The 71,565-nt window shown below is 44.7% G+C and overlaps 2 protein-coding genes and 1 pseudogene across 3 annotated transcripts; 1 reads left to right on the top strand and 2 right to left on the bottom strand.

The window, feature by feature from the left end:
• Positions 1-41,382: 41,382 nt before the first annotated feature.
• Positions 41,383-47,953, bottom strand: SEC61B (SEC61 translocon subunit beta). Its single transcript, XM_025432360.3, has 4 exons — positions 47,794-47,953; positions 47,500-47,597; positions 44,875-44,976; positions 41,383-41,667 (listed from the first exon to the last, which is right to left on the bottom strand). The coding sequence occupies exons 1-4, from the start codon at positions 47,794-47,796 to the stop codon at positions 41,580-41,582; spliced, it is 291 nt and encodes a 96-aa protein (XP_025288145.1). The 5' UTR covers positions 47,797-47,953; the 3' UTR covers positions 41,383-41,579.
• Positions 47,954-48,233: 280 nt separating this feature from the next.
• Positions 48,234-52,914, top strand: ALG2 (ALG2 alpha-1,3/1,6-mannosyltransferase). 2 transcript variants are annotated; one of them, XM_025432357.3, is made up of 2 exons: positions 48,234-48,621; positions 51,011-52,914. In XM_025432357.3, exons 1-2 carry the CDS (start codon positions 48,274-48,276, stop codon positions 51,911-51,913), a joined length of 1,251 nt encoding a protein of 416 aa, XP_025288142.1. In that variant the 5' UTR covers positions 48,234-48,273; the 3' UTR covers positions 51,914-52,914. The 2 variants fall into 2 exon arrangements, with proteins under 2 accessions (XP_025288142.1, XP_025288143.1); XM_025432358.3 differs by having other exon boundaries at positions 48,235-48,474.
• Positions 52,915-69,600: 16,686 nt separating this feature from the next.
• LOC112650525 (proteasome subunit alpha type-1-like) lies at positions 69,601-70,676 on the bottom strand (annotated as a pseudogene).
• Between the last annotated feature and the right edge of the window lie 889 nt (positions 70,677-71,565).

Here is a 71,565-nt window from a genome sequence, read left to right as displayed (position 1 = left end):
CTTTCCTGGTGTTCCTTCGGTTAAACCGTGCTTCTCCCTCAAGTGAAGGGAGCATACTTGCTCTTAGTGCAAGGTATAGGGGAGCAGTTCTCTGAAGTTTTCTGAGAAGCTTCAGCCCACTACAGACAGCTTGGCCATAGGGAGGCTTTAAGAACTTTCTGGCTAGGACTTGAGTTCACACCAACCTGTCATTGCACACTCTTCTTCGAAGCTGATGTTCTGGCTAAACTCCACAGAGCATTCTGGGTATCTGGGAGGCATCTCCTAAGATCTTAGCACGCCTTCCAGAAGGCAGCAAAACTATCTTAGGAGCAGAAGGTCAAATCCCTTTCTTACCAGGGCTTTCCAAAGCACCCTCAGAACTTAACTCTGCTCCCACAATTGTGGAGCAGAAAAAGACCTTTTAGAAGATTAGCATGCAAACAAATATGTCAAGCTGTCTATAAACTGCTGTCTTCAAACCTTCTATAAACTCCTGTCTGGATTTGTAAATAGCAACCATATAAGGATTTTCCCAGTAAACACTGCAGGCAGAAATGTATAGACATTTCTGAGAGCTTGTTTCTGACTAGTTGAGCAAAGCTTATTAAAGTTATATTGTGTGCTTTGTCACTCTTTACTGTTGTGTAACCTCAGCCATAAATCCTGAACAATTCTCATTTACCAGCTCTCTCGCTCTCTCTGCAAGTCTCCAACCACAACTTGATGCAGATGGTGGAAAAATTCATCCTATTGACTAAAATTAGAAAATTCTAAAAATGGAACTGTTTTAAAAAGTAACATGTGCTGCTCTGAGCAATAGTGAGTCTCTCACCACTGGAGGTATGTAAGTAGAGACTGGAAAAATATCTACTTAATGGTCTAATGAGGAATTCCAGAAATCGGGTGGACAATCGGTTTAGACAACCTACAAGTTCCTTCAAATCAGAAATTCTGGGAATCAAAGACGTCCGTTCCCCTAAAGTTCTTCTGAAGTTCCCTGTGCCAAGCTATGTGCTGGGAGAGGGGAGAGGCAAAGTAAGCCCACCCCCGGTAACTCTCAGCAAGATACCAGCTTCATGAGAAGACAGACAAGCTGGCAGCTGATCCATATGCAAGGCAAAATGATGCAGTGTTGGCAAGAGGTGACCAACAGCCAGCTGTGAGATTGCAGACGTGGCTGAGATGAAGAACCACATGGGCTAAGAGACGTTTCCCTATAGATGCTTCCTTGAGTTGGAGGGCTCTGGGGGCAGGAGAATTGTCTAGACATAATAGCATATTTTATTGAGCACTTAATCAGCACCAGGGACTTAACAACTTGTCGTTTAACCTGTATGACACTCTTTTGAGGTAGGTACTATTGTTTTCCTCCTTTTGTTATGTTTTATTTCATTTCATTTTTTAAATTTTTGGTGTGGAGTGCTTGAACTCCAACTCGGTGCTTGAATCATAACCCTGAGATCAAGATCTGAATTGAGATCAAGAGTCGGACGCTTAACTGACTGAGCCACCCAAGTGCCCCATTCCCCCATTTTTATGTAGGGGAAGTCAAGGGTAAAGAAGTTTGGTGATGTGCCCAAGGTCGCAAACCCTAGTAAGAGGTCAGGCCCCAGTGTGAATGAGGCCATCTGCTTCCAGCCATTGCTCCTCTAGTCTAGTCTGCATCTAGTCTAGTCTGCTCCGTAGGCTAGTTCCTATCTCTCCCCAGGAATCAGCATCTCTATAAAAACAACGAAGGAGGAGATTCCAGAGAACTTCTGAGGACTGCCCTGCATGCCTTCATTCGGAAACTCTGTTTCTCTTTCTGAAAGGTTCTACCATGGGTAATAGCATCCACCTTAGAAATCATTGCAGGTCTTTGGGGGAAGTGAAATTATAAATGCCTGGAGTATAACATAATGAATAATAATTATATATACTTCAACCTTCAATTTCAATGTATTCAATGTTCCAAATATATCTTATAAATAAATATATCCATTTTTAAATTGACATAGTTGATCTTTTCTCTAGAATTTCAAAGATAGAGTCAATGACAGTCAAAGACCCCCATGTAGAATAGAACTTGGTTATTCACATGTAATTTTTTTGCAAAGCAAATAATCTGATGCTTCTACCCAATTTTTCAAACAAAAAATGACTCTCTTGACAGAAAGATTAAAATCCTCTCATAAATTGATTTTCAGTAATGTCCACATATATCCTAAAAGCAGATTAAAATCTAAAAATGTTTTTCCATTTAAAAAAAATCTGATTTAAGACTCAGCATTGCTGGATCACCATTGGGCACACTGTAAGTATTTTTTCCCAATTTAATTCATTGACCTCAACTAATTTTGGCACAGCTTGTAGGACATCACCAATTTCAATGATGATCTTCAGCACTTTAAAAAACAGCACTTCTGATTCAAATGTATCTCTAACCATATATCACGCATAAGGAATAAACTATACTCAATCCTTATCCTCTGTGGATTCATCACAACTAAAAACAAAATGAGGTATGATTGGCTTTTTTGTAAGACTTGAAGTTTAATTCCTCAACAAACACCTTATTTGACACTTGAGTATAGAACTGAATAAGGAAAAAAAATCCCAGTATTTTATCTGCAAATCATTTTTGGCAGTATTCCAAATGGAAGATTGAGGCAAATGTCTCCATTGGATGAATATATTTAATATCATTCTTTGTGGCTAAATGAGCCACTTCATATCACAATTTCACTTTTGTACATTCCCAGTCCAATATTATGTGTTGCAGGAAAATCCAGCTTGCAGGAAAATCCACTGCCTCTTTAATTATGTCAATATGATTTTACTGTAGTGTTATTCAATTTGAGAGACTCCCAAGGCATACTTGTTCTTCATTTTTAAACTACTGGTACTATAAGGAAGCTGCACTTCTCCTTTGCAATATGGAAAAATCCATGTGTTACTAATCTGTTGCTGTGTAACAAAGAATTCCAATTCTAATTCTCTTATTCTTATACATCTTTTGATCGTTTTGGCTTGGTGGCTGTAAGGATTTTTTCTATGTCTAAAGTCTAACAGTTATACTAGACTATGTAATAGAATTGATGTTTATGAGTAAATTTTCCCAGGTACCCAGTGTGCCCTTTCAATATGTAGATCCTTTATCTAAAAAGATTTTATTTATTTATTCATGAGAGACACACAGAGAGAGGCAGAGACACAGGTAGAGGGAGAACCAGGCTCCCTGCAGGAAGCCCAATGCGGGACTCAATCCCAGGACCCCGGGATAACAACCTGAGCTGAAGGCTGGCGCTCAACCACTGAGCCACCCAAGCATCTCTCAATATATAGATCCTGATCTTTTATTTTCTTAAAGTCTTCTATAATTATCCTCTTCAATGACTCCAATTATATGTATATTGTTTCTGCTTTGCCTGTCTACTATTTTACCTGCTTTTTCTTTGACCCTTTTGCTTCTTACTTTATCTTGTTTTTTTTTAATTAACATATACTGTATTATCATTTTTAGAGGTAGAATTTAATGATACCTCAAGTTGCTTACAACACCCAGTGCTCGTTACCTCAGGTGGCCTCCTTAACGCCTAACCCCAGTTACCCCAATTTTATCTTGCTTTTATTCTGTAATCATTTCCCTGCCTTTCTTCAATTTCCCTAATTCAAACTTCATTTTAGTCCATTCTTTCTTGGCCACCTTTTAAAAGGACACCCAGTCTTGATTTATGGTATGATTTTGTCTTTTGCTTACATTTCTTTCTTGAATTCAATCAATTCTTTTAGATTCCTAATTCAAGGGTTCTCTTTTGTGTCCATGTATCAGTGCATAATACCTTTAAAGATGGCTTTTATTCTTTGAGGTTGGGGAAGAAATTTCATGTATTCCAATTTTGGGGTTCTCTCTTATTTGCAAGACTAAAATTTCTCCTTCACTTCTTTTCACCATTGCCACCAAATTTCCAAAAACCATCTCTCTCTACCCTTTCACATTCTTTTCCATCAAAGCCATACATTTTCAAAAACTGCTCCCTTTTAAAAAAAATTTATTTATCTATTCATGAGAGACACAGAGAGAGAGAGGCAGAGACACAGGCAGAGGGAGAAGCAGGCTCCATGCAGGGATCCTGATGTGGGACTCGATCCCTGGTCTCCAGGATCAGGCCCTGGGCTTAAGGCAGGCACTAAACTGCCAAGCCACCCAGGGCTGCCCCAAAAACTGCTCCCTTAAATCTAAATGTAAAACTATTTTATATTCCTTTCTTATAGCAGATCCTCTAATACACCAGAACTCTTAGGGTAGACTCTCCCTCTCTGGCAGTGATTTTAGATCAAGCATGAGCCTATCAGTATCTACCCTCTTCACTCTTTCATGTAGCATTTTCTCCTGCTGTCCTTGTTCTTTGTGAATGCCAGTGGGCAAAGTATGAGAGTTAATTTGCTACAACTTGGTGTTTCTTTAAGCCTAAATGTGGGTAAATCTGAAACGTGTGCATTCTTTTTTTTTTTTTTTTTTTTTTACTTTTGCTGAAGACATGGACTTTGCGTGGTTTTATTTATCTTTCTTGTTCTGTGTTGTTTCTGAGATATTCAGATTTTTTGGCCATCATCTTAGCTACCCTTTGGGCTAATTTAGAATGCTTTAATTTAGAACACCATATCTTTCGTATGACCCTATCAACCATGAAGATTTCATCAAGCTTTATTCCCTGGAGTTTTCACTAAGAATCTGTTAGTTATTTTGTGTTTTCCAGACAAAATTATGGGACAATATTGAATATGCTTTTTTAAGAAGCATGCCTCTCAACCCACAGATTCTAGTATTGCCCTCCCCCACCCCAGGAGACATCCCACAGTTACAAATCTGAACTTAAGGTCCTCAGGTATGAGGGTGAACAAATAAAGCATCCACTGAGACCTTGTCCCTACATTGTGGCCAGTCTCCTTGTTTGTGTCTCAAACAAATAGCTCTTGTCTTTTGACATCCTAGCCCAGAGCAGCACTGAAGCAACTTTCCTACTTAAGAGGTATAATTTATCATCTGACAGAGTCTGGTGCAGATTATTACTCACCAGCCTTAAATGAGACAGAGTGGACTGATGAGAGCCAGCAGGGGATAATGAAAAGACAAAGCATTGGAAAGCAGAAAGCTGGTTCCTAGCCTCAGTTCTGCCCCTGGCTCACTGTTTAACCTGGAGTATGTCCCTACCCTGCTGTCTGAGCCTCAGCTTCCCCATCTGAACTGATACCTCCTGGAGACTTTAGGAGCTCCAAGGAACTCAGGCCTCTCCTAAAAGGGACTTTGGTTAGAAGTTGGCCTCATCATTAGAAACAACAAATATCCACTATTTGATTCGACATGGAGGGACCTGGAGGGTATTGTGCTGAGTGAAATAAGTCAATCAGAAAAAGACAAACATTATATGATCTCATTCATTTGGGGAATATAAAAATTAGTGGAAGGGAATAAAGGGAAAGGAGAGGAAATGAGTGAAAATATCAGTGAGGGTGACAAAACATGAGAGACACCTAACTCTGGGAAATGAACAAGGGGTAGTAGAAGGGGAAGTGGGCAGGGGGTTGGGGTGACTGGGTGATGGGCACTGAGGGGGCACTTGGCAGGATGAGCACTGGGTGTTATGCTATATGTTGGCAAATTGAACTCCAATAAAAAAAATTAAAAAAAAAAAAGAAGTTGGCCTCATGGCGTCTAAGAGCTCTATAGGTTTCATGGAGTAGTGGCTACACAAGCAGGACAAAGAGAAGTCTAAGAGAATGGAGGGCTGAACCCTCACCCTACACTTAAATGAGAAAAGATGAATGAACACTCATAGTCATGTAGGCATCTAGCCCCTACTATATCACTCTAGCCAAGTGACCAACTAGTCTCTGCTAGCATACCACCAACAATGGTGAGCTCAATCTCATTAAAAGTATCACCTTTTACTTTATATGTGTAATGTAGTAAAGATGGAGAGAAGTGGGCACTTTAAGAGATATTCACAGAAAAAAGTGACAAAGGGAGATATCAAGGATGAAGTCTTGTTTTCTAACTTGTGGGAGTGCATGGATTAGTGGTGCATTCACCTCAACAGGAACAAATTAAGGGTGGTAGATGAAGATCCTGAGTTCACATGGACACATGACTTTGAGGAACCATTAAGACATCCAAGTCAAGGCAAGTGGCCAATGGATATTCAGATCCAGGGCTCAAAGGAGACATTCAGGCTGGGGATGAATAAGTTAGAATTGCTTTTCTAAAGATTGATAAATGTGGTCACTGAGGAAGATAGTATGAAATGAAAAGGAAGAAAAGAGCCTCAGAGGAGAGGTTGAGGGATACCAAGATTGAAAGCGTGGGGAGCATAGAATTGCTTGCCAGTCTGAGAAGTGAAGGAGAAAGCATGAAAGCACCACTTCAGAAATCACGGAGGAGGGTTTCGGGAAAGACAAAGTCGTCAGTATGTCATGTGCTGCTGAGGAGTCAAGCAAGAACTGAAAATGTCCACTGGGTACAAAGCAGTGGAGATGCCTGGTGACTCTAGTAAGGGTGGTTTTGGTAATTTTATGGGGACAGAATTTAAAGTAGAGGAGTTGAGGGCCAAGTGGAAAGTGAGGAAATGGGGCAGCAAGTGCACACAACTCTGTGGAAGCACTTAGCTGCAAAAGGAGGAGACGGATATGGGCAGTACTGGTGTGGGATGTGGAGCATTAGATGCTTTTTTAAATAGGAAGGCGTTTATCCTGGCTACACACCAAAGGCATGATCCAGTTGAGACAGAATCATTGAATACACAAGAAAGATCATTTTACTGATAGTTGCTTAGAAGGCAGGAGGAGATGGGCTCAAAAAAGGAGGGGAAAAAAAGGGTCGTTTTGTCTGTGTTTCAGAATTCTTAGGGCTGAATGTCTACCAAGGCTGTACAGTAAATAACTGGAGTTTTGGTTTGTTTTGTTTTGTTAAAAGGATCAGGTCAATTTTATAAAATTATGAGTTTACAATATTCTTTACATATATATTGTCTTCTCTTACTCTCTTCACACCTCAAAATTATTCAATTACTATGAAACATGTTTAACAATGTAACCTAGTATCTACAAAAATTATGTTACCCGAGGGAAAGTATTATTTATTCAGGAAAATGGAATTTAAGTAGTTTAGAGAAAAAAAACTGTTTTTGGTATACTTTTCTAGAATATCCTTTATCTTCTGAATAACTTAAGGAAATCCAAATGGAAAATAAGACATCAACATTTGTGTGATGATGTGCCATCCTTTTCCTCAAAGTAGAACCCCTGAACTAACAGTGAACCAGACTTCTGTGGTCCTCGGTCATCACCCACATGGCCACCCCAGCCACCTGACTCCTTACAAAGTCCCTACTAGTGGCTTTCTACCCCTAGTTTATAGAAACTCCTATAAATTCAGATCTCATTCCAACCCAAAAGAGGGAAAGTTCTCTCCATGAGGATCATCATTCAGAAGAGTTAGTCCCCTTTTAAGGTCAAGCACCACAAAGGCACTGAGGATCTCACATTTTCCTACTACCCTGAACTGCAACACATTTCTCCAAAGCTCATTGATTTACAGATTCCTTCTGTATTCACATTCACTGAGACCTTCAGGCAACTCACAGAGAAAAAGGCCACAAGGATAAGTGGATAATGAAAATAAATATGGATCTTCATGACTAAATTTTAGATTCAAATAATCTAAGAGAATTCTAAGGAACCATGGGTTAAAATGGGATCAACCAGGACAGCCTCTCACCAATGAGGGTTCCCTTATCAGCTTCTCTAACAACAGCACTATGGCCTCTATTTGAACCCCTCAAGTGACAAGGGGATTCTATGCCTTGAGACCGACACAAGAGAAAACAGGACACTCTCTTTGAGTTTCTAAGATGTTCTCCTTAGAAGGAAAGGCTTTATCCCAACGAATCTAGGATACAAGCACAAAAAAGCAGATTTCCTCTTCCCAGAAGGCAGAAGATCTTGAGAGGAAGGGCTGTCCAAATAGATCTCACAGACTCATGCTCAGTCGATCTCCTTCCTTCTGATACAGAGGGTCCTCTCGGCTGGGCCACTGATAATCCACTATCATTGTTGGACAAGTTCTCTTGGCACTGAGCCCCAGGTCTTCTGGGAGCTTTTAAAAACTGGTTTGTCCTCCTTCTCTCATGGAGAAATAGTGGCCATTCCATTCTTTCCCTAGGAAGAAACCTTCAGAATTTGATAATAGGATCTTGTGCTACCTTAAACCCGTTTAAGAAGGTAAAGGAATCTGAAGTCCACCCAGGAGACTGGCAAGAGGAAGAAGGCTCAGACAAGAGCCCTCCCCTGATAGTGACTTGTGAAAAGCAAGGCATGATGAGGACTGGGGCTGCCGCTCAGCCTTCATCAGCAGGGCCTCCACCCACCCAAGTGCAGGTACACAGGATTGCAGGGTTCATAGCCTCATTTACATAAAGGGGATCAGATGTCACCTAAAATCCTGCAACCTGCTTTTTAAAGTAATGATTATGGACATTATTGCTTTTTATTATTATGCACATCTTTCCATATCTGTACATATAGATCGACCTCATTCATTTTACAAGCTGAGTAGTATTCCAATAAGTGGATGCACATAATTTATTTACATTATCTGCTCTTATTAGACATCTGAGATATTTCTACGTCCTTCCAAAACTACAGGGATAATTCTCATGCATACATTTGTGGGTACTTCCATTAGCATTCTCTGCAATATGTGAATCCTTTTTTTTTTTAACTTTTTTACTACAGTAAGCAATTACCACCTTTTTGCACACATCTCTGTGCACATGTATAGTATTTCTGAGGATACATCTCTTGAAGCTGAACTTACTACACCAGAAAGGATGAATATTTTTAAAATTTACTGCCAAATTGCCCTCCTAAAGACCTCACTGATTTATATCTCTCAGCAGTGAGTGCATAAGAATGAGTGCTTCCCTCATATCCACTATAACTTTGATGATTTCTAACTTTTAAATTTTGCCAATTTGTTAGGTAGGAAGGAGACTTTTTTTTTTAAGAATTGCATTTCCCTGGCTATTGGTGAGATTGAGCATTTTTTTACTTCTTTGTTGGTCATTTTTATTTCTGCCTTGGTGATGTCCCTGTTCACAGATTTTGCTGGTTTTTCTTTTGAGTTGTCTTTTTTCATATTGATTTGGAGGAGCGCTTTAAACAATTAATGCTTGATTAATATTTGATCTGTTTTATACACTACAGTCTTTTTTTCATGGCCAGTCATTTATCTTTCAGCTTATCTTTGCCCATTTTTCTGTTGACTCCGTCATATTTTTCCCACTAATCAATAAGGACTTTTTCTATCTTAAGGATATCTATCTTTGTCACCAATCTTGCAAATATGTTTGTGTTTGCCATTTTGTTTTGGGCTTTGTTGAATCAGAAAAGATTTTATGTTTATTTAAACACAGATGTATGCCTATGTATATCATAATGTAAGTCCTTAGAAAGTTTTTCCCCACCCTGAGATGAGATATTCACCAATATCTTCTTCAGGTCTCCCTAACCATGACTTTTTAATGCATCTGGAATTTATTTGTTGTGCGGTATGCCATAGGAATCTCATTTTTTTTTTCCAAAATAGTTGGTTACATTTCTCAATATCTTTCATCAAATTAGTCATCCTTTCCTCTCTGGTTTGTAATCCCAACTTACTCATATACTTTTATTTGGACTTAAAAGAGATTGAAATGATTAATATCAACAATCTTGACTTCATTTACAAGGGAGAGAAGAATCATTATTTGTTTTGGCTAGGAAAGGAGAGTGTGGTGTGGGATAACATCAGGGGAAGGCAGTTAGGACAGTCATGGAATTTGCTGTGAAAAAGGAAAGTTTGAGGAGGGAATGGCAAGAATAAACTACTGAGTCACAGCAGGAATGCGTTATCACAGAAACAATGGCTACAGGGAAAGTATTAGGGAGAGTCTTAAAAAGCAGATGATGCAAGCAGAATTGAGTTGGCGGTACTGGGCTCCCAGCAGCTGACGAGTAAAAGAGTCACTGTCAGTCCCCTGGCCATACAGCCGAAGTGGCTGTCACAAAGCCTGGAGGAGAGTGCATGTGAAGTCATGGTTTGTTCATTAATAACAAATAAAAAGAACTGGTGTTGAGGCCATATTACACAGCTTTAAAGTAATATGTGTTCATTACTAAAAAGAGAGAGAGAATAGGGAAAAATAGAATAATGCCAGCTACCTTTTATGGAGCACCTACTGTGGTCCAACACTTTATTAGCTGCTTGACATATATTTTATTTTATAAAGAAGAAAACTAAAACTCCTCTAATCCCATCACCCGAGATTAACTACTATTAATGCTCTGCTGTGTTTCCTTCCAGTCTTGTTCTTCTGATGGGTTCTATGACAGCCGCTAACATGTATTGAGCCCTTACTCCCATGCTCAGACTAAATAAAATATTTTGGACTTTAAAACAAACACTTGTGAGCCTTGTAAAAATCCTAAGAGATAGGCACCACTATTGTTTTAATTTTACAGATAAGGGAGTTGGGACCAAAGAGGTTAAGTAATGTAGCCATTCTGTATACTCAGGTTTGTAGATGACTTTCTATCATTTAAGCTGGTTTCAGGAGTGTTTTCCCACATCAGTAACTCTCCCACAGAAGAGATCGTTTATAGCTACCTGAGATCTCATTTCATGGGCATGCCGTTTATTTAACCATTTCGTATTTCTATTCAATCATTAGTGATTTTTTAATAGAATAAATCCTGCTGTTATGAACACCCTTGCATTTAAAACTTTGTGCACACCTAAACACTCAAATTCTTAAAAAAAAAAAAAAAAAGATAGTGCAATTACTGACTGACCTTTTTTCAGGCTTCTCCATATTGTCAAATTGCCTTCCAGACACGTTATATCATTTTACACTCCACCAGAAATAATCAAAAGCACCCATTTTATGCCCTTGCCAATGCTGCTATTGATTTTAAATCTTAACCAATTCATTTTTAAGAAAAATAAAAGTCTGAGAAAATAACTCCTAACCAATTTAAATGGGCAAACAATTATATATTATAATTTTAGTTCCTTTTTATCATCAGAGAAAAGAGACCTGGTTCTTCCAAAATTCTTATTTAAGCTTCTCTCATATGCCAAGCACTCTCTGGAGGCTAAGGATAGGACAGTAAACAAGCCCAACCGAACCCCTGCCTTCTTGGGACTCTCAATCTAACAACAACAACAACAAAGTACTGAACAAATAATTTCCAATTGTCAGTTCTCTATAAGCATTTAGAGCTTCTCCGCCCCTAAAGCACTAAGGACTCACCTCACCCTCACAACTTTCGGGGAGGTACTATTCATATTCCCATTTTATAGATGAGGAAACTGAGTCACCCAGAGGTCAAGCAAGCTGTGCAAGGTCAGACAGGGAAGTACTAAGGGCAGGAATCGAAGCCAGGCAAGCCAGCTCCCGTGTCTTTAACCGCACTGCCCCCCTGCTCAGCCTGGGTGTGCTGGGGGTGTGCTGTGCAAAGAAGATACAGGAAAATCGGAAAACCAAAAGCAAATGGGTGTGAACACACAGGAGGATCAGAGAGACGAGTTCGTTTGGCCCAGAAATATCATCAGGCATCTTTTCCTCTCCTTCCGTCCCAGGAGTCAGTCGGTAAGGATGCACCTGGCAAGGAGGAGCAGATGGGTCAAAGGGCGGAGCATAAACCTGGAACCGTCCAAAGGCAGAGGAAAGGAGTGGTCTAAATTCCCCTGCCCCGAGGGAGCGCCTCGGGCTTCCCAGCCCTCAGGGAGAGGCAACCACGGAGGGTTGGGCCCCAGCGGTTCACAACTCAGCAGACGCGGGAGGGGGGGGTGCAAGTGTGGGGGGGACTTGCACTTTTCCTGGGCCGCTGGCCAAGCGGTCTCCCGGCTTGGCGGGCCCCGTTCCCCTGGGCTGCAGCGCCACCTAGCAGGTGTGCAGGTGCCACGGCACCGCAGCCCCCGGGCCGGCCCTGGGCACCCGCTGCGCTGGCTCAGCGCGGAGGTCACCGCGGGCGACCTTGTCATTGTCCCCGAGAAGCTCCCGGTACACCTGGGGAGACCATCCCGGGGTTCTGGAGCACAGACTTCTATGCAACCGTCTAGGGGGACAGGGAGGAAAGGGGAGCAGCCGGGCTGACCTTCGCCGGGGTTCCAGAAAGGCCACGCAGAGGAAGCAATACTCAAACCAGCTCTCCACTAGCAGAAGATGAGTTCCTATTAGTCAAGCAGTAGAAGGTGCAAGAAACTTCCAGGCCAGGAGACTGGAGGTTCAAAGGTCCAGGAGTGTGAGAGATTAGGGCAACCTTCAGGGAAGGTTGGAAAGTTCAAATCACAAGCCAACAGCAACTTTACAGACCATCTAGTTTAACTTCCTTGTTTTGCAGGCGCCGTTATTCAGGAGAGGAGGGGACTTCATGCAGGTTCCCACCACCCTGGAACCCTTATCTCCTGACACTCTGTCCCATGCACTTCCTCTGAACCACAGAAGAACATGGCCAGCCGCCAGCCCTCTAGAATAGGTCACTATGTCCCATAGGAACCTGCTGGAATGCTGTGCCGGTGGATGGTAGGCCTTGAGCTCAAGAAGTCGTGCTTGGGTTCGAAGCCCACCTCCATCAGTAGCTATGGGACATTTATCACGGTAATTAGTCCTTCCGAGGCTCACTTTCTTTATCTGTCAGGTGGGAATCATAGTAGTCCTTACCTCACATGGCTATTGCGAGGCCGAGAGAGTTAATCTCATGGGCATAATGCCCAGCATATGCTAAATGCTCAGTCATCACGTAGCAAAGACTACAGTTGTAATATTGTCACTTTTTATTGCAATATTAGTAGTATGCTTCTTACTTGAAAGTATGCATTATTATTAATTGATTGTTTATGATTTATATTATTTCTACTGTTTTAGTACTGAATGCATCCTGAAGGAACTGGAGCTATTCTATCTGGGTAAGAACAAACACAGAAGCCACAGTCTTATTTTAAAACTTGAAGGGCTGAGCTGGAACAGAAGGAGTGGAGGTGGTCTGAGGGGCCCCAGGGGGCTGGGCCGATGATGGTTGAGAGCTGCAGGATGGAAGATTTTACTTCCATGCAAAGAAAAACTTCCTTACCCCCTGCCCCAGGTGGCCTTGGGTAGACAAGGTATACACTTGTTATTGGAAATGTTCCCTCCAAGACCAGATGACCATTTGTCAGGCCTGCACCCCACCTTGTGCAGGACAGGAAACCATCTAGTCCATTTCACTTTTTGATCCCTTTAACATCTAATTTAGCTCTGCTTTCTAGGGGAATATGATTTGGTAGGTCATCTGGGAAGACAGATGTCTATGTTTATAAATTTCAAAGTCATGAGCAATGCTCAAAGAAGTCAGAATCCAAAATGCATAACCCTATTTTTCAGAGTAATTCATTAGATTTTAGCTGGAAATGTGAGGAAGAGACTGAGAAGTCCATATCAGAATGGAGGCAAGGGAATGGGACAGAGGAACAGAAGGCAGCTCAGCCTTATTCCCCAGGTGCTGCTTGGAGAATGTATCTTCATTCTGAGAAGATGGGAAGGGCTTTCTCAGTCCTGATGGTCACACAGGCTGTAGAGGTTTCATCTTAAAATCATTAAATAACAGAACACATTGAATCCTCACTGTTCAAACATTTATACAGAGTCTGCTGTGTGCAAAACACTTGGAATATTAAAGAAAATCTAAAACCAGAGACTGTATGAAGCTAGGAGGTATATACTCTAGGAAGATGATAAGACCTAGGCACAAAATAACTGTAATCCAAAGCCAAACAGCCTAATCTTATAAGGTCGACATGTGAAGTTGCATGACTCTCTAAAAGAGATATTGGAGGAAGGTTTTGGGGAGGAAGTGATAGTTGGGCTGGGCCTTTAATAATACATAGGATTTGGGCCCCAAATGATAGAAGAGAAGAACTCTAGGGAAGGGGGAGCAGCAGCATGGGCAAAGTATCAGGGGACTAAAATATGGGCTGGAGGTGGAGGTGCAGAGCTGTGGTCATAGCATAGGGGGTGTGGTCATAGCATAGGGGGTGTGAAGGGATGGTGCAGGATGTAAGATCAGAGAAGTCATCCTTCCACAATCCCATTCCCAGGTATAATCAAGAAGATTGGAAACATGTCTCCACATAAAAACCTGTACACCGATCCTCATAGCAGCATGACTCATAATAGCCAAAAAGTGGGAAGAACCCACATGTCCATCTACTGATGGAGAGATAAAGAAAAAGTAGTATAATCTATCTATATAATATTATTTAGCACTGGCAATAAAAAGGAATGAACTGCTGATAGACGTTACAACATGGATGAACCTTGGAAACTCATGCTAAATGAAAGAAGTCAGACACAAAAAACTACATATGTTATGATTCCATTTATATGAAAGGCCCAGAACAGGCAAGTCTATGAGACAAGAAAGGCTGATGGTTGCCCAGGGCTGGAGGGGATAAACGATGGCATGTTTTGAAGGTTACATTTCAGATTTTCTGGCTCTTCCCACTGTTAGAGAATTCCTCTACGGGCAGCTCCCTCCACGACTCTCCAGCCAAACTCGCCCTTTGCGTGAGCCTGGGCAGCAATCTGAGTGCCCCTGAATATCTCAACTGAATATCCCCCTATCACCGCAGATGTCCAAGAGTGACTCCTCATGCCTTCCCCAAGAGCAGCACCCTCCCCAGACTTCCTTGACTCTTCTTAATACCAAATATGGCAGAAAAATACTTTAATAAGTTAACAAGTACATCTTCACTCTCGTCTTTCTTTTTTTAACGCACACCCTTCTCCCATTAAAGTAAAATCAGAAGGCTAAGACATTCAGGACTTACTGCCTCCAAGCAAAGCTGGCATCGCTGAAATGTAAAGAGAAAGCAAAGAATCAAATTCTTGGCTTTTGGAGTGGGCTTTGGAAAGTCATAGCAAAAACAGTCTTGAAAGCCAAGAATGCGGTTTGGAAGAGCCAAGCTTTTTAAGATCGAATAGGCTCTGAGTTCTAGAGGCATGGTTTGCGGCATGAGAAGCAGAGTCAAAGGAATTGGGACTTTCATTCCAGCCATCCTGGCTTTTCCTTCCCTCTTTAAACACATCCTCATCACATGGGCTCAGTCATTCACATATCTTCACTCCTTCCCTCCCGCCCTGCTCCAGGCTGAGCCCCCAGCTCTCCAGGCCCGTGCTCCACCTGGTGCTCCCCTGCCGAGCTTTTATACAGCTGACCACAGCGATCTTTCTGAAATCCTACATCAGACCCCTGCAGTGTTTTCTCGTTGCACACTAGAAACACTTATTGACTACTTGCTAGATGCTAGGGTCAGCCACCCATGACCCCTGAGCCAAATCAGGTCTGCCACCTGTTTTCATCAATAAAGTTTTATTGGAACACAGGCCCAGTCTCATTTACCTATCATTTAGGGAAGCTTTCATGCTATGAGGTCAGAGTCAAGTAGTTGCGACAGAGGCAGTGTGGCCCCAAAAAGCCTCAAATATTTAGTGCTGGCCCCTTTACAGAAAAAAATTTTACTGACTCGTGTGCTGCATGTTAAGCTTACCCCAGTGAACAAAACAGACATGGTTGCCCACTGCCTACAGACCAAGGCCTTCTGTCTCCTGCCCTTTCTTCCATTACTCTTTATTCATGAGTCCCCTGAGAGTACATTGGTTCCTAGATTTTTGGAATTCATCCATCAGTAAAAGTAATTTTCTTAATGACAGAGGATTGGCATAGGTTGTCTGGTGGGTATGTTTTTAAAAACCAACTGCCCTCTAATATCACTAACATTTCATAAGGAGAAAAACAACATTAAAAGGTAGCAAGGCTATCGTTTAAAATGAAGACAAGATCCTCAAGTTATATTAGTTTTAAAACTCATTCTATTGGCCTTTATTTTCCCCATTTTGCCATGAATGGTGAATGTTCTTCACGAATCATCACAGGTTTGCGATCAGGTGCAGAGGAACCTTTGATCTAGTCTAGGCAAACTGGTTTGATTCATATAATTCAAATTTGTTATGAATCTCTCCCTGCAATTCTGCTTCCTTTTGCTCTCCTGCTCACTGATCAGAGCTGAGTGCACAAGCGGCCGAAGTGTAGGGTTCCCTCCAGCAGCAAGCAAAATGCCCAGCTGCTCAAATAGCATCCAGGCAGTTGGCAGCACGGATGAGAGATGGGGCTGTGGGTATCTGTCAGCCACAGAGCAGGGTGACAGGGCAGCCAGGAGGGCCACCTGGAGTGTGGCCCTTCCACTGGCACATGTAGGTGAACCCCATTTGACACAGGCATGCTGACAGCTCCCTGGCGAAGGTTCCCACCCGAATGCTTGAGAGATGAGCACTGGCTTCCCGATAAGTCTCTCACATGACCGAGGATGCCATGAGAGCCCCCGGCGGCTGCAGCCAGCTCCTAGTCAGCAGGTGGTGGCAGCCCACACGGAGAGCTCGCCTTACTGGCCCGCAGCCCCAGGATACCAGGTCCCCACTGCTCACATGAAGTTTTTGGAATCCCCTTAAACAATCTCGAAGTCCGTGGAAAAATAAATTATGGCTCTTCCATGAAGATAATCCCAGCAGGGCCTGGTGCCAAGCACACTTTTCTGCCTCACTTTCAACCAGGGACATTCTCCTAAAGCCCCTGCTCACCCAGCACCTCCCCACTGGTGTGTGTGTGTGTGTGTGTGTGTGTGTGTGTGTTGTGAGTGTGTGTGTGAGAGAGAGAGAGAGAGAAAGAGAGAGAGAGAGAGAGAGAGAGACCACTTGTGAAAATCCCTCACCACGGGTGCAAAAGGAACCCTAAGCATCCTACCTTTTTTGCAAACAGGGTGGGGACAGCAATTTTCTAACTGCCCTCCACAGGAGAGGTTAGAGGTCTCATTGTCCTCCAGCCAAAATGTTTCATTTCTCAGATATTCCCCCCTTTGATCCGTTTGTGAGAGAAAGGGGGGGAAACGAGGTTAAATTTCCAAAGGGAAGTTAGAGACCCTGAGACAAAAACTGGAAAGGAACACCTCACACTACACAGAAAGAAACTGAGGCCAGAAGGAGCAGAGAATTGCTCAACACCCCGCCAGTAGAGCCAGAACTAGAAAGAAGACCTTCTTGGTCGGTCCAGATCTGTTCAGCTATACATCGAAATGTCCAGCTTGTCATTCCCCATTAATCCAGAATGAAGGCAGTTTTCCTTCTAGAAAATGTGAGATGTCCAGCCCGGACATTGGGACATGGTGAGGAAAGGGGAGTCTGCAGTGAAGAAGGAGAATGTGCACTGGAGCAGAGAATTACACAGCACAGACTTAGCCTTCAGTGTAACATTTCCATTAAAGGCTGAAGGAACAGGGTCCCCAAATTTTAAGTGAAGACACCACAAGATTTACTCTCTTACTCTCTTAATGCCTTCAGATGCACCCCAGACAGAGGAGCCGGGCCCAGAAGAAGGCCAGGAGCCAAGTGAAAGTCACACGCGGTCAGGTGGGGAGTGGGATTAGGAGCTTGGCCTCGGAGGGTCCAGTCCAGCTCTCTCCTTGGCGGTGGTTCAGATCATCAGCAATCCCCGTCCTGAGGCTCCAGGCCAGTCTTGAACTTGGGACTTCATCTCAGCTTTCCCTGCAGAGAGTCAGCTGTTCTTTTAGGCCAGTCGGTGCCAGGCTGATACTGCATTCCTCCCCTTGGCCCCAGGGCCAGGGACACGCTTTCCTGCAGCCTGATGCCATCCCCCATGGTGTGATTTCTGTGTAGTGGCCCAGGGAACAGCTGGTTCGGGGGCTGGCAGGCCGAGGCTCTGAGTCAGGCCTGGCTAACTCCGGGAGGATCACCTGCCCGCCAGGAGGGCTTGAGTTTTACTGCCCCCTGGCCATGTGTCATAGCAGGACATAGTGAACTCTCCCCGTGACTTGAGGACATGGGTAGGGCTGTCCAGGGCAGGGGGAGCAAGAGCCCTGAAGGTAATCCAGGCAGCACCCCTTCCCTCGGGGTGTCTTCAGGGCATTCAGCAGGGAGACACCAGCTCAGGTTCTACCCTCATGCCAGGGAACTGACAGTCTTGGCCTCAGAACCCCTAGTTCCAGACTTGTCTCCAGCACGCCATCTTGTGGGGCCTGCCTAGGAAACCAGCAGACCTCTCAGCAAAGGGTTAGTGGAGCAGAGGGGGGTGCCCTTCTCCTGAGAAGGAGTCAAGAGCATCAGAAAGTAACACCCTGCCCATAGCCCAGATCCCCCCCACCCCCACCCCTTTTGGCTCCTGTGGGCCAAAGATCTAGTTCAAGGCCTTCTTGGTGCAAAAGAAAGCGGAGGCCCAGAGAGGGGAAGAGCCTTGCCCTCAGGTCACACAGCTATTTAGATATAGGGCTGAAATCCGGTCCTGCTGTCCTGGCCAGGTCTCAGCTCACAAATGCTTCCAGAGCATGGAAGTGTCAGACTTCACCCAGGCCCTCTGAAGCCTGATGGAGAAACATCTCTAGGAGCCACCAGGTGCCTTCACAGGACAAGTACCAGGTGCAACTCCAGTCCTTGCACTCTCTGGCGCAAGGCATTGAGCAGAGCACTCATGGGCATTGCCTTTTTAAACATATACAGCCATCCCATAAGGTAAGGGCAAATATTATCATCATGTACAAGAAAATAAACCTAAAGGCCCTCATCAGACCCTCTCTAGTTATCCCTTGTCCTTGTTTTCCCTTCACTGTCAAGGCTAGTTGATGGACCAGTAAAGCTACCCGTCTCTAGAGGACCCCTGGAACAGGGAAAGGAGCCACAAACAGAATTCCAGGTCACCAAAATCCCAAGGACCACATTATGGACTCTGTTAAACACCATCCAAAACCCCTCTCCAACCAGTGAAGAGGAACAGTCTGTGAATGTCCAGCACTCCCTCAGGGAGGCTCACCTGCAACCAGCACAGGGCCAGCTGGGCTCACCTGAACTGGAGCCTCCTAGGAAGTCCATGCTGGAAAGAAGTTGGCCCACAGGAAGCCTGGTGCCTCCACTTCTGTTTCATTGCACACACCAGGGCTCTGTTTCCTCTGCCTCCTTCTCCTCCTCCCTCTGCTCTCCATCTGACAGCCAGATACCCATCCACTTGAGGAAGCCACAGCTAGAGCCTTCCAAAGTCTTTCTCTCCATCAGCCCAGTGATGCCCTCTTATGGGAGTACTTTTCCTGTCACTAAATCCCAGCTGATGGTCTATCAGGAGCATGTCTGAAGGGGGTGGCCCTAAGAAAAAGGAACTGAACTTCAGGTTCCTGGAAAAGAAATAGACATTTCTACAGTGATGCAGTTGGTGGAGACTTCAACGCTCCAGTCTCAATAATAGGTAGAACAACCAGATAGAAGAAAAGTAAGGAACTAGAGGCCTTGAACAACAGGCATAACACAGAACACTCTACCCAACAACAACAGCACACACACTCTCCTCAAGTACACATAGGGCCTCCTTCCGGGCGGGCCACAAATTAAGTCACAATAGCCAAGATGGTAGCATCAACCCAAGTGCCCATCAATGGGTGAACGGATAAACAAAATCTGGTGTGTGTGTGTGTGGGTATATATATATATATAGAGAGAGAGAGAGAGAGGGAGAGAGAGAGAGAGAGAATTATATATATATAATGAGATACTACTCAGCCTTTAAAAGGAAGGAGATGCTGACGCACACTACAGCATGGATGGAATTTGAAGACATTAGGTTAAGTGAAATGTCGGTCTTAAAAGGACCAGTACTGTATGATTCCACCCCTATGAGGCTTCTGCGGCGGGAAGATTCATAGAGATGGAGACAGAATGGTGGTTTCCAGGGGCTGCAGGGAGAGGGGATGGGAGCCACAGCTTCATGAAGACACGATTTCAGTTTTGCAGGATGAAGAGTTCTGGAGATGGATGGTAGTGACGGCTGCATGACAATGTGAGGGTGCTTAGTGCCACTGAATTGTACACACACACAAAAAAATGGGTAAAATGGTGAATTTTAGGTTATGTCCATTTCACCACAATTTTTAAAAATAAATCATTTTTTAAAACAAAATAATGAGGTGGAAGTGCTCCAGGCAGTCCAGGTTGCAGAGAAAAGTCTAGACAGAAGAAACAGTTTGTACAAAAGCACAGAGGGCTGAAAGCAACTGATACTTTCTGGAAAGAAAAAGGTGTCCTTCCGTGTAGGACTCATGGAGGCAAGGGGAGCCATAGTGGGCTGAAGAGATTCTCCGAATGCCCCACTGGGGAATTTGCATGCCACTCTGTAGGCTCACCAGCAGTAGCTTAGAACAATCAAACTGAGAGGTGCATGGGGAAGGTAGACGGGACCTGGGAGATACGTGAATAGTAACCTCTAGACAGACAGACATTCAAAGGGAAACTACTTTCTAGACAGCCCCAGCTCCCCCAGCCCCGTGGTCACTGTCTGTGGTCACCATCCCAGGGTTGCGCCGACGGTGACTCAAGCCATTTGCCTCATGAGGCCCCTGGCTGAAGGCAGGAGGGATTCCCCTGAAAAACGAAACCAGGAGTAGACGTGTTGGCAGGGGTGTGCAAGAAGGCCTCTGCCGTGTCACTCTCCCTGCACTGGGTGATGCCGGAGCAGTGATGGGGGGCTTGTCTCCCTGCAGGCCTGCCCTTTGGTGTCTGCTGACTCATGGGGAAATGAGTGCAGCAGCTCAAATGTGAATATGGGGGTGATGAGTGGGAGGGGGGCCCTGTGAAGTCTTTGAATCAACTCTATGTGGGGAAACCCAACTCTGCAACTTTTAAATCGTGACCTTGGGGAGCCCCGTGTCTCTATAGGGGTCTCTGTCCATCTATGAAATGAAGGAGTCAGATGTGTAACTGCATTGTTAGACTCCCAACATTAGGAAGGGCAGGGCATTACTGGACACGTTTCGGTCATTAAGTAACCCAATATGCACACACATGGGCCAAAGTGTGGGGCAAAATGGATTAGCCCATATGGGAAATGCACATCACCACCACTCACCTTCTATAGTCTGGCCCTAAGTCACACGTCTACCAAGTCCCCAAGCAGGCAACCTCTCCCCAGTGACAACTCTGAGAGGCTGGCAAAGGAAGTTCTTATCTTCAGTGGGGAACCAGCTACCTCAGCCACGTAGGTGTTTCAGAAACAAGGTTCTTCTCAAATGCTCAACATCCTACACAGACAAGTGTGGGCCTTTTCTCGTACATGGCTTTTCCTCTGTTTGGCAAACTTCTATTCTGTACACCACCCCCCACCCACCCCAGACATGGAACATGTGAATGCGTGGACCTTTATTGAACATGGCTCTCATGTGATGGTGTGTTCAACCCCAGCTTTGGCTTCTTCATCTCTGTGACCTCAACTTCTGCCTCCACCTCATCTCTGTGTCTGCCCTGGCAACTCCCTCAGCCCTGCCATTTCACAAATGAGCTTGCTCTTCAACACAGACTATTGTCTTCACTACTTTTAAAGACTTGTGCCATCCGCCTTGGAACACAAGGCTGGTAGAGCTCCGAGAAACACAGATCAGAAGCAGAAAGCTTAGCTCTGGTGAGTAAATGGCTACACAGAGAGGCTGCATTTTGAGTTCTTTGTGGTAACAAAGGAAGAGGGACTTGCACTTTGAAACCAGGAAAGCTGTCCTGGTCCCTCTTTGCCCTCACCACAGAAATCTCCTGAAACAGACCAAGAAAGCACATTTCATTTAAATATAGAAAACCAAAAAAAAAAAAGAATATGGAGACTTCTGCTTCCAGCCAAGAGGAGCAATGGGGTATCAATTTACCCTCTTGCTTGAAACAAGAAAATGAAAGAAAGGAGAGAAATAAAGAAAAGAAGGGAAAGAGGGAGGGAAGGAGAAAGAAAGAGAGGAAGGACGAAAGAAGAGAAAGACAGACATAAAATAGTGGTTTTCAGAACACAGGTGGTCACACAGCAGAGGGCAAACATGCCTGAGATCAGAAGCACCTGAGAGGAGCCCTGTGGTTGCTCCAGTTCAGCATCTTATGATTGTCCTCCGGCTGTGGCATAGAAAGGGAACTGAGACAGAACGTGGAAGACGCTCTGAGTTGACCAGATAGAGCTGTGAGTCCAGGGGGACAAAAAGCAGCAAGGACTTATACCACAGAGGACCAAGAGGTGAGGTCACTAGGAGATAGAAACTCAGAAATCTCATAAGACCCTCTGCGTACCTACCAATAACACATGCAGGAGGAGAAAGTACCTAAGATGGAAGAAGGAACCATCCGAAAAGATAAGAGACAACAAAGCCTCAGGCCCACATCAGGCTGGGAGCAGTACCCAGACCCAGCAGTCAGACTGAAAAACTCATAATTCACAGGGCATGGGGCAAAGCACTCAGGAAGGTCCTCTCTCCACAGTGGGGTGCAAGCGCCCCTAGACTGCTCTGCTCCAGACCTGCCTAGAAGATCGTGACAATAAGAACCAACAGAATCCTAGTTTCCCAAGTACTTAACTGTACCCAGAACAATACTCATGATTTGCAAAATATCTAACATCAACAAGGTTAAATGTAAAACGTCTGATATCCAATTTAAGCTTACTAGGCATGCAAAAAATCAGGAAAACAATAATGTAGCCAATCAATCAATCAGTTGAAACCAACTCAGAACTAACACAGATGTTAGAATCAGCAAAGAAGGACCTTAGGTAGATATTATAATTGTACTCCCAGGGTTCAGAGGTAAGTAAACTCGGAGAATATGCAGAAGACCCAAATCTGTCTTGTAGAGATGAAAAACCACAACATCTGAAATGAAAAATGCACGCATTGGATGAACAGTAGATTAGAGAGTGAAGAAGAAAAAATAGTGAACTTGTAGAAAGAGAATCCATGCAAAATGAAACACACAGAGAAAAACGAACTTTCAAAATTACAAAGAGTGTCAATGACCTGTGGAATAAGCCCAAGTGAGAATGGACCTGGCTTCCAACCCTCCCCTTTCAGCTGCTCAAAGCCTGCTTACAACTAAGGGCAGCTTTGTCCTCCGAGTGGTGCTCTTATTTAAAGTGTTTTTAAATGGGTGAAAGGGAGTGGGAGATACAGGTTTCCAGTTATGGAATAAATAAGTCAGGAGAATTAAAGGTACAGCATAGGGAACATAGTCAATGGTATTGTAATGACAATGTAACTGGTGACATATGGCACCTACACTATGAACATAGCACCCACTAGTGTATGGAGTTTGTGAATCACTATGTTCTGTGCTTGAAACTATTGTAACATTGTGTGTCAACTATACTTCAATATAATAAATACATAAATGACCAACTTCCTTCTTTGGGCTTTATTTGGCCCTCTGCAAACTGATCATGTAGCTTAGAATTTCAGTTTTAATATTTTTCTTATCTTCAAAATTATCCTTTTTTTAAATCTGCAAAGCACATGAAAGCAGAATCTTTATGGCTGAGAGATATTCCATGGTGTATATATACCACTTTTTCTTTATTCATCTATAGATGAATATTTGGGTTGCTTCCATATCCTGGCTACTGTAAATAATGTTGCAATAAACATAGGGGTGCACATATCTTTTCAAAAAAAAAAAACGTTTCTAGGGTATCTGCATATTTCACGTTTTTAAAAATATATTGCAAAGATAGTACAAAGGTTTATTGTGTGCCCTCACCCAGGTTCCCCAGACATTAAAATCTTACATAACTGTGGTGCAAAATGTTAATTTGTAAAAGGTTAATTTGTCAAAATTGATACTGGAACATTGCTATTAATGAAACTACCAACTTTATTCAGATTTTACCAGTTTTTCCATTAATGCCCTTATCCTGTTCTAGGAGTCAATATAAGATAGCACATTGCAAAAACAAACAAACAAACAAAAAAAAGATAGCACATTGCGTTTAGTCCTTAAAGTTTTCACGTTTGGAACCCTAAGTACATATATCATGGTTATACAGCTCGCTTATTTTTTTTTTTATTTTTTATTTTTTTTAGAGCTTTTTGTTTTGGAGTAAGTTTAGGTTTGCAGAAAAGTTGCCATGGACATATCCATCCAAATCAGCTTCCAGCCTATCTTCCCTCAAACCCAAGCTAATGAAGCAGCCTCTTTCTGGAACATTGCCAGTGGTAAAGAAGAGAAAAAAAAAAGAAGAAGAAGAAGAAAGAAAGAAAGAGTACAGCAAATCACGTGCTGGCTAAAGATTTTGCCTGGAGGTGATATATATCACTTTCATTAATTAGCTAAAGCACGTCACATGACCAATACTAGAGTCAGTAGTGAGGGGAAGTACAGACGTCTCCCAAAGAGGGTCAGCTAATATTTGGGAACAATAATCAAGCTTAGGAATTGACAAGGTTTCCTATAGAGGGTCAGAGGGCAACTATTTTAAGCTTTGCAGACCACACAGTCTGTGTCACAAGAATTCACCTCTACTCCTGTAGCAAGACAGCCATAGACAGTACGTAAGGGAACGAGCATGGCTGTGTCCCAATAAAGCTTTATTTACAAAAACAGGCAGCGGCCGCCTGACTCAAGCGAAGCCTGCCCTGGCCCCACCTACCACACTGGCTGGAACTAACTTGAGAGGAAATGGAAGATCCTTTCAGTTTTATAACAAAATAAGAACTTGAATGACTGGTTTTTAAACGTTCCCACAAAGAAACTATAGGTTCCAGATTGGTTTTCCTGGGGGACTCTCTAACGTTTCATGGCAACTGTCAGACAAAGTATGAAATAACAAAATCCATGAGTTTGGATTACAGCAGAGAAAGGAAGCCTTGAAAACACAGACGACAAAGAGCGAACAGGACCCAGTGTGCCTGCTGGTGACAAAGCAGAATATATACCCTGCTACCAGAAGAAGAGGATTAGCTCCCCAACTTTGGCCGGTCTTCCCCCCTCCTGATAAACTCACCTTCCTACTGATCATTCTGGGCCATCGTGCTATTTTCACTGGCTCCCCGCTCCAGGGACTACCACCACTGCACCCACTTCCAGCAGAACAGTGCTGATGGGCCTCCCCTGCAGAGGACAAGGCTAACCTGGCGTCCGTATTTACCTAGACTGGGAAATGGAAACTGCTTTTGTGACTTTCCCACTGTGTGATCTTGAAAATCTCACACAATCTTCATTGTCTGGTTATCTCTTTCGTACAACAGGGATTAAAGTTATTTCCCTCCTTCACTGGGAGGTGATTAGGACCTAACCATTCACCATGTGAGAACGTGCCTGGAAAGGACCAGGCCGGCAGACACTTAGGTCATCACAGAATAAACAACATCTTGAGAGAGGGCTGGGGAGGGGCGATGTGGTCCATTGGCTAGACCAAGGTCTAAATCATTGTTTTTTTTAACTTGAATAATGCACTGAACGATTTTTAAAATTTATTTATTTATTTATTTGAGAGAGAGAGAGAGAGCATATGAGACAGAGAAGACGAGTGAGGAGGGGAGGAGCACAGGGAGATGGAGAAGCAGACTTCCCGCTGATGAGGAGCCCAAGGTGGGACTCGATCCCAGGACCCTAAGATCACGACCTGAGCCGAAGGCAGACGCTTAACCGAGCCACCCAGGTGCCCTTGGACCCTTTTATTTTTTAAGTCTCAGACTCCAAGCACTGACTTCAATGACTCTTACTATAATGTTTCCAATACATGAGGAAACATAAAACTAGGTTTTGATTTCCTGCATTTCCTATATAATTTATAACGAGAGCATCTTTTAAAGAAGCACGTGAATTATAGTATCAAGGTGCAGTGAGCCAGGTGGAGTGAAGGCCAGAGGAAGATACTGGAAGTTGGGGAGCAGCCTTTTGAAAAAGATCCTCTGGGGGACCTGGGTGGCTCAGTGGTTGAGCATCTGCCTTTGGCTCAGGTCGTGATCCCAGGGTCCTGGGATCGAGTCCCACATTGGGCTCCCCGCTAGGAGCCTGCTTCTCCCTCTGCCTATGTTTCTGCCTCTGTGTGTGTGTCTTTTATGAATAAATGAATAAAATCTTTAAAAAATGAAAAAGATCCTCCAACTTTGTCCTGCTTTTTCTTTCTCGCATGGAGACTAGAACTCGCTGTATTAAGATCAACACAACTGTTGTGAGATAAATTGTGCCCTTGCCCCCAAAATCCATATGTCAAAGACCTAAGCCCCAGTACCGTGAGAGAGAATGCGACTGTGGTTGGAAATGGGGCCTTTAGAGAGGTGAGTAAGGTAAGAAGGGGCCACTAGTGTGGGCTCTAACTCAGTCTGACTGGGGTCTTCACAGAAGAGCAGCACAGACAGGGGACAGTGAGGAGACGGAGGGACCATCTCATGAGGACAGCAGGCAACCATCTGCAAGCCAAGGAGAGAAGCTGCCAGGAGAAACCGAACCTGCCGACACCTCGATCTTGGACTTCCAGCCTTCAGCACTATGAAAAAACCCTCCTGCTATGTAAGCCCCCAGCCTATGGCAGTCCATTATGGTGGCCTGAGCCGACCAATACAATGACGTAAAGGTCATGATTTCTTTTAAAAGAAATTTCTTTTGGGGACGCCTGGGCAGCTCAGCAGTTAAGCATCTGCCTTTGGCTCAGGGAGTGATCCTGGGTTCCTGGGATCGAGTCCTGCATTGGGATCCCTGCCGGGGGCCTGCTTCTCCCTCTGCCGATGTCTCTGCCCCTCTCTGTGTGTCTCTCATGAATAAATAAATAAAATCTTTTTAAAAAAATTTCTTTGGTGCTTGTTTCTTCAGAAGGATATTGTCAGGCAGAAGCTAATGTTGTAAATAGTTATGATTTGCCTATGGGAATATTTATGGTTAACCTCCCATGGACATGGGGTGGGAGTTGGGGGGTGGGCTGCAGGGGTGGGGGGACCTTTTGCTTGTTTCTGTCCAGGGACGACTGCTGCCTACCAGGCTTAAGGGCCAAGGCAGGGCCAAACTGCCTGATGGTACTTAGGAATTTTCTCGCTGGTGTGGGCCAGCCCCACAGTGGTGGACTCATACAACCCAATACTCCACTGCTATTAAAATGAGCAAAGCACAGCCACCCGGCATGATGGGGTGAATCTCATAGACAGAACGAACGAAAATGCAAGTCACAGAAGAAGACATGCGGGATGATCTCAGTCAAACAGAATTCACAAACAGGTGACTCAACTCTGCTATACTGGGATGGATACTTAGGTCATAAAACCAAAAAGAAAAGCAAGAAAATGACCTTCCCCAAAGTGAGGTCAGTGATGACCTGGTATGGGGAGGGAGGTGCAGTTGTCAGGGGGTGACGCAGGGTGCGCACAAGGCTCCATTTCTTGACCCGCGTGGTGGCTACACAGCAGTTTGCTTTATAACTGTTCATTAAAATGTACAGATTTTTTAAAACTTTTTGTATAAATGACATCCCCCCGCCCCCAAAAAGAAAACCAGGAAAAATGCTGAAGCAAACAGGACTAAACAGTAACTATTTTCAATCCTGGCAGGTCTATGTTATATTATTAACTATATTTCTCTTTGATTTGGGATTGGGGTTTTTTTTTTTCATATTTTTATGCTGAGTCAAAGAAACCAGGCAAAGAAAGAACACATACATTTGTGTGAAATTGAAGAAAGTGCGAAGTAATCCCTAGTGACAGTAAGTAGACCAGTGAGCGATTCCTGGTGGGGAGGTGGGTGGCCAGGCAGGGGCATGGAGGGAGGAGATGAGGAAAGTTCTGGGGGTGATGGGTATGCTATGCTGATTGCTGATTGCAGCGATGATTTCATGGGTGTATACTTATGTCAAAATGTATCGAATCATAAACTTTAAATATGGATAGTTTATTGTACGTCAATTATACACCAAGAAAGCAGTTTTTTTTAAAAGCCTCTCTTCTGCCTTTTCATATGTTTCACATCGTCTTCAATATACATATGTTGCTTGGAAATGAGGGAGACTGGAATAAAGACCGGGGATGCCGGCTCCCAGACCATCATATGTGCCCTTGGGTCACTCACGGGCGTCAATCCTGTCGATGTATTTTGTTCTGCCTTGGACCTTAGAAGATGCTCCACTCTTCCCCTTCCCTCTTTTATCCCCTCTACCCCCTTCTATCTCTCCTTCCCCTTTGGCTCCTTTTCTCTTTGGCTCTCACTCTTGCTGTCTCAGAAAACCCCTTTCTTGGGGCTCGTGGGTGGCTCAGTCGGTTGAGCCTCTGGCTCTTGATTTCAGCTCACGTCCCAATCTCAGGGTCCTGGGATCAAGCCCCACATCAGATACCACATTGAGCGGGGAGTCTGCTTGAGATTCTCTCTTTCTCCCTCCCCCTCTCCCCCTGTCCCTCCCTCTGTTCACACTCTCTAAATAAATAAATAGAAAGAAAGAAAAAGAAAGAAAGAAAGAAAGAAAGAAAGAAAGAAAGAAAGAAAGAAAGAAGAGAATTTTTTGTTTTGTTTTGTTTTGTTTTGTTCTTGCCAATGGCACATGCAAGCAAATAAAATCTTCTAAAAAAAGAAAACCCCTTTCTTAAAAGAAAAAAAGATTTTATTTATTTGACAGAGAGAGGGAGGGAGCATGAGCAGTGGGGAGGAGGCAGAGGGAAAAGGGGAAGCAGGCTCCCTACTGAGCAGAGAGCCTGATGTAGGGCTCAATCCCGGGACCCTGGGATCATGACCTGAGCCAAAGGCAGACACTTAAGGGACTGAGCCACCCAGGCGCCCCAAGAAACCCCTTTCTTCAGCTGAGCAGACAGCCTTAGGAGCCATGACCACACTCGGAATAAGGAGAAACGATCATCTCTGTCACTGAAGAGCATCTATAGGTTATAACGTGCTTTCTCATATCTGTCTTTTGGCGCTCACAGCAATCCTTGGGTGGCACGGCAAGGAACCAAAGGCAGCCGTAACCTCTTCTGTTCTAAGCAGGGTGGTCAATTCCATATTGGGGTCGGGGCCGGGGAAAGAAAGAAAGAAATCTCTCCCCTCCCCGTTCCACTTTCAGAGACTGTTCGTGGAGACAGCAGATGAAAGATCCAACCAGGGATCCCTGGGCGGCGCAGCAGTTTGGCGCCTGCCTTTGGCCCACGGCCTGATCCTGGGGACCTGGGATCGAATCCCATGTCGGGCTCCCAGTGCATGGAACCTACTTCTCCCTCTGCCTATGTCTCTGCCTTTCTATATATATATATATGACTATCATAAATAAAAAATAAAAAAATTAAAAAAAAAAGAAAGATCCAACCATTTCTTTAACTCCACCTCCCTTCCTTCAGCTGCTTGATGGCCTCTTCATTTTAATGCGGTGAATCATTGGCTATGCAAAGGGGGGTCCAGAACGGAGTTGGGGATTGTGGCAGACTTGATGGTTTGATGGTTAAAATTTATTCCTATCTTCTTACTTACACAGGGCCCTGATTTTGTTGGAAGTAGTGATGTGCCTGCCTGAAAAGTTAGATTTCCCAGCCTCTCTTCCAGATAAGAGTGGCCATATGACCAATTTCCAGTCAATGGTATAAAGGAATAAACTATAGATAAGACTTCTGGAAATGCTTCCTGAAAATCAGATTAGGTTGGCAGGTTTCTTCTTGGTCTTCCAACCTCTTCTGCCTGAAACATGGATGTAAAGCCTGGTGCTATGGCAATCATTTTGTAGTCCTGAGGTGATCTTGATTGAAGACAGTTGGCTTGGGCTAAGAATAGCAAAAGAGAGAGACAAAAGGTTAGGACATTGATGAGATTATGGCACTACCAAACCAGCCTTAGGATGTCTTTTCTCCAAAGTCCTTGGGAGAAAAATTTGAACCATATTTAAGACATTGTTCTACAGGTCGCCATGGAAGCAAAATGTAAGTCCTAAATGATAGAGAATTGATGAGCTAAGTAATACTGTGTTGTGAAGTGAGAGAGGAAATGTCTGGGATGAACCCTACAGAAGAGTATTTTTAAAAAGAAGGGAAAACAACAACATGATTTTATAGACCCCTCTGTTTTCTCAAGTTTTCTATAAAGTCTGCTACGCACGTGTAGATGCCTTCCTTGCACGTGAAGGGAAATTCAGGGAAGGGGGTTGTGGTTCCTCATCAATGTGCACAAGGTAGGGGCCACACCTGGGAGACAGCAAGTTGCTCCATCAACTAGATTGATTCAAAATAAACAGGATCTGGGAGCTAGAGGATGAGGAACCGTTAGCATCACTAAAGCAGCTCATCGCACTACACCCGGGGGTGAGTTCTAAACCAATCCCATTCGCATCCATGTGACAGATACTGCAGTTAACATGAAGGTTACAGGAAAAAGTAAGGACCAGAGGACCAGAGAGGTCAAGTGACAGCTGGCTTGAGGGCAAGCTGTTCTAATTCAGAGCTTGTCGGTTTTTTATTCCCCCGCAGCTATACATGGGATTCAAGAGAGGCAGGCAAGAGAACAGCCACGGAAGCACGGCTTAGACCCTGTGAATCCTGGTGGTCAATGCGGACACAGGTTACAGGTAGACGCCCATAAATATATTTATGTGTGCCTGTCGCCTCCCTCCCACATGGGGTTGTACATGAAAGCCAGATAGAGATAGATAGATGATAGATAGATAGATAGATAGATAGATAGATAGATAGATAGATATTCCTATTACTATAGAAAAAGAAAACATTCAAACTACATTTGAATCTAGGCTGAGGGACACCTGGGTGGTTTCAGCTCAGGTCATGATCCCAGGGTCCTGGGATCGAGCCCCATTGGGCTCCCTGCTCAGTAGGGAGCCTGCTTCTCCCTCTCCCTCTGCTGCTCCCCCTCCTAGTGCTCACTCTCCTCTCTCCCTTTCTCTCTCTCTCAAATAAATAAAATAAAATCTAAAATAAAATAAAGTTAAAATTCACAAATGAATAATATCTAAGCTGGAATCACAGCCCTGCGCTTACTACCAGTGTGATCGTGGGCGAATCCTTTAACCTCTCTGGTCCTCCATGTTTTCACCTGTAACAAGAAGGATTGGCCAAACTAAGTTCTGAGGCCCAATCCAAACCTTCTAGGAGTCCATATAAATATGTCATTAAAATAAGATTGAATCAATTAAGCATTAAATGAGAATAAATTCAGCTTTATGTAAACCCAGCAATGCGAATCCACCATTGCACAAATCATAAGTCCCTGGAGAACAGGATGGATCTACAATTAAATGAGCCATGAATGAGTAGTAGCTCCTTCCTATTCTCTGCTATCCTTAAATCATTCCCTTGCCGTCTCGATACATGTGACAGCACATTTCTAACTCCTCACACCTAGGTATATAGGTATATTTACATTAGGAAATCTACCTTAAATGGTGAAAATCATTTCCTTTAAGTAAAAACTAAATAGACACAATGGGAATTTGAATACACGCTAGTACTGTCCCAATAGCACAAGCATGTGTGGCACGAAGCTGGTAACATCAGCCGTGGAAGGATTTTATTAGACAAACTGGGTAGCTTACATTAAACATCCCAGCGCCTTCTCTTCATAAATGCAGCCAAGCGGATGGTGCCCCTCGTGAGCTCTATACTCTTTATTCTTACATTTAATGAGCATGAATAACCAGGAAGTGATGGTATCATTTATGAGTGCTCGTGAACCCAAGAAAAGGGTGATTTCAAAGATTCCGTGGGGATCTTTAAGGCCTTGTCTATAAAATGTGCCCGGATTAGCTGAGCTCCTCTTCAACCCCAACCTCATCTTCAGCTGGACTTAAAGTCCCAGGAACCAGATAAGGGAAGAGTCTGGAGTCTGAAACCCTCACCCTATGAGTATGTCATTGAGTCATTTGCTAAATTACCCTCCAAACAATTATTTGGTCCTATTCTCTGGCAGCCCATACTATTGTTGAATAGGGAAAGACATCTTGTTCCCTGCAAATGGAGAGTTTAAATACATCAGACCTGTAAATAGAGCTCCTATTTGGCATCTACAAAATGGCCCAAAGAAGGCAGGGATTCCCAAAGAGCAGTGAGCTCCCTATCACAAGAGGTATCCAAGCAGGGGTGCCAGGGTGGCTCAGTGGTTGAGCGTCTGCCTTTGTCTCAGGTCATGATCCCAGGGGTCCTGGGATTGAGTCCTGCCACAGGCTCCCCGCAGTGAGCCTGCTTCTCCCTCCGCCTATATCTCTGCCCCTCTCTCTGGGTCTCATGAATAAATAAATAAAATCTTAAAAAAAAAAAAAAAAGAGGTATCCAAGCAGAGTCAGAGACTGAACAGAATATGTCAGATACAAATTAGAGCTTGGAACAGGAATTTTCTTTTCAGTACTAAAAGTTGTTGATTCTACAACCTATAGGACCAAATGCTACTCATTGTGAATATGACTACTTGTTATTGAAGGCTTATTACGGTGGCAGGCCCTGTGCTGAATGCTTTACTTGAATTCTTTCATTTAACCCTGACATAAGGGAAGAGGCAGGCCTAGATCCTTTTATAAGGTACGATGCCTGAATATCTGCAGACAAGGGCACCGAGGCTCAGGATAGCCGAGCACTGAGAGCACACAGCAACTCAGAACCCTGCCTAAGCCCCCCACCGCCCGGAACCTACACCTTCTACCTCTCAGGGGCTTCACCCACAGGGGCAGGAGTTGCATTAACTGGATCCTACAGGAAGCTGGCCCAGCCCTACCTGGAATCGTTCCTCTTTCTCAAGGTTTGTGCACAAAGACAGAGGAGATTCAGGAGTGACAGCGCTAGCAAAAATAGAGTTTGAGGGGGTGTCTCAAAGGTCAAAGGGCTGCAGTACTGAGAACACAAGGGAACAGTGAGAGCAAGGGGCACTGGGGCTTTGATGTCCTGAGACCCACGCTCCAAAGAAGGAAAATTCTAGCCTGAGGTGCTTCTGTTGTATCTTAAGCTACAGCTCTATTTCCTCTGAGAGACCCTGGCTGCCAGGATGCTTGAGGCCAGAGCCAGCGTTGCATTGCCCCTCCTCACCATTTCACACCCCTCCTGACAAGAGCCATCATTTCCCAAGCCTAGGCTGCCTCTCCTAGAGCCCCCAACCTCTTCACAGCCTGAGCCCCTGAGATTAGAGTCAGTAGAAGGTGGAAGAAAATTTAAGACACTTCGCTTTCTCTCTCTTTATTCTCTCTCTCTTTCTCTCTCTCTCTCTCTCTGAAAAGGTAGCCCCCAGCAGTGTTTGTTCTCAGAGAGGCCCTGAGAAGAAGGATGGTCACTCTCCTTTCTCTGGGAGATAATTGAAGACAGGTAAGAAAGTACCTGTGTTTAAAGACAAAATGATGACAATTAATCTCTAAGCAGAGGGCCTCGCCTTTAAATTCTTTGGAGAAACAACTCTGGGAGTTTAATGACAATCAAGAGAATGAAATTGAATTAAGAGACATAGTAATTAAATCAGGAAAGAAGTTTCTGCAAAGGGGATGGTAAAGGAAATTAAAACCAGTAATGCTGAAAAATGTGGTGGGCAGAGTGGGGTTGGGGAGGGAGCACCAGTTGGGGGGTTTGGTGGAGAAGAGGAAGGAGCAGACCCAGCAGAGCAGGCTGGGAGGGCCCCTGTTTGGCCCTAGAGAAAGGAATTTGGAAATTGAGGAATGCCCTGGTGGCTCAGTGGTTGAGCATCTGCCTTCAGCCCAGGTGTGATCCTGGAGACCTGGGATCTAGTCCCATGTCGGGCTCCCTGCATGGAGCCTGCTTCTCCCTCTGCCTGTCTCTCTCTCATTCTGTGTGTGTGTGTGTGTGTGTGTGTGTGTGTGTGTGTGTGTGTGTGTGTGTCTCATGAATAAATAAAGTCTTTAAAAAAAAAAAAAGATTTTGGAAATTATTCTTGAGAGACCAGGTGTTTGGCTCTTCCATTTCAGAGCTAAATATGCCCACCTCGCAAAGGGGGCGAGCTCTCCTTCAGGAACACTGAAGTTGCCAATCAGATAAAGTAAAAAACAGCGATAGGCTCAAAGTATGGTGACCAACCATTTGAGTTTGCCCAGGACCATCTCAGTTTTCATACTCAAAGCGTCATGTCCCCGGAAACCCCTCGGTAGAAGGCAAACCAGGAAGGCTGGTCACCCTAACACGGAGGCAGACAGCCCAGGGTTCCCAGCTCTGCTAGGTGGTCAGTAGCTGCGTGACTTTGGGAGAGTCACGCCATCTCTGTAGGCCTCAGTTTTCTCACCTGTAAAATGCATTGTCATGGTACCTCCGAAGACTAAAGAAGTTGCCATCTCCCAAGATGTTTAGGGTAATGTGCATGAAGGAAAAGCTTGGAAAATGGGAGTTGAACTGGGGAGGATTGGTATTAGCAAACACAATCCAACAGCTCATTAAAAAATAATACGTCATGACTGTTTCAGGGCTCCCTAAGACCACCCATATGTTTGCAGAGTTTCTAGAAAGACTCGCAGGATTCGGCATATAGTTGTACTCACAGCTAAGGTTTATTACAGTGAAAGGATACACAATAGGTTCATCAGAGAAAAAAAGACACAGGTGTAGTCGAGAAATCCATGGGCAGGCTTCGTATGCTCTGTTCCTCCTGTGAGCGCGTTCCTTTCTCTGGCCGCGAAGGATGCAGGAATGCGTGCAATGCTTCAGTCCAGGTAGGCCCATTAAAGACTCAGTGCCAAGGACCCTATCAGGTCGGTAGTGGTGTCATAGTCATCTACTGCCTGTCGACCAGCCTTATGAGTTAGGGAACAGCTCAAATGCCGAGTGTCCAGACCACCAGTCAACGGCCGACCTTGCAAACAGACCTTTCTGTGTCTGGCCTGCTGTGCTAGCTCTTCTCATCCGAGTGCCCAAGTGGAGTCCATTCCAGGAATGCAAGGAGAATATATGTAAGTGAAAACCTGAATCTAGATCCCGAGCTGTTGTGTGCATCACCAAATCCCCGCCGGCGGGGCCAGGACTCCACTGGTCCAGCCTCTACTGCTGGTGAAGGAACGCCACCCACTCTGCTGAACACGCTCTGCTCACTACCCAATTCCTGCCAAGAATCTATCACCAGCCTAGATCTCCTGCTTGGTCTCTTGAGTCAGAACACTGGGTTTTTCTCGGTTCATTGTGAGATGAACAAGTGTCCAGATGGAATAAGCTAGATGAAGCAGTGCTCACCTTGTGCATAAACAGGGGCCAGGTTTTTGCTGACACTGGGGGATACCCACCGCTGGTGACCCAAAAGCCTTGTGCTTCAGATTTGGGGCATCCCCTTCCTCAAGATTAGGATACCAGAGGAGTGAATCAGAGCCCATGGATTTCTTTGCTCCCCAGTTGGGAGGTATTAGAGAAATAAGTCGCTCGGGTCAATAGTGGGGAAGGGATTTCAGAGTTCAGAAAGGTTCCCTAGATGCTGCAGATGCAAAAAGGCCAGGAAGATATGAAGGAGGGTGTTAAAAGCATTTCTGAGTTACAGATCGGCTTCCCCTTTAAGATACTTTTGTATTGGGGCACCTGGGTGGCTCAGTGGTTGAGCGTCTGCTTTGGCTCAAGGCGTGATCCTGGGGTCCTGGGATCAAGTCCCATATCAGGCTCCCTGCAGGCAGCCTGCTTCTCCCTCTGCCTATGTCTCTGCCTCTCTCTCTGTCTCATAAATAAATAAATAAAAATCTTTAAACTTTTTAAAATAAAATAAAAAGATACTTGTGTATTGGTCTGCTTGCACTGCCGTACAAAACAGCACCACTGGGGCGGTGGTAGGGCCTCAATTCTAGAGGCTAGAAGTGCAAAATCAAGGTGCTAGCAGGTTTGGTTCTTCTGAGGGCTGTGAGGGAAAGAGCTGGTCCAGGCCTGTCTTCAGCTTGCTGATGGATGCCTTCAAGTTTGCATGACGTTCTCCCCGTATGGCTCTACATCCAAATCACTTTTTTCAAATCTGGCCTTCTTAAAAGAACTAAGTCATATGGGATTAGGGACCCAGCTAAAGGCCTCAGTTTAACTTGACGACCTCTGCAAAGACCCAATCTCCATGTAAGGTCACCTTCTGAGGTGCTAGGAGTTAGGGTCTCAGCACACAAATTTGGGGTGACACAATTCAACCTCACTACAACTTGGAAAAGTATAGGTGCAAATCAGAATTATTTTTTAATAACTTTCATTGGAGGACTGTGTTCCTTTGAATGCAATAGCCCAGGGATCTCAGTTGTATAAAACAGAAGAGAACAAGCGGAAGGTGGAAGGGGAGCGGGGTCAGGAGGAGAAGAGGAGGAGCAGTGAGCTGGGTCAGACTACCTAGCCTGTGCCAGCATCAGATCACCACTCACCTAAATTTGATTTTGATTTACTGCAGAGGCCACCAATGAGCAGTGGAAAGGCTGCATGTGGCATTAACACAAATGTTTCACGGGTCTCTAGAGTGTCTCACGGAGGTGTCCCCTCACGTGGATACAGCAACTCTCCCACAGGGAGGCATGTGCAGAGCTCCCTACCGATGACACCTCAGGGGTCCCCCTGGGTGTGTGTGGGGGGGTGCCACACCAGCCATCTGACGGCCCGCTCAGAAGGAAAGCCTTGCCCAGCCATGATCATCACACACTCGCCCCTTTCATCCTGTACTGCCTCCTGGAGCCAACTGCAGGTCCCAGTGCAAGGAGCAGTCTGACAAGGGTTTATTTTGCTCCTTCAGGCAGCACGGCTATAAAAAGAGGTGCTGTTAGAGACCGAGTGAGAGAACTGAAGGGCGAAGCAGGACCCTGGGCCTTGCAGGGCCTCCCAGCTCCACGGCCAGCTGACTACGCACACCACAGGGCTGCAAGTGCACAAAATGCAAAACCCCACAGGGCAGGGTGAATTTCCCAGCACAGTGCAGAGACTGCAAAGCAAATGGGAACATGGTTGAAGCTTCAAAAGAAGAGGAAGGGGGACAAAAAACACTCTTGTGCCAGTGACAGGCCTGGAAGAAACCTCAGGCCCAGCGCCCCTGAGCCCACACTGTGACTCCTGCTCTGGAGAGCTGACCCTCCCAGGCTGCTGCCAGCCGGATCAGCCATGTGGCAGGAGCAGACTCCTTCCAGGCAATTCTCTCTCTCTCTCTCTCTCTCTCTCTCTCTCACACACACACACACACACACACACACACACAGAAAGAGGTGAGAACCACTGATTTCCATTCTACAGCCAAACCCACGTAGATGGGTTCTAGGAGAATGAGCTGCAAGTGTAGGATTTATCCTCTGCACTGCCTAGGACCAGAGCCTATGGGAAGAAACACCAGCATGTTTGCAGGACCAATTTAACCCTTTCCCTTGTAATTTGAGTTCTTCCCTTCATGTTTTCATGTGCTTTCATTGCTGCTAGAAATTGAGATACAAACTTCTAGACCTTTCCCCAAAATGGAACCATCTAGACTAGACTAGTCCCTTTTTCCTGTTCAGTAAACTTGCACCTTTTACTTTACTGCAATGTCTCTGGCATGGAATGGAGGCTGAGTTGCCAGGAACAGTATTTAAGCAGTTAGCCTCTACATTGACCCTGCTCAGTCAATCCTCTACGTGCTGGGCTCACCCGACATTCGTGGTCCCAAGAACGCAGACAAATGCACTTCTGCTGGCTGCTTCTCCTGATTTTGCTTCCCCTTATGAACCTGTTGACTGTCTCCTAAATTTACTAACATAATTCATTTTATTTTTACTAGCTGACCTTAACTGGCTTCACTCCTCCCCCTTTGATTAACACTACCCACTAATCAAAACCCACCACTCCGTTTACCTAGTTCCAGTGCCTAGTCCCTAGAGACAGGTCACTGACCCAACATAGCGTCACAACACAGTTTCAAGGAGGAGCCCTGGCCTGGGGCTCAAGAAGCCTCAACTGTCCTCTGCTCTGTTCTGCACTTGCTGTACAATCTGGGGCAACCCCTGGTCTCCAGGCCCCAGGCTCCTCTATTGCACAGGAGGACACAGTGAATTCTCAGCCACCCGGCTAGGGGCTCTCAGGGTTCCCAGGTTTCCTTCTATTGGACAAGTGACCAGCCAGGATGGATTTCCTGGGAGGCAGTGAGTTTTGTGACCCCTGGCAGGATTGCCCACAAACCCCGAGCATTTCTTAAACTATAGTAGAGCAGGCTTTGATATAGAGCTCCCTGTCTGGTTTCTCTGGAGTCACAGAGCTATTTAGAGTCCATAGCCCCAGATGGGGCAAGGATCCAAATGCTCAGCCCTTTTAAACTGAGAGTGACCTCAACAGGTTATTTCAAAAACCCTGATAGAAGAGCATGGCACAGAGTGATCCATAAATGTTTGTTGAGTGAATAAACACTATGCTTTCTCCACAAACACAAAAGTTCCATACTACGAACAAAGCTTAGAAGGGCAATTCCTGAGAATTCAACTCCTTCCGCAGAATCGAAAACCTCAAACTAAAGCTAAGTAATGCCTAGAATAACACTAAATCATAGTGTGGCATGGTCTTAAGAGTCGTTATTTTTAAAAGCTATATTGTGGAAGCTCTATTGTGGTTCCCTTCCATCACCCTCAAACCTACATCTCTGAAATTATTGAAAATAAGCACTTGTTAACCATTAGCTAACAAATTAACAAGGCGCTCTTAGATCTTTTCTCATTTAATCTTGCTGGGAATCATCATACCCATGGGCATTTACATGAGACAAATGAGGGCAGAGGAAAGAAGGGAGCCAAGCACGACCTCACAACTGATAAAATGTAGGGCTAACTGTAGGAGTTGAACCCAGGTCAGGTACACCTCCAAGTCTGCAAGATGGGGTAGTAAGTGTACTACCTTGGGACGTCTTAGTAGTGGCCCCAGAAACGAACAAACTTGGTCCTGGCCTGAACCCTCCTCCCACAGCACGTGAAGTGAGGGGTGATAATAGCACTTTGCAGGAATCAAGAGCAGGACACCATGCCCAGAGAAAGTCCACATACTGTACAGGATTTTCTATTGAATGAAGCCAGCTTTATAGACATTTTGGTCCTTTTTATCTTGATGCCAACATTTGTAACATTTCAGATCATCTTTTTCAATTCTATGAGGACCTCAGCACCTGGAAAAAAAAAACTAGAGTCTAGACTGAGCCACGTGCGAAAATAAAAGCTATGGCATATTTTCCCTCTCCCAGGAACAGATCTCTCACCCAGTATTACTGGAATGTGTTCTCAGGCTCCTAGTGGACCCAGGGATCCTCATCTTTCAATCCCTCAGTCTCAGGGACTCTTGGGCCCTTTCCCCAATAACTTAAAAGGCTCAGCCCAAACTGCAGTTATTAATTCATCTTCCCAGTTTCAATCACTCAGCCCTTTCGCTTAACATGCAGTGGCTTATAATCATTCGGAAGTGACTAGAATTAGAGCCCATAGTGAAGGGGATTTGAGAATTCTTTGGGCCAATGTAGACTTAATACAAATAAAGATCTAATTTGTTAGGCTTTCAGAATTATGAATGGCTCATGGTCCCCTAGGATTCAAGAAGCATCAGTTTGGAAATCTCGATTTTAAAAGAAAGGAACACGAAAGGTGGTATATAGACACAAAGGAACGTCATTCAGCCTTAAAAAAAAGGCTGACAAAAAGAACTCTAAACATATGCTACAACATGGGTGAATCTTGAGGATATTATACTAAATTGGATAAGCCAGTCATAAAAGGGCACAATACTCTATGGTTCCATTCCTACAAGGTGCTTAGAGAGTCAAATTCAGAGACAGAAAGTAGAATGGCTGTTGCCAGGGGCTGAGGGGAAGAGAAGAGGGCAGTTTTTATTTGAGGGACTTAGAGTTTCAGTTTTGCAAGATAAAAGAGTTCTGGAGACGGATGGTGGCAATAGTCGCACAACATGCATGTGCTTAATACCTGCACCTACATACTTAAAATGGTTAAGGTGGCACGTTTTACATTATGTGTATTTTGCCCGTTTTTAAAAATGAAAAAGAAAAGAGAAAGGAACAGCTTGAACACTGAGATTCTCAGTTATGGTATTAGCATTGTATTATCAGAGCCAACAGTAGCCTTGTAACATAATAGATGCTGTATATTTTTATGCCCAACCACCAATTTTCTTTCTGCTGAATGAAGCATCTCCTACTCTGCCACTGAAAACTAGCATTTTCTTATAATTCACTAGCTCAGAAAATCCCAGGACTTTCAGCCACCAGCCCACTGGAGCCCTGCGAGGCAGATGGGGCTAAAAGGCAGCATCTTGCAGTGAAGAGGACGTAACCCTCACCATCAAATAGCTCCTCCAAGTGGCTTCAGCATCTCCCCCAGAGGGAAGAAAAAGACCCCTCTTCTGGACTGAGGTACAGATTTCTTCTGAAAATTAAATACATAACTTTTAGCTGTTACTGGAACCATCAACCTGAATATCAGAGAAAAAAATTCCATTAAAGATAATATAGTCTTTAATTTCTTCCCAGTGAAACTTTTTCCCCTGAATTTCAAAATGAAGACGGCTGCTGCATTTTTATGCAATGAGCAGTGCCCAGGATCCAAAGGAACCAGTTTTTCATCATTTCCCCCCAATAATCTCCCATTTGTTTGGATTTATAAGAGCACACTAACCCATATACTGCCTTAGAAACTCTTTTTTAAGATACATACTCTTTAAGATACATCCCAACCTAAAATTACCCTGCAGCCAGAAGTCAAGAAATATACTTATGAAGCTGCTTCACTGTTCTAGGAAGTTTTCCTTAAATAGACTTGAGAAAGACGTTTTTAAAATTATCTATTTTTCAACTAATACACCTCTTCATTTTGTGATTCTGCTGAACAACTAGGGCATTTCTTACTCTTCAGAAATTCTGGCTTAGAGTCCTAGGCTCCTGCAGTATGCGCCCTGAGCTATTCTTGGCGATTCCTAGGGTCTACAGAGACTGAATGCTTATACCCAGAAAGGCAACATAAGCTAAGTGAAACTTTAAACTCTTTTACTTTGGGTTGGAATTATATCAACTCAGTTTAAAAATGCTGGTACCTCACTCTGATTATCAAGGTCTTTAATTTTCCAAATGAAAACAAAATTTTATTTAATAAATCCGATTTACCAAATAAATTCTTTCAAAACCGTTTTAGCAACTATAGTGATTTCAAAAATGGAAATTAAAAATTAAAAATGGAAGTTCAAAAATTCTCTCAGAATTAAGAACTGAGAAAGAGAAGGGGCAAAAATATTATCTACAGTTTCAGAGACAAAGAACAGAATGAGCAGGCATTTTATCCAAGATATCTGGTTTATGATCCCTACGTCTCTTTCCCTGGGTACCAGCTGACACTCAACACAGATCTCCCTGATGGAGTCACAGACACACTCATTAACAACCACAGAACACACAAGATAACAATCACCAGGACAGAAGTACCTAGGAGAAAACAAGCCATGGCCAGTAACAGTATGTTGGACTTGAGTGACTGCATGGTCACCCAAGGAATGGTCAGTCCGACAAAGAAAACAATCACCCCAACACATTTTCTCCATACTCACTGGTAAATCTAAAGGCAGAGGGACTAAGGGACATGGTGGTTAGGTATCAGCAATGAGACTTCGTATAAATGAATTAAAAAGTTTATTAGCCATAGAAAAAAACTGATTCCTTAAAACCAATTCGTGTTAAGTTCCTTGCAAAACAATAAGCTAACAGAATATTTCTTTCTCACTAACAGGAAATCACTATGCTTTTGGTCCAAGATATGTTGAGTTTTTTTTCCTTCTTCTTCAGATGACAGACAGATGGATGTAGCCGAATCTATGAACGAGTGTACTTGCCCCAAATGTGCAACATAAATACAGAAGCGATGAACAGAAGACTCATAACCAATACTGGAACAGGGCCACTGGAAGTAAGAAGAGAAGGCATGCTTACTTTTATTAATAATACATTATTATAGCTGTTAATAATAAAGATTGCTGAGGGGATAAAACAGAGGGAGTACCTAAGATTCATCTAAGGGGTATCATTTACGACATTTAATAATATTCTCCAAATTATTATTCTGGGTATTTTGAGGCTGTGGGGATGGCATTGTGATTACTCAGAAAGGAGAAATCCTTATTTTTTAGTAGAATGTACTAAAAAATATACAAATAAAATGATTTGATGTATTGAAGACACTAGTGTCTCTAATTTCACATATTTGATATTTTCCGTAATAAAAAATAACAAGAAAAATTCTCCAGACTCTTTAAGTGCAAATAACCCAAATGCTGAACTATGATTTCAAATGAATATTTATTTACAGAAAACCTTCACTGGGGCACTGGGGTGGCTCAGTCAGTTAAGTGTCTGCTTTCAGTTCAGGTCAGGATCCCAGGGCCCTGGCTCCCTGCTCAGCGGGGAGTCTGCTTCTCCCTCTCCCTCTCCCTCTCTGTACGCATGTTCTTTCTCTCTCAAATGAATAAATGAAATCATTTAAAAATAAATAAGTAAATAAATAAAACAAGGACAACCTTCATTGTCTAGCTAGAAGGCACTAAGCATACAAAGACACATATCACATTGTAAGTTAGAAACTCACTTGATAAACAAACTCGTGACCCAGGACAAACAAATATTAACCTCATTTTATCAACAAGGAAAACTGAAGCTCAGAGATTATTACTTGCCTAAGAACACATAGCCAGAACAGAAAGGAGAGACCTGAACTCGGGTTTTCTGATTTGATACATATTGCTCACTCTTTCTCTTTAAGGTTCCCATCTGGTTGTATCTCTGAGTTTAATACAGGAAGGAAATTGGTTTTACTCATCAGCCCTTCCCTAAATCAACTGCTTTTCAAGCTGAGAAATCAGTACATGGGTTTCTTAAAAAGAGAACCCCTTGATCTCACACAACCTATGGATGCTGACTATGATGAAACGTTATGGTCCCTCCTTTGTGACTTGCCTGCCAACACCAAGGTGGAAAATTCGAGATGTCACCGCACCTCTCAGATACAACTGGGTAGCAGACAAGGGAAAAGACCCCAGAAATCTTTACAGTGAAGGCAGTGGAGTAACAGAGTCCACTAGTGGCCGATGAACAACGCACAGAGATCAAAGTCCTTGCTACACTGTTCTATTCTTCCAAAATCTGTACAATTGTGGGAATAAACAAATTTAAAAGTACATGGGAAGTAATCCTCATCGAGTTACATTTCATCACACCCCTACTTTGGTGCAACATTAGAGCAACATGAGACACAGAGCATGAAGCTGGGAGTGCAGCTCCCAGAGAGCTGGAGTCTGGGAACCAACCGTCACCCCTGAGCGGTGACTGTGGCCCTGTTACTTGCCTTCTTCAAGCCTCATTTTCCTTATCTCTAAAATGGGGATAATCTCAGTGCCTCCCCCATCGGGTTGCTGAGGTATTAAGTAAGTTAATACAAACACAATGAAAGCTTATAGTAATCTCCTAGGAGATCCTATTATCAGCGGAAAAAAAAAATCTCAACTCCTAAGAACCAGCAATAAGCTCCAACATGTAGGTCTGTAGATATAAATTCCCACAGCGTCTTTTCATCAAAAACATCTCTCTTACTGATGATAAACTGTGGTTTAGGACACTTCAAGAACAGCTTCTACCCTGGGAGGACTCGAGAAGTAGCGGAAGCCTGCCTGGCTGCTCAAGAGCACAAAAGCTAAGAGCTGGCATAGGCCAGACACCCCCAGGAGAACAGGTTTGACCAACCTCTTGAGAAATGTGTAAAGTAGGCCCCTGGAGACCCTGAAGAACAAGGGGCTTCAAAATTTCTCTCTGAATAACCCACAAAAATTACCTTGAAACAAAGAGCAAAGGTTTTTAATGCCACTAATGCACACACACCAACCCCAGGAATGATTTCTCAAACTCATCCTCACCTTACAAGTCTTCAATAGAACAGTTAAAAAAAAAAAAAAAAAAATCAATGAATAAAACCAAATCTCAAGAATTCTAGGGAAGTCTTCGTCAACTACGTTTGTGATCCAAGTCAAGCTACAAGTCAAGTTAATTAAATTAATCCAAATAAGTCTGTCTTTCTACCAGACAAGCAGTATGGAAAGAGCATGGGCCTGAACAGTCAGAAGACATAGTTCCAGCCCCTGCTGTCTGGCTTCCACACATAACTGCCTCTGTGAACAGAGGCGCTATGCAAACAGGAGTGCATCATTATTCCAATTCCTCAGCCACTGGGTTTAAGCAGCAAATGGCATAAGCCGTGGTGTTCTAGAGCCTCATGCTAAGAGACCTGCAGGATTAGCTCTGCCACACGGTACCAGAAACCAGGGAAAGTAAGGCGAGCAAGGCCTGGAGACCCTGGATACCCATCTTCTATCACCCATCACCTACTGAGCACTCCCGGACCGAAGAACTTACGAAGTGGTTAAGTTCACCCTCCAGGATCTAGCCACCACCCACCAAAGGCAAGGAGGCCGAAGAGCTTTTGGTAACACAGCCTAATGCAGAAACTCCCATTAGGTTGTAATAATATCGGCCTGAGCCTCCAGGAGAGCTTTGAAAAATCACCCAACTCCAAGTCAACTGGTTACTCCTATATCTCAGTGTGGGACCAGAATACCAAATGAAGAGCAATTTCACCTAATTAAGCAGTTTTCCCTCGAGTTCTTTCCATTGCCATCACTTATTCTGACACAGCTACACAAAGATCTTCCCTTGCTTTCACTCAATCCATGAAAAGCCGTTATTGCAGGCTCTAAACTAACTGATACACAGGCAAACCGAAACGAGCCCACACAGCACAAACAAAACTCTTATGTACCGTAAATCCCATCCAAACTGCCCAATAGCTGTGGGACCCTGAAGGTCTGGGCAGCCCCAGTGGCTCAGCAGTTTAGCGCCTGCTAGCCAGCAGTTTAGCCAGTTTAGCGCCTGGCCCAGGGCATGATCGGAGTCCCGGAATCGAGTCCCACATCAGGCTCCCTGCACGGAGCCTGCTTCTCCCTCTGCCTGTGTCCTCTGCCTCTCTTTCTGTGTCTCTCGTGAATAAATAAATAAAATCTTAAAAAAAAAAAAAAAAAAAAAAAAAGGCCAAAAAGAAACACAAGGTCTGCTCCCCAAGACTTACACCTTGAGCCCAGGTGAGTCTTCCGTGTAGAATCGCCACATGCCCCCAGTGCCCGCTGAGGTGGTGCGACCTGCGCTCCTTGTCCCACAGCTGGCATTTTTTCTGTAAGAAAAGAAATATTACAAACAGCTTGCTCTGGGAAGCCCTTACAACAGCATTATAATATATGCTACTACTGTGCTACTAAAGAACCAAAAACAAAACAGCCCACAAAATACAAAAACTTTTCTTTGCTAGCACCCCAAATTCTTGCTTTTATTCCACTGATCATGATAACCACTAAGATAAGTACCTGCCATATGCTATGAATACAACCACCCCAAAGTAGTCACCGATTCCAATCTATAAACGAGGAAAACAGGCTCATAAAGGGTAAAGAGCCTAGGACCACGCAACCAGCCGGGAGCCAGGCTAGGCAGTGAACCCGGTTCTGACTCCAGAGCTCGTTCACCTGCCCACACATACGGGTGCCTCCTTTGGACAATGCATTTCAGTTTCTCTTCCCATGTATTTTTGTGAAGTCAAGTAATAAGCCCCTGCTTAAAAAGCCCTGAATCCATATAATCTGATCTTAAAATGACTCCTTTAAAATGCTTTTAAGTTACTGTATATGCTACAAAAGAGATAAAAAACAATTTAGCTTTCACTGTAATCCAGGTCCTAAAATGGGAGTATACATTTAAAAAAAATTATTTTGTAATCTGTCTCCACTATTTCGATATACTGGCCATAGATCTTGGGCAGAGATAAGATGTGAAAAAATGTGGGGAAACACCCAACCAGAACGTGTCCCTCACAAGGGAATGAAGGTCTGGGAGATGAGCTGAGTGACGCAGGCAGCCCTGGCACACAGACGTAGCCAAACAGCACTGTGCCACCGACCACTGCATGGAGTCAGAAACCCGAAGTGAAAACCCTAGTGCCACCAACTTTTCTCACTGTGCTTCCAACTCTGATCCTAATCCCCATCTCACCTTGCCATGGCCTTTACCCCAAACTCTAGTGCAGACACATTGACTACTGGCTACATGGTGGCCTGGAAATTCGTAAATCCATCTGTACGGCTGTTTCTATGAGAAAACTGACTGCAAATAGCAAACATAATAGTACCAGGATTTACAAATCAATTCATACACTTAGAAGAGCCTTCACACACAAGGATATACATTATTTAAGCTGCGGGATAAGTACCTGATATTTTCCTCCTTGTTCATAAAAAGAACTTGAGCTAAATGGTAAACCCAGTGTGAACAGAAATCATCAGCTGAGCCAGGTCAAGGACCCATGCGCTTTCCCACAACCTCCCAACTGCAGTGCGTGTTCTCAAAGTCTCCTGGAATTACAGGAGCCCCAAAGAAATCAGTCTAGGCTCTTTAAAGATTTCTTATACCTGCAGGCACGTGGAACAATGCAGAGTACCTAATAATCAGGGCGCCTGGAAATACCAAATGTACTCAAAATACCTCCCATCCCTCCACTGGAGAGCCAGGAAGAAGTTAATAGAGCCCATTTTAATCTCCTCGATTTCTATTAGGTGTCTATTTTACCCTTTCTTTCTGGCCACAGTGTAACTGCCTCCCTCTTCCTATAGCCTGTGGTTCCTTCAAAACTCCCAAGACTAGAGAGTGGCTTGATTCCTTCAACCATTCATCATTTACTGTGTCAGGCCACATAGCAGGAGATGATGGGCCATTGCTGTCAATATCTAACGAAGGAGAAAAATATGGAAACATGAGAACAAAATCCTCCAGGAACAAAAGAGAAGCCTCACAGCTCCTGCTGCTTTCCAGGTCTGGGAAGGCCCCAAGAACCCCCCAGCTTAGTCCTGCAGAATAAATAGAAACGGGGTGGGGGGCGGGATTTGTCTAGGGCTTCCACGGTAATTAGCTCAGGTTGCTGCATCACCAGAGGAGAGGCAGCAGGGCTGAAAAAACACTAGAGCATTAGTAGTCACCCTTTCTCTTTTTTTTGTTTTAAAGTTCAGCAACAAGAAACTGAGAACCTAAGAAGATGTGTTGAGAGAACCAGAGGGCAGGACCGGCTGGAGTGGAAATCACCCTGAGCGAAGACTTAGGAAATGCAAACGTCTAGATGAGAGAACTTGGGGCTAAACCGGAACAATGGACACGAGAAAGGAAACAACTGATGAGAACCTTCTGGAGTGCCGTCCCATCTTGCAAATGACTAAACAGAGACAGAAAAGAAAAAAAAGAAAAAAAAAAATCCACGATGACCCTTAAGTTTTGGCGCTGGGAAAGGAGTATGCGTGGTAGCAGCAGGGGAGAGAAAACTGGAGCAGAAGCGGAGATGAAAGAGGAGCTCTGCCTCTGACAAGTGCGACGGGTCCTCCAGGCCAAAACAGGGAGTGCAGAGCTCAGGTCCAGGCACACGCGGTTCGACGACATCGGTTTTCTCTCCAAGCAGGCAACTTGCCTTTCCTAAGAGCGGTTGGAAGGAAACACCGCCTCCCCCTCGGGACACCAAAGACCTGAGGCCACGTCGCCTGAGGCTCATTGTGCCCCCGTGACTCGTAGTACCCCGGGGTCTCCTCCTCCGGACCAGCGAATCCTTGGGCCCCACCCGCCTCTCCGAGCCCACGGCCAGGGGGGTCGCGGGGATCCTTACCTCTGCCGGACCGTGGACCCGGCCGCCCGGGCGGCCACTGCTTTGCTGGGAGAGCGCCCCGACGAGCCCACGTTAGTGCCACTGGGGGTCGGACCAGGCTAGAGAGAGAGACACGCGGAGACAAGCGGGGTGAGCGCCCCGGCACGCCCCCCGCCCCCCCGCCCCCAGACCCAGCCCCTGCACGGGAGACCGGGCAAAGCAAGGAGACCACGAGAGGAGCGCAAGGAAGGGAAGGGAAGACGCGGGGCGACGCGGGGAGGCGCGGCCAAGGAGGGCCGGCTGGGGCCACCGTACCATGCTGCAGGCTGGACGGCGCCCGACGCTGACACCGACGGCGAACGAGCGCTCGCTGAAGTGCTCCAAAGCCCGGCGGCCGGAGAAACTGGCTCAGGCCCCGCCCCCAGGCCCCTCGCAGGGTCCTCGCTGGCTCCAGGGACGCCTGGGCTGTCCCACCAGATGCCTGTACAAATGTTGTTACAGGCGACTCCGTCAGCCGCCTGTGCGGGGGGCACAGACATTCCGCCTCCTTCCTGTGGGTCGCAGCGTCCTTCATAGAGTCCGATCCCCACCAAACGGAATATACAGCCACGCTCAGGGGAGAAATTTCCTCCGGCAGACACACTGGGCGCCCGCAGGCTTGCGCTGACGTGGCCTGACCCACGCAAGCGCCGCGAGGCGTGGTCGGCCCCCGCAGAGAGGCCCTCTGGGGGCCCGGAAGGAGCATGCGCGGAAGCCGTGAGGGAGGGGGCGGGGCGCTGGCGCGGCGTCGCGAGCATGGCGGAGAAGCGGGGCCGCGACCCGGAGCCTGGGCCCAGCCCGTCGGTGCTGTTTCTGCACCCGGACCTGGGCGTGGGCGGCGCCGAGCGGCTGGTGCTGGACGCGGCGCTGGCGCTGCAGGCGCGCGGGTGCAGCGTGAAGCTCTGGACGGCGCACTACGACCCCGGCCACTGCTTCGCGGACAGCCGCGGGCTGCAGGTGCGCTGCGCCGGGGACTGGCTCCCGCGCAGCCTGGGCTGGGGCGGCCGCGGCGCCGCGGTGTGCGCCTACGTGCGCATGGTCTTCCTGGCGCTCTACGTGCTGTTCCTCGGCGACGAGGAGTTCGACGTGGTCGTGTGCGACCAGGTGAGGCGGCCGCGCGGCCCGCCGGGGAGGGCGCCCTGCGGGGAGTGCGGAGCCGAGCCCCCCCCGGGCTGACCTGCGGAGACGAGCTCCGGGAGCGACGCTGGTTCTCGAACGTTACGGACGCGCTAAGGTTGCACGTGGTTGCGGGGCCCGCAGAAGCGATCCTGGCGCGGCCCCCAAGTGGACGGGGCTTGGGGCTCGCCCTAGGGACGCGAGCATTACACGTCCATGCAGAGTCACTTTTTACTTCTCGGTGACCCGTGTGTCTTCGCCTCTTTGCATGATTTCCTTTGACTCGACCTCCAGGCCACATGCATCCTTCGCACTGCCTCCAGGTGTTGCAGACAGGCCACTCCGCTCCTCTGCAGCGTTGTGTTGAGAGCAGGCGAGACTTGCCTTGCCCTGTTACATCTGCTCTCCCTTTTAGTCTTGGAGGAAGTCAGTAATAATGCCCGCCTGAATCTGCGCTCTAGCTATTTTGGATGCTGTGCTTTCCCCGCCCCCCTCCCCCGAAAAAAAAGCAAATTTATTTTTAAAAGTAACATTTACTCAACAAAAATTCAAATAGTGTAAGAGAGTGTAACGTGAAAGTCCCATCCCAGTTCCACTCCCCAAAGGTAGCCCCTGTTAGCAGTTTCTCCTGTAAACCCCCGGAAACTGCCTGTGGCCGCCCCCGCATTCGCCTCTGTTCTCAGATGCATCTTCTTTGCAGTAATGAGGATGACACACCTACTGTTTGATAAATCGCCCCCCCTTTTTTTTTCCACCCAAAATTCCTGTTCGGGACATCTTTATCAATATTGGAGGTTCATTTCATGTTTCTCAATGGTTGCTGGAAAATCTGCTTTTGGTTAAAAGCACCATAATTTATACATTCACCTGTTAAAGAACACTCCTTGTGACCAGCGTGTTGCAAATAGATCAGTATTGTAATGGACATTCTTGTACCTTTTTTCTACTTCTGTCAGCGTGCCCTTTGAGTGAATTCCTGGAAATAAAGTTGCTGTCCAAGAGTTTATTTTAAATGTCAATAGGTATCGCCAAGTTTGCCTTTCTAAGAGGTTGTGTCATTTTGCTCTCCCACAGGGTATCCCGTTAATTCCATGCTCTTGTGCACAGTGGATGTTATCAACCATTTTAATCTTTGCAAATTGAAAGGGAAATAGGTTTAAGAACCTATTTCTTTTTTAAGACATGGACATTTCCAAACATCCTGCATGTGTCACTAGTCATTAAGCATGAGGCAGCCGAGACTATGGTGAATAGAAAAAAAAAAACCAGAGTTTGGAAGTAGGAGACCCGGGTTTAGTTCCAAATCTGCTACTTTATAACTGTGAAACTCCCTATAAACTTGGCATAAATCTTTCTATAAATCTTAAGGTGGTAAGTGAGCTAGAGATTAAGTAACTTGTAAAGATTACCCAACAAGAAAGTCTCTAGTAATGGCTGGCACATAGTTCGTGTTTAGTAACGAATACGATTAACATTTATTGAGTAATGCTATGTGCTAATTTCTTAAGCATTTTACATGTACCCTGTGCATTTAGTAATCACAAAACAATACAGGGGTTTTTTGAACTGCAGTTGTCACCATGTTATAAAAGAGAAAACTGAGGCATACAGAAGGGTAGATTACTTGCTCATGGTCAAGCAGTCTTGATTCCAGAGCCTGAGCTCCACTTCCTTTTTGGAGAAACCTAGTAGAGCTACTCTGTCCCTGTATGGTAGCCAGTAAGCACCTGCAGCTATTAAACACTTGAAATGTGGCTAGTCTGAACTGAGATACAGTGTAAGTATACACATCTGATTTTAAAGATTTAATGTGGAAACATAGAATGTGAAGTGTCTCGTTAACTTTTTTGATAATGATTACATTTTGAAATGATAATACAATTTTTTAAATATTTTATTTATTCATGAAAGACACCCAGACTTAGGCAGAGGGAGAAGCAGGCTCCATGCAGGGAACCGGACGTGGGACTCGATCCCTGGACTACAGGATCACGCCCTGAGCCAAAGGCAGACACTCAACCACTGAGCCACCCAGATGTCCCTGAAATGATAATATTTTAGATAAATATTTTTTAAAACTTCACCCTTAAAAATCTTTGTAATATGGTTACTAGATTTTTATTTCCATCGGACAGTGCTGTTCTAAGGGAAACCATTGGACTTGCAGCCTTAAATATTTAGCACACAGCCAGCAGATGTCTGCAAGCCCTCCCTACACCAGGCCTTGTACTGGGTGAGTCTAGGGGAGCACAAAGCAGAATCAGGCATTGCCCACAATGAGCCCACAGACTAGCAGGCAGGGGGGTGGTTGTACATTTGACTTGGTTGAAGTCAAGTTGACCAGTCTGTATCTGCTGTTGACTCTTGCTTTGGCCAGGTGTCTGCCTGCATCCCAGTGCTCAAGCTGGCCAGACGGCGCAAGAAGATCCTGTTTTATTGTCACTTCCCAGATCTGCTTCTCACCAGGAGAGATTCTTTTCTGAAACGCCTATACAGGGCCCCGATTGACTGGATAGAGGAATACACCACAGGCATGGCCGACTGCATCTTGGTCAACAGCCGGTTTACCGCTGCCATTTTTAAGGAAACATTCAAGTCGCTGTCTCACATAGAACCCGATGTCCTCTACCCATCTCTCAATGTCACCAGCTTTGACTCCACTGCTCCCGAAAAGCTCGATGACCTCGTCCCCGAGGGGAAGAAGTTCCTGTTCCTCTCCATCAACAGATACGAAAGGAAGAAAAATCTGACTTTGGCACTGGAAGCCCTAGTAAAACTGCGTGGGAGATTGACATCCCAAGATTGGGACAAGGTCCATCTAATCATGGCAGGTGGCTATGATGAAAGAGTCTTGGAGAATGTGGACCACTATCAGGAATTGAAGAAAATGGTCCAACAGTCTGACCTTGCACAGTGTGTGACCTTCCTGCGGTCTTTCTCAGACAAACAGAAAATCTCACTCCTCCACGGCTGTACCTGTGTGCTTTACACACCAAGCCATGAACACTTTGGCATCGTCCCTTTGGAAGCCATGTACATGCAGTGCCCGGTCATCGCTGTTAATTCGGGTGGGCCCTTGGAGTCCATCACCCATGGTGTCACAGGGTTTCTGTGCGAGCCTGACCCAGTGCACTTCTCAGAAGCAATGGAAAAGTTCATCCATGAACCTTCTTTAAAAGCCACAATGGGACTGGCTGGGAGAGCCAGGGTGAAAGCAAAGTTTTCCTCGGAAGCCTTTACAGAACAGCTCTACCAGTATGTCACCAAACTGCTGGTATAATCAGACTTTTTTTTAAAGGAATTTGTGCTGTATTCGTTAGTATCATTTTTTGTAGATTGCAGACTCATTTCTGAGACCTAAAAAGAAACCTAGAGTCCATTGTGGAAGCAATTAAAAGAAAAATACAATTGAATCTTGAATCTGAGCCACTTTCCTATGCACCACACCTTCCCATCTACTTTTTCAGAAAAACAAAATCCTGTTTATCCTTTAATTATTTCATGTCTTACCAGTGTTAATATATAAAAATGATGCAATTCCATATTCACCAGAATCTTTCAATTCTGTTTTTTCTAGGCTATTGTTGCTTTGCCTACAAATTTTGAGTCCTCGTGTGCCTTACTTGGTTTTGATAGTTTTAAGTGTATTATCATTAAAGTTGATTAATTTGGGTTCATCGCATAATGAGAACAGGGTCACTGTAGTTCGCAAAATCAATGCACCTAAGCATTCACTATCCTCTGTTAGGAAATTTTTATTAGTCATACCTTTGCCTGGATCCATAGAAGAATGTTCTGTACTTCTTCACAAAGATGATTTATTATATTTTTGCACAATGAGATGTGACAATAAAAGATGTTTATCTTAGGAAAAGAAAAGGGCCTCTGGGTTCTGTTTGGTATTGTTAGGAGTGTGGACAGCCAAGCCTGAAGCCTGAAACAGTAAACCAGGTGTTGAAGTAATGGGACATTGTCACTCGTGGGTGTGCGTCTTACTGTATGGTTGGTTTCTTCATGTCACCTGAGTCGTTGGCTTTGTTCATATTGTTATTTTGTTAAGCTCCTCCTACCTGTTAGACACAGTTACTGTGTGTCCTTCAAGTCCTGCTTTCCATGCCATGGCTGTGAAGCTTTCCTTGACCCTCCTCCCACCTTCCTCTCCCCAGCCTGTGTGTGATCCTCTTCCATGTACCCTAGCCCTTTTGTGGCACTGAGCAGTTTTAGAGTTCCCTACTTACTTGTTGGCCTAAGTAAAATAAACATAAAGCACTTTTCAATGTATCTTTAAAGCTAAATTCTTTTTTTTTTTTTACCACTTTTTTAAAAATTCCAGCCCAACTTGGGGCTTAAACTCACAATCCCAAGAGCAAGAATCCCATGCTCTACCAACTAATCCAACCAGTGACCCAAAAGCTAAATTCTTTTTTTGAAAAAAAGCAATCAGTGATCACTAGCCAAAGGCTCCACATTCATCACTTCTGAGAGTACAGACCTGAGAGCCTAACAGCCTTAGGCAAATTACTTAATTTCTGTGCCTCAGCTGCTTCATCTGCTGTAATATTTTACATTCTTCATGGAGTAGTTGTGACATCACAAAAATACACGTAAAGTACTTAAAAACAGTACTTGGCACATGGTATGGGCTATAGAGATACTAGCTATTTTATAATTTGGGGAGACTGAAAACCTGCAGAATTTCCACGTGGGTTCATGCTGCACTTGTGTATTGTTCTTTGGGGTTTTTTTTTTTTACAGAATGAAATTTCAGGTTGTAATTTATCACCTTAATCTATATCGCAGCATTTTCATGAAATGAAACATCTGTACCGGAAAGGAGTTCTCTAAAGCAATCAAATATATTAAGTCTTTTATAGAAGAGTTGAGTTTGCTTTTCTTTGTCGTGGTGAAAGTTTGTGAAAGTAGGTCATCCCCATTTTGTGGGGTTTGTGTTTTGTGGCTTGATGGGTGTGTTGCTCCAGGGAACTACAGCCTGTGCAGAAAGGCCTGGTAGCTCTGATCCTGGCTTTAAGACAGACTGAGATCCCTAACCCGTAACCGGTGCCTCACCATTCAGAGCATTAAAACTTGCCTATTTGACCATTTTTATGCAGATCCAAAATGGACTCCAGGGGTTCATGGGCCTTAAGTTTAGCTTCCCTTCATGGTCTTAAGGCCCAGCAGGTGACACTAAGACCACAGAACTAGTGGTGGTGGGGGGGGGGTGCGGGATGCAGAACCCTGCGTGCCCTGAGCCTCCAGCCTCTGATGGATTAACTCCTGGCTCCGAGACCTAGGATGGAGTTTTTGCCTCTAGGGTCTGTTCACAGTTTCCTAAACAAAGCTGAAGTTAGGGAGAAGAGAAGCATAGCACCCTGAAGTAAGCTGTCCAGGACTCTCCCAGTAGTAATTCTAGCAATGACTGTGTGCTGGGCACGATACGACATGCACAGCCAACAGCTCATTTATCCCAAGAGTTCCATGAGGAACTTCCCTTTATAGATGAGTGTGGCTAAGCAGCTTGCCTGTGTCACACAACCTGGAGGGATGGGCAGTCTCAAAGCCCTCCAGTTGCAAAGTCCAACCACTCTCCCCTCAAGTCTGCCTTCACCCCAACCAAACTGGTGTGGCATTTCTTCCGTGAAACCCTCTACGGTCCTGCCGGTGGGCCTATTGAGGTCTTCGGGGCTGGAAAGGTCTTGCGAGTCATTTGCCCCCTTCAGCCTCAGAGTAATCTTGTGAAAAGGGTGTGTTATCCCCCCACTGTACCCACAAGGAAGCTCAGGGAGATGAAAGGCTTGCTCAAGGGTTGAAAAGTGAACCAACCAGGATTCAGCAGTAATTAGCCGATCCATCCGGAACTGCACACGCCAGGATTTCTCAGCCCACTCCCCTTCAGTAACTATAAATATCACGAACTTGGGAGTTCGCAAAGCTCTTTCCAGGTTGTCTCATTTGCTCTTCACAGGATCATTCCAGGTAGCTGAGTCCACAGTAGAGAAGCTACGGCTTACAGCCGGGAAGCCCTGGAGCTGTAACTCCAACCTAGCCGTCTGATGCCAGGTCAGCAGTTGTGTCAGTTGTACAACAGAAGCCTCTTCAGTAAATGCTTCACCGCCTTCAGCCTGCCCCACTCCCAGCTCCTCTTGTGCGACCTCGCTCCACGTCTGCCAGCACAAGGAAAATGAGGCACCTGAAGGAACGCCGCCCAGCTCTCTGCTTGCTGCCACCAGTGCGCCTGTGCCAATATCACTAACTCTCCTGTGACCTCCTTTCTTTGCATTTCCAACTCCCAGCATCAAATCCGCCCAGAGCTGAATAGGACCCTAGAGGTCACCTGGCCTAATTTGCTCCTACATAGGTGGGAAAGCAGGCCCGCCAAGAGAAGGAGACCTGCTTAAGGTCAGAGAGGGTCATTGTAGGCCTCCTCAACTTCTTCATGAAGCCCCGCAGGTCCCCTGCACTAAACCCTCCTCTATGCCACTTCCTTAGAACCCCTTACTCCTTCACCCCTAACCTCAGCCCCTGCAGCTCCATCTCCAACAGCCTGTGAGGAACCATCACCATCCAGACACGAGTGCCACACCTGCCCGCGGGGGTGGGGAGCTTTCCAAATGACAAGCTCAATTTCCAACCTGTGCTCTGATCAAACCTGTACTCCCTCCTCGGGAGGGAAGTGAGGGAGGGGTCTTAGCCTACTGACTCTTGAGCCCAGGAGCTGCCGGAGCCAGCACTCTGCCCTTGTCAAGAGGATCAGAGGATTGAGTAGGGTTCGAAATCAGGGTGAATTGTCCTTGTGGCCCAGAGATGTGAACATAGGCAAATGCTGAAATATCTTGTAGGCAGCACTATCACTAGCCAGCCACTGACGTCATTTCAGACAAATATAAAAGTCTCTCAGGGTGTGTGTGTGTGTGTTGGGGATCTGGGGGGGAGACGCACAAGCATAACATAGATGTGACTTGCCTTTGTGACCTGCCACTCACTCAAGAAGTTGGCGAGCACAATTAGAACAAACTGCTAAAGGACTCCTGGGTGGTTTAGTAGGTTAAGCATCTGCTTTTAGCTCAGGTCATGATCCCGGATTCCTGGGATCGAGCCCCATGTCAGACTCCCAGCTGTACATGGAGGCTGCTTAAGATTCTCTCTCTCCCTCTGCCCCTCCCTGCACCACGTGTGCATGAAGGCAGTGCATCACGGGGCTGGATTGCCCTAAGGGTACCGTTGGGAGTCTGCCTATGCCAGGGAAAGTCACACCATGGGGCAACGGGTAGTCGGTTTAAACCACCCCAATGGGAGTATTTCCCTCTCATTTGAATGTTACCTAACTCAATATTGGGAGGTCCACCAATAGTCAAGACAGTGTGGTACCAATGTAAGGATAGATGAATAGATCACTCCAACAGAATTGAATTCTAAGATACATCTGCACATATGTGGTCAATTGATTTTTGCCAAAGGTGCTAAGGTAATTCAACTGGGAAAATATAGTCTTTTCAAGAAATGGTGCTCGGACAATTGGATATCTGTATGGGGGGAAAAATGAGCCTCAACCTTTACCTCACATTATATACAAAAATACACTTGATGGGGATTGTAGGCTTACACGTAAAAGCTGGAGTGCAGAACTTAGAGAAGAAAACAGAAGAAAATCTCCATAACCTTGGGGAAGGCAAAGATTTCTTAGATAGGATACAAAGAGCACAAAGCCCAAAGGGAAAAATTGATAAGCTGAATTGCCTCAAAATTAAAAACAGCTGCTCTTCAAAAGACACTGTTTTTTTTAAAAAATGAAAAGACAAGCCACAGATTGGGAGAAAATATTCATAGTTAACATATCTGATAAAGACCTGCAGCCAGGATATGTAAAGAATTCTCAGAACTCAAGAGTAAGAGGACAAATAACCCACATTTTTTAATGAGCAGCAGATTTGAAAGACCGCAGGAAATATACACATAGCCAATAAGCACATGATAAGATGCTCAACATCTTTGGTCACCAAGGAACTGCAAAACTGCAAATTAAAACCACAGCACAGGCCCACTGCACACCCATAAAATGAGAGGCTCTGAGTAAGAATGTTGACAAGGATATGGAACATCAAGGGTTCTCACCCATTGCTGGTGGGCAAACAAAAAAGTACAAACACTTTGGAAAGCAGTTGGACAGTTTCTTATAAGGTTAAACATGACACCTAGCATCCAAACGAGCAATTGCACTTGCCGGTATTTTGCTTAAAATAAGTGACATATCTGAACAAAGACTTTTATTCAAATATTCACAGCAGCTCTACTCATTAATAGTCAAAAGCTGAGGGGCACCTGGGCGGCTCAGTCAGTTAAGCCTCTGCCTTTGGCTCAGGTCATGATCCCCAAATTGTGGGTTCAAGCCCCATGTCAAGCTCCCCACTGAGCGGGGAGTCTGTTTTGCCTTCTCCCTCTGCCGCCTCCCCACTGCTTGTGTTCTCTCTCTCTCTCTCTCTCTCTCATTCAAAATCCTTTAAAAAATAGTCAAAAGCTTAAAACAATCCAAGGGTCCATCAGCAGGTGAATAATAAATAACCAAATGTGGTTCTATACAATGATATATTTCTCAGCAAAAAAAGGATGAACTGATAAACACAACGACCTAGATGAATCTCAAAAGCCTGCTCAGTGAAAGAAGTCAGACACGAAAGAACTCCTACTGTATGATTCCATTAATATGAGACTTCAGAGAAAAAAATCCAATCTACAGTGACAGAGAGCAAGTCACTGCTTGCAGCCCAGGGTGAGGCAGGGACCCACTAGGTAAGGGCACAAAGGAACTTTGGGGTGATGGAAGTGTTCTATGTATTATGATGCTGGTTATAAGGATGGATGAATTTGTCAGAACTAATAAAATACGTGCTTACATGGAATGTATGTTACTGTATGTAAATCATACCCCATAAAGTTTTTTTTTAAAGCACATGTGCTGTAGTTTCATCTGTATAGGAAATGAAAGAAGTTATAAATGAAGAAATGCAAGAGTATATGTGCATATGTAATTATAAAAGTTTCTAATTAAACATATACCAAAGTGGTAGCTTTGGTCATCCCCAGGTGAGTGTAACTATCAAAATGCATTAGATTTTTCTTCTGTTTGCTTTTATTTTTTGAAATTCCATGAGCTGACTTTCTCATAAGAAAATAAAAGAAAATCGAACATAAAGTATAAAATACTCTTAATGGTCAGTTATGTTTTCACAACATGTTTTTAGATATTTGTGGCCCTCTTGGGGATGTATAGTTTGTTCTAACTGATCCCTTATTATTACATGTTAAGATTGCTCTACCTTTTGGCTAGTATGAGTAGCCTAGAGGAAAACGGACTTGAGTTTCTAAAAGCAAATATTTAAACTTTTAAAAAGGAAATTATAGGGATCCCTGGGTGGCGCAGCGGTTTGGCGCCTGCCTTTGGCCCAGGGCGCGATCCTGGAGACCCGGGATCGAATCTCACGCGGTGCATGGAGCCTGTTTCTCCCTCTGCCTGTGTCTCTGCCTCTCTCTCTCTCTCTCTCTCTCTCTCTGTGACTATCATAAATAAATAAATTATTAAAAAAAGGAAATTATAAAAGCAAAAGCATCCCAAAAATGGACATATGAAAAGGTTGCCAAACTGCCTAGCAGTACACCAAAAGAAAAAAAAAAAACACAATTCTCAAAAAAAAAAATCACTAACTGATGATATTTCTTTTCAAACCAAATCACCATGTTGGCCAACTTACTTTCAGCCAAATGTTATTCCTCTGTTGTGTTGTGGAACCTGAAAACCTAACTTAACACTTCAACTCAATAGAGCAATACAATATCCTGTGTCAGGACATATGTACCACTATTTAACATCCTTAACAATTAGAACTCTTTCCCTTGCAAGTGACAGAAACCCAATTCTAGCTTAGGCAGAAAAGGGAATTTTTAGGAAGCTACAGGAATAGATGATGTCATTCCAGGAAAAGTTGCACACCTGACGGGGGACAAGTGCAGGGATGTAGCTAGGCTTGAGGTTCAAACAGAACCAGCAATTCAAATGCCACCAGAATGTCATTTTCTTTTTACAGGAGACTTCACTGTTGTCCTGTAGACTAGTTTCTCCCTCGTAGCAGGAAACATGGTCACCAGTAGAAGCCGAGACCTCCATCCACTGTCTGTATCACCAGAGAGGATCAGGTCCTCTTTTTCAGACTTTGGAGAGATACCAGTGAAATCCTGAGATGGACCCTTCTCTTAAATGAATGCAGCAAGTCAGGGCCAAGGTTCTACAGCTTGCCAGGCCCAGGTTGGTTCCCGTGGACTGTGGCCAGGATCCAGGATCCAGGATTGACAGCAGCAGGACTCATGGGGCTGAGAGAAGGGACCCCAAGGTAAGCAAGAGGAAGGAGGTTAGAAGTCGGTGAGTCGGGCAGACAAAATAGGTGTCCTCTCCAGTACTCAGAATGGGGGTCCCTTAAAATATTCCACTCCAGGGGCCCTGGCCAACAAGCCATCCCTTCCAGCATACCTTTTGCTAATTGCTTCCACTTCTATAATAAAGCTTGCTGATATCTGTTTAGGACCTATCTAGTGCAAGGGACTGGAATAAAGAAATGAAATTGTTGGGAATCCCTGGGTGGCTCAGTGGTTTAGCGCTGCCTTCCACCCAGGGCATGATCCTAGAGTCCCGGGATCGCGTCCCACATCAGGTATGGAGCCTGCTTCTCCCTCTGCCTGTGTCTCTGCCTCTCTCTCTCTCTCTCTCTCTCTCTCTGTGTGTGTCTCTCATGAATAAATAAATAAAATCTTTAAAAAATAAATGAAATTGTTAACATTTAATACTCTCTAAGCTGTAGAATTCTGCATTGTTCAATATTAATATTCCCAGACTAGACTTTCTTTTTGTTCATGTTTGAATAGCCATATTTTACCCATATTTTAACTTAGAAGGTTTTTTTGTTTGTTTGTTTGTTTGTTTGTTTGTTTGTTTAATAAGTAGCCTTAGTTTCCTTTAAAAACATCAGATCAGGGGCGCCTGGGTGGGTCGGGGCCCTGGCTGGGTGTCTGCCTTAGGCTCAGGTCATGATCTCAGAGTCCTGGGATTGAGCTCCACATTAGGCTCCCTGCTCAGTGGGAGTCTGCTTCTCCCTCTCCCTCTGCCTCTCCTCCTCCCTCAGCTCATGCTCTCTCTCTCAAAAATAAATAAATAAAATCTTTAAAAAATAAGCAGAGAAACCTTGGATTTAGGGTTTTTTCCCCCCTACATCTAGGTATTGGTCTTAATGCTTTATGAAAGATTACTGGAATTGCTCTTATTACTACCTTTAAATAGAAAGAAATGGATATCTTTTCTACCCCCCCCCTTTTTTTTTCTTAAAAAAATCACTTGCTGGGGCACCTGGGTGGTTGCTGGTTAAGCATCTGCCTTCAGCTCAGGTCGTGATTGCAGAGGTCCTGGGATCGTGTCCCACATCAGGCTCCCTGCTGAGGGGAAATCTGCTTCTCCCTCTCCCTCTGTGATCCTTCTCGCTCTCACTCTCTCTCAAATAAATAAACAAAAATCTTTAAAATAAAAAAAATCACTGCTTTCCCCTTCTTCATTTTTTTAAAGATTTTTTATTTATTTATTCATAGAGATGCAGAGAGAGAGAGAGAGAGAGAGAGAAGGCAGAGACACAGGCAGAGGGAGAAGCAGGCTCCATGCAGGGAGCCCGATGTGGGGACTCAATCCAGGGTCTCCAGGATCACACCCTGGGCCAAAGGCAGCACTAAACCGCTGAGCCACCTGGGCTGCCCCCTTCTTTTTTTTTTTTTATAATAAATTTATTTTTTATTGGTGTTCAATTTACCAACATACAGAATAACACCCAGTGCTCATCCCGTCAAGTGCCCCCCTCAGTGCCCGTCACCCATTCACCCCCCTTCTTCATTCTTTTGATCTGCATTGTTCTATGCTGTCATCCTGTTTTTTTAATAGAAATGATTTCTCTCAAATACTTAAATCTTTTGATGTCAGTTTGACAAGATATTTGCTACGATTGCTTAGACTTATTTCAATGCAATCAACTGGTCTCACTATTTCCCACAAGTTCTTATCGGCCATCCTTGAGTTTCCTCCATGTGGAACGCACCTTTATATGACTTATTTTTCAGAGAGAACATACGCATTTGCGAAATTAATTCCCATTGTCTTCACATGTAAATAGCTTGATTGTATATAAAATTATTGAATCCCATGTTTTTCTTTCAAAGCTTTACAAATGTTGTGTTATATTCTAGGTAGCTTTTCCTTATAGTATGTTCTGGGGAAAATAAGCTGTGAAAGATGCTTCAGGAGAAAAGATTCCATGATCACATAAGTATGGGTAATGTTCCATACACCTGGAATTGTGCCAGACGAAGCAGCATAGTAAAGGCCAGGAGACCTCTTGAGGTAACGAAGATGGTTTAACTTTATTTTCAGTGTATCCAAGCTATTTGATCACCGAAATATTGAGAAAAAGCAAATGACCAATCACACGGTAGTAGTTAACATTCGTTGAGGACATACTATGAACCAGGCGCTGTTCTAGGACTTCTCCGATGTCTGCCAACTCATTGGATTCTCACAGCAGTTCTATACGGTTGGTGGAATTTTTCAACCCATTTTAACAGATGAGAAAACCGAGGCAAATGAGCTTAAACAAGCAAGCTAGAAAATGATGAATTCAAACCCAACCAGGCAGCTGTGCATTACAGCCTTAAGAGCCGGCAGGTCAGAGCACAATAAAGACAGCTTCTCTACCTTTTCCGAGCCTGAAACACATAACAAAACATCTCACTGCCCCAGAAAGAAAAGGGAACTTTCCACCAACCAGTCTGGAACAGAATTTGCCTCCCCATTACGGCAGAGGTACCTTGGAGGGTAATCTGATTATCGTCAGCGCAAGTGCTCTAACTCTGCCGTTGGCCACCGTCCAGGACCCATCACTGAATACTCATCACCTCATCAATTCAGCCTCCTCGACTGACGGGCAAAACAACATCCAAATATTCATTGCACATCTGTGCCGGGCAGATTATACATTAGCAATTCAAATCTGCCCGGCGCACTGGCCATTCCCGCAAATGCGTCTGTTTGGGTGAGATGCCTTGTTGTCTGGGACGGATAATAAGGCAACTCGGTCTAATCTTGAAGAACAATCAACCCATCTTGCGAAGGTGACTGGCTGTGTGTGTTCTTGCCCTGGCAGCGTCGGAACAATGGCCCCATAATGCACTCGACTCAGCTGGCGATGAAGTCCCATCCTGATTAGTAGCCGTGGCTGGTGTCAATCACCACGAGATGCACCATTGTCCTCTGGTCCCCAACACAGTTTATTTACAGGAAAACAAAGGCTTTGGGGGGCTATGGCTGCTTCCCAGAGATTGCAAAATAGATTGAGCTGTCAAGCACACAAAGTAGATGAAGATTAATGAGTTGTGTGGACAATAAATGTGAAGAGATGACCATGAATATGCTAATGGGCATTATCCAGATACACTGTAATTGCTACCAAAATTAAAAGGTGGCATGAAGAAGATGGGTCACGAGGTGACAGGGAGATAATCTTGGACGCTTGAGACACTCACCCCAGATAAGGCCCACTACAGGTTTCCTTTCCCCGATTAAACCATCCCAGAGCATCATTGTTTGCAAGCTGTCTGAATAGGCTCCTTTTAAACAGGGGCATAAGGGGTGGGGTAAGGGGTGAAGCTGTAAAAGTTACTTTAGGGAAAGGTGTAATTAGAATAAGGAAGGTGCTTATCAAAGGCAAGAAGCGATCAGCTGTCAGGCTCCCTCTTCATCCCCCAGCGACAGAATGAGGGACACCACTTCAAACTTGGTACCCCCCACCCCAGGACAGAGCCACACAATGCTATTTAGATCACCTTCTGGGGAGGAGTGGGTGAGTCTTCAAATTATTCAATACTCTGATGATTTTTTGAAAGTAACATGATACAGAAATTTGAAGAACATAATGTTTAAAAGCGAATGAAATTTTGTTTCCATGAATGATTTGATTTTGGAAAATCTTTCTGCTGTACAACTGTGGCATGACTGGTCCCACCCAGCCCTGTAGCTGGTCCGCAGTCTCCCATGTGGCGGGAGTTCTGTTCTGACAGACTGTTCTCTGTCCCGGTCCACTCTCCTTCCTTTCCATCCTCACCTCTATGGATGGAGGTTAAGTTTGAAAAATAACAAACCGAAGCAATGCTCTGAGAGGTCATGAACACTAGAAAGAGAAATTTTTTCTTGTTTCATAGTATCTATCCTCTGGGGGACCTGGGACACTGAACCTCATCCCCCGGAGGTCTATGGGACACTCACCCCTTGATTGTTAAGAATTCCCCTTTGCTCCTTCAGGATAGAGACCAGGCACATATTCCCTGGACTACCCCAGAGAAAGGGCTAGCAGGAGGAAAGGAGTTTTGGTGGAGAAGAGGGCAGAGGGTAAAAAAGAGAAAGGAAGGTCAGGAGAAAGAAAGGATCTCAGGGACTATCTCAGGCTGACTCCTTATGGGCTGAAATCTGCCTAACAGGAGAAAAAAAATGAATTTTGCCCAAATGTATGAAACCATCTCCCCAAAAGGGGTGGAGAAGAAGGTGCTGCCTGCAGTAACTTTGGAAATGAGTGGTGTCTGTAAAACTAAAGGCAAAAGGAATGACATGGAAGCTTTTTACTCTAGCTGACAAAGTGGTTGCCCATGGGGGTGAAGGTTAATTCTGAAACTACTCTGTGTGTGCACTAAAATCGGATAGCTAAGTAAATGGACGGCAGATGGTGGGAATGGGTTCCTCATTGTCAGCATGGGGGTTCATAGGTGAGTATGATGAGGGCAGCAAGGGGTTGGAATTGATGACAACACTATGAATTCCTGTTTAACTTACTATAGACACAGACGGCCACACACAGAAATAGTATGGGGGCGCCTCAGTGGCTCAGTCTGTTGAGTGTCAGACTCTTAATTTCTACTGAGGTTGTGATCTCAGGGTGGTGGGATCGAGCCCCACCTGAGATCCATGCTCAGCATGGAGTCTGCTTGAGATTCTCTCTCTCTCCCTCTGCCCTTTCCCCAATTCTCTCTCTCAAATAAGTAACTAAATAAAATCTTTTTTGAAAAATTTAAAAAATAAAGAAATACATATAGATGTGTATGTATATATACACCGGTTAGTGTATACACATACATTTCCTTGTCTTCTCAGCGGAGAGGCCTAGAAAATGGCCAGAACGCTTTGGTCACAACAGGTACACCTAGCACCTGAACCATGGTTTCTAATATCATTCTCCAGTAAAAGGAACCACATAGCTTCTTAGAGAAACGGCCAATCCCAGAAAATGCTCAAGATGAGCCTAGAACATCTTGTAATGCCAAAAAGAAAGAAAGTGCAAAAAAAAAAAACAAAAAAGGGAAAAAAGAAAATTTAAAACCCACACTGATAAGGGGGCTGTGTCAATGGGACAAGGGAGCAACAAAATAAATACAATTGTACTGGAATGTAATCCAAAATATAAAATAAATATCCACAAGTCCAAAGTGATCTGAATAAATGACAAATAAATAAATGGGGGGGGGAGGAAACAAATTTTTCATGCAGAAAATATCCCACCTTTAAGGAGATGAATCATAACTCCCTATGTGTTAACTTAGGGGCTCTGCATGGTTACTTCCTTCCAAAGGCTACACTGTGGAAAGAGGGAACAAGAGTAGCTTGATAGTGGAGACATCTGACCAACACTACTTGGGCCAGATCACCAAGGTCAACAGCAACAGTGATCAGTCATGTTGACAGGACGTACCCCAGATGCACTATGATGAGAAGGGCAATTTACCTCTGTGGTCTTCCTCCCCCTAACCCAGAACCCCAGTCTAATCATGAGAAAAATATTGGAAAGTCCCAATAGAAAGACATTCTACGAAATCTCTGATGCCTCCTCCTCAAAACTAATCGTTGGGCGGCCCGGGTGGCTCAGCGGTTTAGCACCACCTTCAGCCCCAGGCGTGATCCTGGAGACCCGGGATTGGGTCCTGTGTCGGGCTCCCTGCATGGAGCCTGCTTCTCCCTCTGCCTGTGTCTCTGCCTCTCTCTCCCTGTCTCTCATGAATAAATAAATTTTTAAAAATCTAAAAAATTAATTGTCAAAAATAAGGCAAGTCTGAGCAACTGTCACAGCCAAGAGGAGCCTAAGGAGACGTGACAACTAAATGTAATGTATAGTGGATGGGGTCTTGGGACAGAAAGTGGACAGGGGGGTAAAGTGGATAAAAACAAAGAAATCTGAATAATGTCTGGACTTGAGTTAATTATAACATATCAGCAATGGCTTATTTATTACCCGTGACAACTGTACCGTCCTAATATAAGATGCTGGTAGGAGAGGGAACTGGTTGTGAAGTGTACAAGAACACTGTACCACCTTTGCAATTTTTCTGGGGGTCTAAAATATTCTAAGATAAAGTTTATGTGGGAAAAAAGGAAGTTTGCAGCACCTTTTGTGCTCAGTAGCAAGCTCATAGCAAGACTATTCCTTTTAGTAATGGACTGTGCTTGCGTGGCCTTCCGATGTGCAGGTCACAGCCCGAGTTCTTAGCTGCAAGCGACAAAATGTACTCTGAGTAACTTCCGCAGTGGGGGGACTGTGCTGTAGGACACCGAGTGGCACACGGAGTATATGAGAGGGCCTCAGAGGCCATGTGGCTGGGACAGGGTGGGCATGCAGAACCGGCCCTGGAGAGACCCCACTGCTGATGCCAGGAACCCACCTGCAGTCGCTTATGCTCCACGGTCTACATGGTCTGCCCTGGGATGGCACAGCTTCGGATGCAGCCACCCGATCTGCCACCCGGGAAGTGGGTGCGGCTGCCACCGATACCTTGCCAGAATGGCTTCTGCAGGTAGTTTGCAATTCAAATCAGGGGCATGAGTCAGGTTTGGCCAAGCCCAGGTCATGGTCCTGTTCTGTAGGAAGGAGACATGGCAGCGAGTATTTGACATTTTCAGTTTCTTTTTACGATTTTAGTTGTTCATTTATTTGAGAGGGGGAAAGGGCCTGGGGATGGAAGCAGCAGGCAGAGGGAGAGGGAGAAGCAGACTGCCCCCTGAACAGCAAGCCCGATGCAGGGCTCGATCCCAGGACCCTGGGATCATGACCTGAGCTGAAGGCAGATGCTTAACTGACTGAGCCACCCACTTGCCCGCATTTTCAGTTTCTACAGCAGGAGGGTGTGAGAGCAAGACTTCAGGATGAGTCTGAGGGCTGAGCTGGGTTTTTCTCCAAGTTGTTGATAAATTGGCATTTCCTTTCACTGGGTCTGTGGGACAAGCCAAGGGAACCCAGTTAAGATGGGGATCACTATCGAAGAGAAGGAAGGATCTAGGTTATGGATGATCCAACTACACAGGGCTAAACCCAACGTAGATGGGACCAAAATACTTGTTTTTAGTAAAATCACTGAACAAGTATAATGGACTGCATTGTATTCCCCAAAATCCACATGCCAAGGCCCTACGCTGTAACTGTATTTGGAGGAGGTAATAAGGAGGTAATTGAGGTTGAGTGTGTAATAGGCCCTAATCCAATAAGGACTGGGTCCTTCTCAGAAGAGGAAAAGACACAACAGCATATTCTCTCTCTCTCTCTCTCTCTCTCTCTCTCTCTCTCTCCTTCTAGTGCACACAGAAGAAAGGCCATGTGAGGACACAATGATAAGGTAGATGTCTATAAGCCAAAAAGAAAAGTCTCAACCCTGATGGCCCCTTGGTCATGGACTTCTAGCCACCAGAGCTCTGAAAGACTAGATGGCTATAGTCTGAGCCCCCCATCTTTGGTGTTTTGCTATGGCAGCCTGAGCTAAGACAGCAGACAGGTTTTCAGGGGGAGTTGTTCTAGAGCTGGCAGTGATCTTGTTTTCTGGAAGCTCCTGTCATGGTTTCTGTGGAATGCTGTGAGAAGAATCGCCATCGTACAGACATCGCCTCCACTGAACGGGGTCTACTTCCTGCTTAGGTATCAGAGCTGTTCACTCCAGTGGCCCTGTGCACAGCAGAAGGGCAGGGGGCAGAGCTCTAGCTTTTTAGTTAGACAACACAGAGCTTGAGTCTCTCCTCTGCCACTTTCTAGGAGGTGACACTGGGCAAAGTATGTCTCTGAGCCTTCGCTCTGGGATGAGAGCCTACGCTCTTCCCAGTACAGTTGAAAAAGGTAGTCCAAAGGGGCCAGCTTTTCTCACAACACATGGTATTTGTTGTCACATAAAGGCAAGCCCTGCAGAGCCTGTGACTTCTTTCAAACAGGACTCTGCAATGCAGGCCAGTGCTATGGAAGAACACAGTGCCATTGGCTACACTGAGCAAAGGTCATTTGCACTCCAGGCAAGTAAAAACAGCATTAATGCAGATTATAACAAAACATCTTAAAAAAAAAAAAAGAAGATTTTATTTATTCATTCATGAGAGACAGAGAGAGAGAGAGAGAGGCCGAGGCAGGAAGCCTGACGTGGGACTTGATCCTGGGTCTCCAGGATCCCACCCTGGGCCGAAGGCGGTGCTAAACCACTGAGCCACCCGGGCTGCCCAACAAAACAGGTTTTAAAAAAAAGAGAGAGAAAAGAGAGAGAGAGAGAGTTGGATACAGACTTAATAATAGACATAAAATTTTTATTGATTTTCTTAGTAATAACAATATATACAGGACTATATTCTTATCTTTAGGAGATTTATGCTGAAGTAGGTAGGGATAAGGAGTCATGACATTTGGAAATTACTTTCAAATGGCTTTGCAAAACAATTTTAAAAGAAGTAGAAAGCAAGATAGAGCAAATATGGGGAAGTGTTAAAGTAGATAATGAGCTCATTGAAATTGGTGACCTTGATAGATCCATTTTTCTTCATCTACTCACCATCCATTCACTACTCCCTGCCCAAATCCATTCTCCAGTCTACCGGGCACATGGCGGGCACTTGATATATTTGGTGAATTCATATTAAAAATAAAATCCCCTTTACCTGCTAACATTTGCATAGCTAAGCAAAGACACGGTTCCAAGCCGTTTGCAAAGAAATACCCACAACTAATGGCTTTCATAAGTAAACATAATCTCCTTAAAATCACAATTGAACATTGATTTTTTTTTCCTCCCAGAGTCTAGTGTCAAGCAAGAGCCCACTTGTCCTCTGTCCCAAGATGCTCTTGTTGGACCCTGCATTCTCGGAAGACCTGGCTTCCGGCCCCCTATGCATTTCTCCCAATCCCATGCGCCCTCACTAGGGTCCCTTCCACGGCAACATCTTGAGAACAAACCATGTGGGAAAAGCAGTTCAATGGAAAATAGCACATGTGTTGTACATTTTTTTTAAGATTTTATTTATTCATGAAAGACACAGAGAGAGAAAGGCAGAGATGTAGGCAGAGGGAGAAGCAGGCTCCAGGCAGGAAGCCCGACGTGGGACTCGATCCTGAGACTGCAGATCATGCCCTGGGCCAGGGGCAGGTGCTCAACTGCTGAGCCAGTTTTGTTTTGTTGGTGGCATTAAGGAAGACACTGAAGAACATCATCTAAGAGATTATTTTGAACAGTATGGGAAAATGGAAGTGATTGAGATCATGACTGACCGAGGCAGTGGCAAAAAGAGAGGTTTTGCTTTCGTGACCTTTGATGACCATGACTCTGTAGACAAGATTGTCATTCAAAAATACACACTGAGAATGGCCACAACCGTGAAGTAAGGAAAGCCCTATCGAAGCAAGAGACGGCTAGTGCTTTGTCCAGCCAAAGAGGCCAAAGTGGTTCTGGAAACTTTGGTGGTGGTCGTGGAGGTGGTTTTGGTGGGAATGACAACTTTGGTCATGGAGGGAACTTCAGTGGTCGAGGTGGCTTCGGTGGCAGTCGAGGTGGTAGTGGATATGGTGGCAGTGGGGATGGCTATAACGGATTTGGTAGTGATGGAAGCAACTTTGGAGGTGGCGGAAGCTATAACATTTTTGGCAATTACAACAATCAATCCTCAAATTTTGGACCCATGAAAGGAGGAAATTTTGGGGGCAAAAGCTCTGGCCCCTATGGTGGTGGAGGCCAATACTTTGCCAAACCACGAAACCAAGGTGGCTATGGCGGTTCCAGCAGCAGCAGCAGCTATGGCAGTGGCAGAAGGTTTTAATTACTGTCAGGAAACAAAGTTTAGCAGGAGAGGAGAGCCAGAGAAGTGACAGGGAAGCTACAGGTTACAACAGATTTGTGAACCCAGCCAAGCACAGTGGTGACAGGGCCTAGCTGCTACAAAGAAGACATGTTTTAGACAATACTCAGGTGTATGGGCAAAAAACTTGAGGACTGTATTTGCGACTAATTGTGTAACAGGTTATTTTAGTTTCTGTTCTGTGGAAAGTGGAAAGCATTCCAACAAAGGGTTTTAATGTAGATTTTTTTTTTTGCACCCATGCTGTTGATTGCTAAATGTAATAGTTTGATCATGACGCTGAATAAATGTGTCTTAAAAAAAAAAAAAGAATGAATCAGACGTTTTAAAAATTCTATTAAACATTTTCAGATTCTTTCACTGTTTCAATTCATGTGCTATTGCTTTTTCTCTTATTCCAAAGGAAATTTTGGAAAAATCAGAAATCAAGGACAAGGAAAATGAAGTCATCCTCACCCCAAAAAATGACTGTCACATTGCTATAGGTTCTTCTGTATAATAATAATGATAGATATTACCACTTAGTGGGTGGTTACTATGGAGCAGGCACAAGAATATGAGAATATGGGATTTACAGATGAAGAAATCGAGGCTGAGAGAGGGTCCCTTGCCCAGGATCACACAGCTGGGAAGTGTGAGACCGGGATCGGACCTGTACATCTGTTTACCTCCAGAGGCCAAACTTGTAACCATAGCACTACACTCTGTCCCATAAATCTCTGTCATTTTTTTTCCAGGTGAAACCATTTTATCTCATAATTGTCTTCAAAACCACAACGACACTATGTTCTTCATATAAAAACATTAGTACAGATAACTATACTTTCTAGGAAATGATTATATAGGCCCTCTCAAAGAAAAATGCACACCATTATATGGTTTCAGACAAGTTGTTTGGGAATAACACCTCTGGACTGATTCCTAAAACATACCATAAGACCACACTGAATCTTCTGGTTCAAAGCATAGATTATTGTCATCAGTATGGACTCCTGCATTCTTACGTATTTAATAATACACATATAGACTGGTTTGTGACTTAATGTTGCATTGGTTCATCAGCCTTTTCTGCAGGTGCATCAGCAGGTTGAGCAGGCTGTGCTTTTCTCTGTGGCCTTTCTTCAAGACCTTCCAGGAATGGAGATACATCACCCTCATCATCAGTCATAAACCCCGATTCTTTAGCAACAATTCCAAAGGAAACATTCTTTGTAGTTAAGTCCTGTTCCGCAGGAAGTGTCTCTTGTAAGGCACGCAGACCATGTTTAACCAGTTCATTCATATTGCATTCCATAAACCCAGACATATGTCTCTCCAAGTAAGTACGAGCTGATTGAGAACGGGCTCCAATGGACATGGCTCTACAGTCAAAATAGTTGGCAGATGGACAGATTTGCAAAATGTGAGAGCCCGTATCATCATAACCAGCAATAAGCAGGCCAACGCCATATGGTCTCCGGCCATATCGTTGTGTCGGTATCTGGGTCTTGCTTCCAATTAGAGATACAAGACGAGACACAGGAAGAGGTCTGTCAAATACAAATCTGGAATCCAAACACTCCTGGTGCATAAAATTACATAACGGTCTAGCAACAGCAGTAAGTCCCGCAACTGAGATACCAATATGGTTATCAACATGGAGAATTTTCTTCTGATGGGCCGCAAGCTCTGACTGTGCTCTCTTCAATGCAACCAACACTGCATGGGGTTTTGATTTGAGACCAACTGTGGCTGAGCCTTGTTTGGCAGTTCCCATCACATCCTCACTTTGATGCGTCCTGCCCTGAGGGCTCCAAAAAGTGGCATCATTGTCACACTAGTTGCAAAACATGCTTTCCAGCACGGGTCTGGCTGCGGCCTCCTGCAGAGGTGCAGATTTAGGAACCGTCTCTGTCATTTCTTTACAAAAACAAGATTCTTCAGTCAATCCTCTACTGTTGGATCATTACATTGCTTCCAGTTTGGGTTTTCTTAAAAAAAAAAGATCTCATTTATTTATTTACTTTAGAGAAAGAGAGAGAGAGAGAGCAGGGTGAGGAGCAGAGGGAGAGGGGCAAGCAGCCTCCTCACTGCGTGTGGAGCCTGATGTGGGGTTCGATCTCACGACCCTGAGATCACAACTGGAGCCAAAATCAAGAGTCAGATGTTCAACCAAAGGAGCCACCCAGGCACCCCTTGTGTTTGTTTTCTATTGCTGCTGCTGTAACAAATCACCACACATTTAATGGCTTAAAACAACACATATTTATTCTCCACCATGGTTATGTCCTTATACCATAGGGCACCCTGTGCTGGCGTCTTCCCCAGGGTGGCCGGTCCTATGTGATCAGGAGGATAACTGAAGACTTTCTGTAGCCTGAGATCCCGAGGGCCTGCCCTTTAGAGCACCCCTGCATGAATCTCTAAACTATATAAACTAAATAGCTCTCCCAGATGTTCCTTACCCCCTACTGGACGTGGTGGGAATTCCTTGATCTTTATCCAAGAATCACGTACAAAGCCAGGGGCACTTCCTCTGCCCATTTCTGGGCAGTGCTGCATCACCACTCCCAGGCCGCACCAAAGGTGGACTTCTCTGAGGGCCTCAGAGCACCAGCCCAATATTTTTTAATTCCCCCGAATAGCAGGTGAGGGAATTTCATCTACATGCACTTCCTCTCTGAGTTTCAGCCCCACAGTGGAACAGGGTATTAGCTGCTGCCACACTAATGCTGTATAAT

This window comes from Canis lupus, chromosome 11 (genome assembly GCF_003254725.2).
Source record: "Canis lupus dingo isolate Sandy chromosome 11, ASM325472v2, whole genome shotgun sequence".
Lineage (NCBI taxonomy): Eukaryota > Metazoa > Chordata > Mammalia > Carnivora > Canidae > Canis > Canis lupus.
This window is presented reverse-complemented; position numbering and strand designations above follow the sequence as displayed.

Coding starts and splice junctions, on each gene's coding strand:
- ALG2 (XM_025432357.3), top strand. CDS start 48,274: ATGGCGGAGAAGCGGGGCCGCGACCCGGAGCCTGGGCCCAGCCCGTCG. Junction 48,622..51,010: donor ACGTGGTCGTGTGCGACCAG/GTGAGGCGGCCG, acceptor TGCTTTGGCCAG/GTGTCTGCCTGCATCCCAGT.
- SEC61B (XM_025432360.3), bottom strand. Junction 44,977..47,499: donor GGGTCCACGGTCCGGCAGAG/GTAAGGATCCCC, acceptor CTTTTCTTACAG/AAAAAATGCCAGCTGTGGGA. Junction 41,668..44,874: donor GACTCACCTGGGCTCAAGGT/GTAAGTCTTGGG, acceptor TCTTACTTCCAG/TGGCCCTGTTCCAGTATTGG.